Source organism: Salmo trutta, chromosome 31, assembly GCF_901001165.1.
Source record: "Salmo trutta chromosome 31, fSalTru1.1, whole genome shotgun sequence".
NCBI classification, from domain to species: domain Eukaryota; kingdom Metazoa; phylum Chordata; class Actinopteri; order Salmoniformes; family Salmonidae; genus Salmo; species Salmo trutta.
Window position 1 is genome coordinate 17,855,057 of NC_042987.1, and position 71,683 is coordinate 17,926,739.

Here is a 71,683-nt window from a genome sequence, read left to right on the forward strand (position 1 = left end):
CGCTAAATACAGGGAAATTCTTGAGGGAAACCTGTTTCAGTCTTCCAGAGATTTAAGACTGGGACGGAGGTTCACCTTCCAGCAGGACAATGACCCTAAGCATACTGCTAAAGCAACACTCAAGTGGTTTAAGGGGAAACATTTAAATGTCTTGGAATGGCCTAGTCAAAGCCCAGACCTCAATCCAATTGAGAATCTGTAGTATGACTTAAAGATTGCTGTACACCAGCAGAACCCATCCAACTTGAAGGAGCTGGAGCAGTTTTGCCTTGAAGAATGGGCAAAATTCCCAGTGACTAGATGTGCCAAGCTTATAGAGACATATCCCAAGAGAATTGCAGCTCTAATTGCTCTAAAAAGTGGCTCTACAAAGTATTGACTTTGGGGGGGTGAATAGTTATGCATGCTCAAGTTCAGTTTTTTTGTGTTATTTCTTGTTTCACAATAAAAAAATATTTTGCATCTTCAAAGTGGTAGGCATGTTATGTACATCAAATGATACAACCCCCCCGCCCCAAAAAATCAATTTTAACTCCAGGTTGTGAGGCAACAAAATAGGAAAAATGCCAAAGGGGGTGAATACTTTCACAAGGCACTGTACATCTGTATGTATTGTCGTCCCTTGGTTTGAGTTTGTTTTTCAGATTGGGTTAATACTGCAGCTCAGTCGTACTCAAAAAATAATAATATATCATTTCCAGCCATTCAAAATGTTGACCTTTTTTGCTCAGATAGATGGACACCCTTCCACATATTAATATGGAATTGCCATGTTCACGGAATATAAAAGTCAGTTCAGAGCAGACCGAATGGAGATGCACATTATTACATTTCCCTGCAGGTATGTTAGAGCTTATTTAGATGCCAAAGGGCATGCCAAGTCGTGATTACACTTTGAACAGTTATTATTTATTTTACAAGAGTTAAATACCAGCGTAGCCTGTTGGCTAATCCGATAGCAGTGTACCACCACCACACCCTCAGATTGTTTTGTCTCAAACAGTGTTGTCAATCAAGTAACTGATCACGAGGAACTGTGTTAGTTGAGGGTATTATCTTTTTGTATTTATATTTAAATTATTTTGATAGTGTAGGATTTTACTATTTGATAATAATCTGATTGTTAATTGGTGTACAATTTTGTTTGACTGCAATAATCTAATACTACTAGCCAAAAGAAATATGAATCTGTTCAAAATGCTTTCATCTTGATTATCACGACTCAGGATATGACCCAGATGCAGACACAGAAGGCGTATGGTTCGGTTCTCTGAATAGTTATAACAAAGGGGCAGGCAAAAGGGCAGGTCGCGGGCAGGCAGAGGTTCGTAATCGGAGTCAAAAAGGGACATAACGGCAGGCAGACTCAGGCCAGTCAGAAAGGTCGGAAACCGGGAAGACTAGAAAACAAGAACTGGAGCAACGGAAAACACGCTGGTAAGACCTGACAAAACAAGGCGAACTGGCAGACAGACAGACAACGCAGGTATAAATATACAGGGGATAATAGGAGACACCTGGTGGGGTGTGGAGACAAAGCACAAGACCGGTGAAACAGATCAGGGTGTGAAACAGGATGTGACAGTACCCCCCCCCCCCCCCAGGGGTACCACCTGGTATCCTACCCGGGCCAATACCTGGTTGATCGGGGTGCCGGAACTCAGCGATGAGGGCTGGGTCCAGCATGTTCTTAGCAGGGACCCAGTACTTCTCCTCCGGGCCATAACCATCCCAGTCAACCAGGTACTGGAATCCCCTGCCCAGATTTCGAACACTCAGGAGGCGACTCGCAGTACGCCAGATGGCTGTCTTATTAGATTCCTGCCAACAAATAATTTTTTCCCAGACAACCATGTGACCTTCAGAAACTCTGGTACCAAACAGTAAAAACCTAACTGTGTATTTCCAATTCAGACTGATGCTTTATACAGTATGCTTTGCACATCCAGCAGTAAGTACCAGTGATGTGTTCACACCGTGGCAGGGAAAAGGATCCATGCAGGAGGGTTATTGATCTATGACTAAATCTCTTTATTTATTTCTTTATTTCTCTCTCTGTGAGATTGTATTGTGTGTGTTTGTGTGTATCTGTCTGTTTGTTTGTCTGCTAAATTAGGTTTTAATAGGTTTCCTCTCCTGTCTCACATCAGGAAGTAAACAACAGAATGTAAACAAGAGGAAGGGTGCATTTGCTGTTTATAATTAAATTACATTATTAAGCAACTGTGTAGAAACTTTTAGAGCATATACATGCATCTACGCGTTCACAGTATAGCAGTAGTAACATTGTCACAGTATAGCAAAATGGTATACCTGTAAGCACATCTTGCTCATGGCTGTATCCTTTCTTAGATGTTCTGAAGTTAAGCTACATACTAGCAGTAAGCAGCAAGCGGCAGCAGGATGTTTGAGCAGAACCAGTCAGCTTAAATAGACCGCCAAATAAGGTAGGCGTGATTGTTACGAGCATCTAATTGTGCAATTTAAACTGATGCTCAGCTGAGGCGGGCACTCGGGTTCCCTTTCTGAACTGGCTTAGCTTTATATATGTGTTGGAATATTGAAATTAACAAAACTATGATGAGGTGCAGTAACTACTGTGAAAACACAATTGGGAGATTTCAGCATAAAAGCTGAAATTTCCCTCTATCCCTCTCTCTCTTCCTCTATCTCTCCCTCTCTCTCTCTCCCCCTCCATCCCACCCTCTCTCGCTCTCCCTAAAAGGTCCCTGTAGGGATTATATCTGCAGGTTCCTTTAGAAGCGGTGGCCTCTCTCTGCCTCCATTATCTTGTCATTTGAGGAGGATTATGTTCTGGAGCACACGCAGTCCAGACTGGGGCTAAAGAACTGTGACAGCTTACAATAATTGCTAAGCTAATTAGTGGGAACGAGCTCAGCATCACCCATCTCCCTGTTCTCCCTGATCAGGCCCGAACTGATGAATATGGTTTGATTAATGCATGCAGTGGAGGGGTGGTTATTTTTGGCACCTTCTTTTTCACTGAAACAAGTTCAAAGCCATCGTAATGGCTGATATGACACTTCTGTCTGATTAGAATACACTGAGTTCGTTTGAATGGAGTAATTCTGATGGGAAAAACACCTGGGGCATAGAATTCTAATGGGGGAAATAACTAATGGAAAGGATTGTGTAGGGAAATGAGTCAAATCAAATGAAATCAAATTGTATTTGTCATAGCAGATGTTAACGCGAGTGTAGCGAAATGCTTATGCTTCTGGTTCCGACAGTGCAGTAATATCTAAAAAGTAATCTAACAGTTCCCCAACAACTACGTAATACACACAAATCTAAAAGGGGTGAATGAGAATATGTACATATAAATATATGGATGAGCGATGGCCAAGCGGCATAGGAAAGGTGCAATAGATGGTATAAAATACAGTATATACAGATGAAGTCGGACGTTTACATACACTTAGGTTGGAGTCATTAAAACTCGTTTTTCAACCACTCCACAAATTTCTTGTAACAAACTATAGTTTTGGCAAGTCGGTTAGGACATTTACTTTGTGCATGACACAAGTACTTTTTCCAACAATTGTTTACAGACAGATTATTTCACTGTATCACAATTCCAGTGGATCAGAAGTTTACATACACTAAGTTGACTGTGCCTTTAAACAACTTGAAAATTCCAGAAAATGATGTCATGGCTTTAGAAGCTTCTGATAGGCTAATTGACATAATTTGAGTCAATTGGAGGTGTACCTGTATTTCAAGGCCTACCTTCAAACTCAGTGCCTCTTTGATTGACATAATGAGAAAATCAAAAGAAATCAGCCAAGACCCCAGAAAAAAAGTGTAGACCTCCACAAGTCTGGTTCATCCTTGGGAGCAATTTCCAAACGCCTGAAGGTACCACGTTCATCTGTACAAACAATAGTACGCAATTATAAACACCATGGGACCACGCAACCATCAGACCGCTTAGGAAGGAGACGAGTTCTGTCTCCTAGAGATGAATGTACTTTAGTTCGAAAAGTGTGAATCAATCCCAGAACAACAGCAAAGGACCTTGTGAAGATGCTGGAGGAAACAGGTACAAACGAGTCTTATATCGACATTACCTGAAAGGCCGCTCAGCAAGGAAGAAGCCACTGCTCCATAACCGCCCTAAAAAAGCCAGGATACGGTTTGCAACTGCACATGGGGACAAAGATCGTACTTTTTGGAGAAATGTCCTCTGGTCTGATGATGCCACAATGACCATTGTTATGTTAGGAGGAAAAAGGGGGAGGCTTGCAAGCCGAAGAACACCATCTCAACCGTGAAGCACGGGGGTGGCAGCATCATGTTGTGGGGGTGCTTTGCTGCAGGAGGGACTGGTGCACTTCACAAAATAGATGGCATCATGAGGACGGAAAATTATGTGGATATATTGAAGCAGCATCTCAAGACATCAGTCAGGAAGTTAAAGCTTGGTCACAAATGGGTATTCTAAATGGACAACGACTTCCAAAGTTGTGGCAAAATGGCTTAAGGACAACAAAGTCAAGGTATTGGAGTGGCCATCACAAAGACCTGACCTTAATCCTATAGAAAATTTGTGGGCAGAACTGAATAAGCATGTGTGAGCAAGGAGGCCTGCAAACCTGACTCAGTTACACCAGCTCTGTCAGGATGAATGGGCCAAAGTTCACCAAACTTATTGTGGGAAGCTTGTGGAAGGCTACCTGAAACATTTGACCAAAGTTAAACAATTTAAAGACAATGCTACCAAATACTAATTGAGTGTATGTCAACTTCTGACCCACTAGGAATGTGATGAAAGAAATACAAGCTGAAATAAATCATTCTCTCTACTATTATTCTGACATTTAACATTCTCAAAATAAAGTGGTGATCCTAACTGACCTAAGACAGGGAATTTTTTACTAGGATTAAATGTTGGGAATTGTGAAAAACCGAGTTTAAATGTATTTGGCTAAGGTGTATGCAAACTTCCGACTTCAACTGTACATATGATGTGAGTAATGTAAGTTATGTAAACATTATTTAAAGTGTCATTATTTAAAGTGGCATTGTTTAAAGTGACTAGTGATCCATTTGTTAAAGTGGCCAGTCATTGGGTCTACATGTAGGCAGCAGCCTCTCTGAGTTAGTGATGGCTGTTTAGCAGTCTGATGGCCTTGAGATAGACGCTGTTCTTCAGTCTCTTGGTCCCAGCTTTGATGCACCTGTACTGACCTCGCCTTCTGGATGGTAGCGGTGTGAACAGGCAGTGGCTCGGATGGTTGATGTCTTTGATGATCTTTTTGGCCTTCCTATGACATCGGGCTTCTTCACCACGCTGTCTGTGTGGGTGGACCAAATCAGTTTGTCGTTGATGTGTACGCCGAGGAACTTAAAACGTTCCACTTTCTCCACTGCTGTCCCTTCGATGTGGATAGGGGGTGCTCCCTCTGCTGTTTCCTGAAGTCCACGATCATCTCCATTGTTTTGTTGACGTTGAGTGAGAGGTTGTTTTCCTGACACCACACTCCGAGTGCCCTCGCCTCCTCCTGTAGCCCGTCTCGTTGTTGTTGGTAATCAAGCCCACTACTGTTGTGTCAGCTGCAAACTTGATGATTGAGTTGGAGGAGTGCATGGCCACGCAGTCGTGGGTGAACAGGGAGTACAGGAGGGGGCTGAGCACGCACCCTTGTGGGGCCCCAGTGTCGAGAGTCAGCGAGGTGGAGATGTTGTTTCCTACCTTCACCACCTGGGGGCAGCCCGTCAGAAAGTCCAGGACCCAATTGCACAGGGCGGGGTTGAGGCCCAGGGCCTCCAGCTTGATGATGAGCTTGGGGGGTACTATGGTGTTGAATGCTGAGCTGTAGTCAATGAACAGCATTCTTACATAGGTATTCCTCTTGTCCAGATGGGATAGGGCAGTGTGCTGTGTGATGGCGATTGCATCGTCTGTGGACCTGTTATGGCGAAATGCAAACTGAAGTGGGTCTAGGGTGGCCGGTAAGGTGGAGGTGATATGATCCTTGACTAGTCTCTCAAAACATTTCATGATGACAGAAGTGAGTGTTACAGGGCGGTAGTCATTTAGTTCAGTTATCTTTGCCTTCTTGGGTACAGGAACAATGGTGGCCATCTTGAAGCATGTGGGGACAGCAGAGTGGGATAGGGAGCAATTGAATATGTCCGTAAACACACCAGCCAGCTGGTCTGCACATGCTCTGAGGACGCGGCTAGGGATGCCGTCTGGGCCAGCAGCCTTGCGAGGGTTAACACATTTAAATGTTTTACTCACGTCGGCCACGAAGAAGGAGAGGGGTGGCGCAGTTCTTGTTAGCGGGCCACGACTGTGACACTGTATTATCCTCAAAGTGGGCAAAGAAGGTGTTTAGTTTGTCTGGAAGTGTGACGTCGGTGTCCGTGACGTGGCTGGTTTTCTTTTTGTAGTCCGTGATTTCCTGTAGACCCTGCCTCGTATGTTTCGTGTCTGAGCCGTTGAATTGTGACTCCACTTTGTCCCTGTACCGGCATTTCGCTTGTTTGATTGAATAACTACACTGTTTATATTCAGCCATATTCCCAGACCTCTTGCCATGGTTAAATGGCTTGGTTCACGCTTTCAGTTTTGCGCGAATCCTGCCATCCATCCACGGTTTCTGGTTAGGGTAGGTTTTAATAGTCATAGTGGGTACAACATCTCCAATGCACTTCCTTATAAATTCCCTCACCGAGTCAGCGTATAGGTCGATGTTTTTCTCTACGGCTGACCGGAACATATCCCAGTCTGCGTGATCAAAACAATCTTGAAGCGTAGATTCCGATTGGTCAGACCAGCATTGAATAGTTCTAGTCACTGGTACATCCTGTTTGAGTTTCTGCCTATAAGACGGTAGGGGCAAGATGGCGTCGTGGTCGGATTTGGCGAAGGGAGGGCTTTATATGCATCGCGGAAGTTAGAGTAGCAGTGGTCGAGTGTATTACGACTGCACGTAGTGAAATCAATATGCTGATAGAATTTAGGTAGCCTTGCTTTTAAATTGGCTTTGTTAAAATCCCCAGCTACAATAAATGCAGCCTCAGGATATAAATGGAACATTTAACATCATCATTCTAGTGTGGTGGGCCATGTAAGCAAATCAAATGTCCACATAGGTCACTATTCAGCCACTAGTACTGTACACTCTTATAAAAAAAAATTATATCTAGAACCTATACTGAACAAAAATATAAAGGCAACATGTAAAATATTGGTCCCATGTTTCATAAGCTGAAATAAAAGATACCAGAAATGTTCCATACACACTAAAAGCGTATTTCTCTAAAATGTTGTGCACAAATGTGTTTACATCCTTGTTAGTGAGCATTTCTTCTTTACCAAGATAATCCATCCACCTGACAGTTGTGGCATATCAACAAGCTGATTAAACAGCATGATAATTACACAAATGCACTTTGTGCTGACAACAATAAAAGGCTACTCCAAAATGTGTGGTTTTTCTAATCTGAGTATTTCTGTCTGTAATCAAGCCCTTTGGTGGGGAAAAATCAAATTCTGATTGGCTGGGCCTGTCTCCCCAGTGGGTGCAACCCTGCCCAGTTATGTGAAATCCATAAATCAGGGCCTAATGAATTTACCTAAATTGACTGATTGCCTTCTATGAACTGTAACTCAGTAAAATCTTTGAAAGTGTTGCATGTTCCATTTATATTTTTGTTCAGTATAAAAGGGTTCTTTGGCTGTCCTCATAGAATACATTTTTTTTGGTTCCAATTAGAACCCTTTCCACAGAGGACTCTACAACGAACCCAAAAGGGTTCCACCTGGAACCAAAGAGGGTTGTACCTAGAACCAAAAAGGGTTCTCATACAGTATGGAGACAGCCGAAGAGTGTAGATTTCTCTCTCTCTCTCGATACAGTGCATTCGGAAAATATTCAGACCCCTACACTTTTTCCATATTTTTTTACGCTACAGTCTTGTTCTAAAATGGATTAAATTGTTTTTTTCCCCACATCAATCTATACACAATACCACTTAATGACAAAACAACAACAGCTTTTTAGAATATTTTGCAAATGTATAAAAAATTGAAAATGGAGTACTTTGTTGAAGCACCTTTGGCAGCAATTACAGCCTCAAGTCTTCTTGGGTATGAGGCTACAAGCTTGGCAGGCCTGTATTTGGGGAATTAATCCCATTCTTCTCTGCAGATCCTCTCAAGCTCTGTCAGGTTGTATGGGGAGCGTTGCTGCACAGCTATTTCCAGGTCTCTCCAGAGATGTTCGATCGGGTTCAAGTCCGTGCTCTGGCTGGACCGCTCAAGAACATTCAGAGACTTGTTCCAAAGCCACTCCTGCATTGTCTTGGCTGTGTTCCAAACTGCCTCTGGAAGCAACGTCAGTACAAGAACTGTTTGTCGGGGGCTTCATGAAATGCGTTTCCATTGCTGAGCAGCCGCACAAAAGCCTAAGATCACCATGCTCAACGCCAAACGTTGGCTGGAGTTGTGTAAAGCTTGCCGCTGTTGAACTCTGGAGCAGTGGAAACATGTTCTTTGGAGTGATAAATCACGTTTCACCATCTGGCAGTCCGAAAGACGAATCTGATTTGTCACGAGAATGCTACCTTTCCCAATGGATAGTGCCAACTGTAAAGTTTGGTGGAGGAGGAATAATGGTCTAGGGCTGTTTTTCATGGTTCAGTCTAGGCCCCTTAGTTCCAGTGAAGGGAAATGTTAATGCTACAGCATACAATGACATTCTAAACAATTCAGTGCTTCCAATTTTGTGTCAACAGTTCGTGGAAGGCCCTTTCTTGTTTCAGCGTGACAATGCCCCTGTGCATAAAGCAAGGTCTATACATAAATGGTTTGTCGAGATCGGTGTGGAAGAACTTGACTGGCCTGCACAGAGCCCTGACCTCAACCCCATCGAGCACATTTAGGAATAATTGGATCTCCGACTGCGAGCCAGGCCTAATTTCCCAACATCATACATACATACATACATACATACATACATACATACATACATACATACATACATACATACATACATACATACATACATACATACATACATATACTACATAACCAAAAGAATGTGGACACCTGCTCGTCGAACATCTCATTCCACTCTGAGTGTACAAAACATGACGTATACCTTCCTAATATTGAGTGCACCCCTTTTTGCCCTCAGAACAGCCTCAATTCGTCTGGGCATGGACTCTACAGGGTGTCAAAAGATTTCCACAGGGATGGTGGCAACTCGGTCCTGGACTTTCTGACGGGACGCCCCCAGGTAGTGAGGGTAAGAAACAACATCTCCACCCCGCTGATCCTCAACACTGGGGCCCCACAAGGGTGCCTTCTCAGCCCTCTCCTGTACTCCCTGTTCACCCATGACTGCCTGGCCATGCACACCTCCAAGTCAATCATCAAGTTTGCAGACGACACTACAGTGGTAGGCTTGATTACCAACAACGACTAGACGGCCTACAGGGAGGAGGTGAGGGCTCTCAGAGTGTGGTGTCAGGAAAATAACCTCACACTCAACGTCAACAAAACAAAGGGGATGATCGTGGACTTTAGGAAACAGCAGAGGGAGCACTCCCCTATCCACTTCGACGGGACAGTAGTGGAGAAGGTGGAAAGTTTTAAGTTCCTCTGCGTACACATCACGGACAAATTGAAATGGTCCACCCACACAGACAGCGTGGTGAAGAAGGCGCAACAGCGCCACTTCAACCTCAGGAGGCTGAAGAAATTCGGCTTGTCACCAAAAACACTCGCAAACTTTTACAGATGCACAACCGAGAGCATCCTGTCGGGCTGTATCACCGCCTGGTACGGCAACTGCTCCGCCCACAACCGTAAGGCTCTCCAGAGGGTAGTGCCCCCGGTGATGCGTAGTCTAAACTTAGTATTCAGGGATGGAGAGAGAAGTAGAGAGATATTTATATACACTGCGTGTTCAAAACATTAGGAACACCTGCTCTTTCCGTGACATAGACTGACCAGGTGAAAGCTACTGTATGATCCCTTATTGATGTCACTTGTTAAATCCAGTTCAATCAGTGTAGATGAAGAGGAGACAGGTTAAATAAAGAATTTTAAGCCTTGAGAATTTTAAGCCCTGAGACAAATGAAACATGGACTGTTTCATCACCGGGGGCAAACTACTTGCCCTCCAGGACACCTACACCACCCGATGTCACAGGAAGGCCAAAAAGATCATCAAGGACAACAACCACCCGAGCCACTGCCTGTTCACCCCGCTATCATCCAGAAGGCGAGGTCAGTACATGTGCATCAAAGCTGGAGCCGAGAGACTGAAAAACATCTTCTATCTCAAGGCCATCAGACTGTTAAACAGCCATCACTAACATTTGATTTGATTTGTTGACTCCAAGACAGGGTGGCAGGTATCCTAGCGGTTAAGAGTGTTGGTCCAGTAACCAAAAGGTTGCCGGTTTGAATCCCTGAGCCAACTAGGTGAAAAACCTGCAGATGTGCCCTTGAGCAAGGCACTTAACTCTAATTGCTCCTGTAAGTTGCTCTGTATAAGAGCGTCTGCTAAAATGTAAATAGTTCTCACAGTTTTGCCAAGTTGGCTGGATGTCCTTTGGGTGGTGGACCATTCTTGATACACATGGGAAACTGTTGAGTGTGAAAAACCCAGCAACGTTGCAGTTCTTGACACACTCAAATTGTTGCGCCTGCCACCTACTACTTTACCCCATTCAAAGGCACTTAAATATTTTGTCTTGGCCATTCACCCTCTGAATGGCACTCATACACAGTCCATGTTTCATTTGTCTCAAGGCTTAAAATTCTTTATTTAACCTGTCTCCTCTTCCTCTACACTGATTGAACTGGATTTAACAAGTGACATCAATAAGGGATCATACAGTAGCTTTCACCTGGTCAGTCTATGTCACGGAAAAAGCAGGTGTTCCTAATGTTTTGAACACGCAGTGTATATAAATATCTCTCTACTTCTCTCTCCATCCCTGAATACTAAGTTTAGACTACATACATCTCTGCCTGCCACCTCATTTCCTGAGTGGCCTCTGGTTACCTCCTTAGTGCGGGCCTTAATGGCCTGCCATGCGCTGCAATGTGCCTGGCTTTCAAGCCCCAGGAGGAGAATGTTTGGCCCCCTGCGGCAGACACAGAGATGACCCTCATTAGTCCCAATGGCTGCATTCTGGGGCTTCCGGAACTCACATCATCACTACTAACAAGACCACTCTCTGTCTGAGTGGCCTGCCTGGTCTCTATTGGCTCCAGCTTCCATTAGAGGAGGGTGATGGCCTGAATTTCTAGTGATAAAGGTAGAATATGCAGGTCAATGTCCCTGGAGAGTTGGCATTTCTTTAATATTTTTTCCCAGGTAGGCTTGTGTTTGTGTTTTAGTGTGGGGGTGAAAATGTATATGTCACTGTACATCACAAAGGAATGATGTATTGTTTCTAGTCTAATAGCCGAATTACTAAATAATAAATAGTACTACATAGCCTACAAATCTGGGGGTATGGGTCATTGCAGTACTTCCATCTTGTCTATAATATAAGAACTACACATGTTCAAATGAGCAACAGCCTGCTCCATTCAATTACTTTTCTTAACTCCCTGTGATTTTGAAATCTGATTTAAACATATTTTAAAACAAATATTGTTTCTTAGATCGATGTTAAAATGTTGAGCTGTTTAAATTGGTCACGTGAGTCCACAGATCACGTTCCAGTCCTTGTCAGCTGACATCCATATCCAATTTCACCATTACGCACTGTCAATACAACCGTTAATGCAGTCAACGTTGTTTACCGCGGAACGTATGTGAGTTATAATATCTGGACTGCTAAATCATTTAATTACCAAGGTTTAGAAGCAATACAGTCTTGTGTAGCCTACCAGAAACGACACGAACACTTGCCGAAACTTTTCTGTACTCTTGCAACCACCAAATGTTAATTTCAAGCGCGAGAACATAGCTAAATGTCCCGAATATCAACGCTGAATATAATGTTTTTATTGCTCGAGGTTCACTTGAAGTGAATGTCGGTGCTTCTAAACATTTTCGCACGTTACACGTTGAGTTGAATATCAATACTTGTTTGTTCAGGGTTCTATTCATTACGCCGATTCTGTTGCAAAACGTTTTGTTTGTTGCAGTACGTTTTGCAAGTTGCAGTACGTTTTGCAACAGAAACCGTTTTGCAACGAAAACGAGAGTTTCTATTGGACAAATTCATGTAGGTTTTGTTCCGTTTGCTTCCGTTTGGTTCATAAACGGTTTCAATCATGAATACACTCCTGGTGAGGAGAGCGAATCTGGCAACTACCCAGAAATGTGGCAAATGACATGAATGATTACAAGTAATTTAAAGTTATATCAGAAATTCTAACAGTGATGCAGATTTAGTAAGTGTCAATCTGTAATTATTGAGCTATGTATTGTTTTATTATAGTTGTACATTTTTACATTTTAGTCAGTTAGCAGACGCTCCAGAGCGACATACATTTTTTAAAAGGGAATTTATTAAGATAGCTAAGTGAGACATCCACATGTAAGTATATTTTACCTCAATAACGAAGTTCTGAGTTTAAGTGATGGACCTGTCAGACCCCGAGGAGCAGTTACTCCACTATGCCAAGACTGGAAGCCTCTCTCTCATCCAGTGTCTTCTGCAGCTACGGATTGAGCAAGATCTCAGACTCAACATCAATTGCAGAGGTACCCTTTAACTAAATGTAGTCTAATGTATCATCATCTTATGTTGAGAAGTCTGTTGCTGTTCTGGTAATCAGACTACTGTTAAATGACTGGTGTGATGGCCCAGGAAAGACCAAGACCAGTGCAGGTTGGACACCTTTACATCTGGCCTGCTACTTTGGACACAAAGATGTTGTGGAGGAGTTGCTCAAGGTGAGAATAATACAGACTATATTATGTATGTTTGACCTAGTGTATTTTCCTAAAATATATGTGTGAGCATCAGTATGTGTCTGTTTGTTAGGCTGGTGCTGATGTGAATTTGCAGAATAGCATGGGCGACACGCCTCTACACAAAGCTGCCTTAGCAGGAAGAAAGGTAAACTTTTCATGGGCTTTTTACAGAAATACACGTGTACAAGATCATGTCTGTTCAGGTGTGCAGTGTGCACAGCTACTTAGTGGTGCATTTCTAAGGAGAATGTAATCCTATTTTCTCTTACAGGAGGTAGTTCTGTTGCTGCTGCGATATGATGCCAGTTCCACTATCATCAACGGGAAAGCACAGATCCCTAAAGCTGTCACTGAGGATGATGAAATCAACACCATGCTGGAGGGTAGGTTGGGATTCTGGGTTATAATAGAGGAATGATTGATGGACTCTTCATCGCTGTACTAGATTGTGTTCAGTAAGTCAAACATTTAGAATTTTCCTTTGCATAATGTTTTGCTACAGTGTGCCCTATTGAACACTATCCTGGTTCACAAACCCTGTTTAATGTTGTGCAGCTGCAGAGAGAAGAGCTGAGAGGAGACAGGAGGAGAAACTTCTGGAGGCGGCCAGAGAGGGAGACGTCTTCAGCCTGTCTGAGCTGGTCAGCATCTGATCATCTCTGACCCCCCACTGAACCTCTGGTTACCTCCCAAATGGTACCCTATTCCCTAAACAGTGAACTACGTTTGACCAGAGATCTATCGGGCCCATAGGACTCGGGTCAAAGGTAGTGCACTATATCTGAATAGGGTGCCATTTGGGGCAAAGCCTCTTAACCTCAGAATGGGGTAGTAGAAGCGTGGCTTTGGTCTTCTTGATGATTAAGCACCGTACACATGACTTGAGCTTTCATGTTATTGTCTTCAGCTTGCTTACTGACCTCGTAATTGAAGAGGTCAACCTAGTTCTTCCATTGAGGATCCAAGATTCTGCCACAAACCTGTTTGGTTCTATACACATCAAATTGTATTAGTCACATGCGCTGAATACAACAGTTGTAGACCTTACAGTGAAATGCTTACTTACAAGCCCCTCACCAACAATGCAGTTTTTAAAAAATGAATAAAAATAAGAAATGAAAGTAACAAGTTGTTAAAGAGCAGCAGGAAAATAACAATAGTGAGACTATATACAGGGGGTACGGGTACAGAGCCAAAGTGCGGCACCGGCCAGTCGAGGTAATTGAGGTAATATGTACACGTAGGTAGAGTTATTAAAGTGGCTATGCATAGATAAGAGTAGCAGTGGTGTTAGAGGGGGGGCAATGCATTTGATTAGATGTTCAGGAGTCTTATGGCTTGGGGGTAAAAGCTGTTTAGAAGCCTCTTGGACCTAGACTTGGCACCCCGGTACCTCTTGCCGTGCGGTAGCAGAGAGAACAGTCTATGACTAGGGTGGCTGGGGTCTTTGACAATTTTTAGGGTCTTCCTCTGACATCGCCTGGTATAGAGGTCCTGGATGGCAGGAAGCTTGGCCCCGGTGATGTACTGGGCCGTATGCGCTACCCTCTGGAGGCCGAGCAGTTGCCATACCAGGCAGTGATGCAACCAGTCAGGATGCTCTCGATGGTGCAGCTGTAGAACCTTTTGAGGATCTGAGGACCCATGTAGTTTGCACATTGATTGCTTACAGGCAGATTTGACTTGCATGCATGTTAAGACACCATGTGCTTAATTCATTCACTTTAGATGTTTATTTTTCAGCTCAGCAGGAAGCGGCCTCCTGACATCGATTGTAGAGACCTGCAGGGGAACACGCCTTTACACTGTGCTGCCTACAGGGGGCAGAAGCAGTGTGTTGGAAAGCTACTCAAGTGTGGAGCTAGCTACAGCATGAAGAACAAGAGTGGTATGTTTCCCTACTGATATGTCCACTGAGAAAATAAAAACACACAGAATTTTGGGTAAACCATAATTGACCTATCCTCACCATGCACATCCTTTAAATGGAAAAATATTATATTTTTTGTAAGTAGGACTTTGTTTGCATGGATATTACATTTGATAGAGCCTGGATGTAGTTTGAAATCATCATCACTTAAGTTTCATAATGTGTAAAAAAAAAAAAAAGGGAATAGATTTAGATTACCACTTTTGAAAAACAAACGATACGCCTACTTAGCTGGTGTCTGACTTCGTCCCTAATGGCACCTTCCCTCTCTCTATGGGCCCTGATCAAAAGTAGTCCACTATATAGGGTATAGGTTGCCATTTGGGAGCATCCTATGTGGTGTATTCACTGCCTCCCTCCCTGTCAGCTGGTAGGAGGTTTAGCTTAGTTTATTTGGAACCCCATTAGCATCTGCCCATGCAGCAGCAACTCTTCCTGGGGTCCACATAAAACCTACAAATACATGACAAGGTACAGAACAGTTATAGACATAAACAACATAAGATATTACATTAAATTAAAAAAAAAAAAAGAGTTTTATATATTGGAAAGACACCAAGAGACAACAAAAATACTATTTACACAGTTCATATATCATATTCTTATATACTGTACAGTTAAATAAGATTTTTAGATGGAGGTAATTGATAATGGTCTGATAAATGCCTTGGTTCTGTTGCAGACCAAACAGTGTTTGACCTGGCCTGCAGTGAGGAGATTAAGCAGATTCTGGAGGACAGTCGTGACAAGGTGAGGTGCGAGAAGAACACTGCAGTGAAAAGCTGCTGATACTGTTAAAAGCATCGGTCCAATGCTCTAGCTTTCAATGAAATCATGACTTACAAAATACTCATGAAACAGAAATGTTTTTTCTTCCCTTAAGGATACAGTTAGTGGTGTGCAGAAGTTCGAAGGCCTCCTGTGGAAGGTATTATGTTTTATTCACAACAAATATTCCTATATTCTGAAATATTCTATACATTCTTCAATGTAATTTAATGATTTCATACAGTACCTACTGTATAATGTGTACAGTATAGACCCGTGGTGTTTAGTGTTACTCTGAAACCTCTGAAAACTGACATCCTTTAGTATAATATAGCGATGCTTTCTTTGGCCCTGTCCAATACAGAGTTCCAGGTTCCTGTCATGGCGTTCCCATTGGGTGGTCATTCAAGATGGGGTCCTGTCCTGGTACCCTAGACAGTGAGTCCTCCAACCTTCTTCCCCCTCCTCTCTCTCTCTCTCTCCCCCCTATTGCGCATACAGCACCTTGCTCCTCCTGTTTTTCCCCTGAAGAGCTTGAGGTAGTACAGTGAAAAGCGCTTTATCGTAATCTTTCTGTTTGTTTCTAGAGCTGATGCCGTGGCGGATGTCCGGAAGCAAGGCGCTAAGGCTCTGATGAAAGCTCACTGCAGGGTAGGTAGGCACCAGGTCAGGGTGCTGTGTTCAATGCTTTACCAAACATTGCGATGTGGACAGCACAAAAGACAATCAACCCTTTACTGTCACTTATAGGCTTACCCTCCAAAACCCAACATCTCCATTCTTGGAATGCATTTTAATCACGTTATGTTGATATTAGAAATACCTATTTTCATATCTCTATTGACTATTGTTTATGTTTCACTGAATTTGATTCATATTCCTCCAGGTAAAAGCATGGGACAAGTGCTTCTTCAGCCTCCGGTGCTTTGATCACAGTCTCCATCACTTTAAGGTGTCATCTAAGACAGATCCAGAGGCTATCAGAAAAGTGAAGTTCTCCTAGGATAGATAATATGTGGTTTGGGACACCACACTTCATAGTTTACAACACATAGGCCTATTTTTTGGGGGGTGTGATTATTTGTTTGTGTGTGCGTGCAGAGATGGCTGGATGCCCTGGAGGAGCATACGGCCTACAGCAGCTGTAACACTACCCAGGAGCAGACCACTGAGGATGAGGAGGGGGATGAAGATACACTGGGGGACCTAACAGACTCCCTCCAGGTCTGCGCAATTCTTTTCCACCAGCAGTATATTTTCCACCGAATGCCACACGCACACACACACAATCAGACCGGGATTCAAACCAACACAGATTAACATCCGCACTACAATAGACTTTTTAAAGGCAATTTCCTTCATGTTTATTTAGATCGCGTTGGCTGTAAATGCATTTGGATGACGGCTCAAGCATCAGTCATCTGTGAAAGTCAATCACAGTGCCCAGGTCTTACATTTTCATTGTTGAATTCCGGCCACTGTCAACTATAGTGTTGAATACAAGGTTCAGTGTGCCATGAAAAGTGAATAGCGTCCTATCAAAGCTGTGTGCGGCCAGTGTGTACCTACACAAGGTGAAGTGTGTCTCTCTCGCTCCTTTGCAGGCTGCTGAAGCCTGCCAGCAGAAATTGGAGACTCAAGTGTCTATTTTTCTGTCCATGTTGAAGAATGAGGAGAACAACAGTAAGAGATCTCCTATTCATGTTCTCACTGCTCCTTCACAGCTTCTGCCAGTCTCTCTCATTTACTGTCTGTCGGTCTATGGCCGTGTCTAGACTTGACAGTTCATGCAGCTTTAGTATTCTGATCATAGAGTTATGATCATGGAATTCCAAAGGCGCCATGCATCTACATTTAAATGTGGTTACCGTGTCCAGATTCCCTTTTCCCACGCTATATTCAAATGCCAGTATGCATTCTACAAACGGTGAAATAGGCAAAATATGAAAATAACAACAACAACAACTGATGGCATTAGCTAACTAGCATGCAATGCTAAAGGGATTGCAAATGGGTCAGCATAACTCTTTAAAACATTTTTTTTTAATATATATTAGCTAGCTGGTTAGCATTTATGAGGTCAGCAAACACGTTCCTAACACGCTATGAACTTATTTCCTTCTACGTTATCATGGAAAAATGCCTCTCGGTCCCAAAACACAAGTTCTCTGGACACTTGTGGGAGGAGTGCTGATGTCGACCACTGTATGTGCTTTTGGTAGCCTGATTGCATCCAGACTGAGGAGAAATCTGCGCAGAATGCATAGGTTAGATCTGAACACAATCAGACCACATGTTAAAGTCAATTAAATGATCTTGTCATTCAATCACAGTGCCCCTTTTACTGATATTGGCATGTATTAACCCTGTAAATTCTATGGAACACGCCTCAGCAAGGACCACTATTCAATGAAGAGTTTGCGATATGATTAACCTTTGGTTAAAATAAACGTTTATGTAATGTGTGTAATTGTCGGATGGTGTGAAAGGCCTAGCCACAGAATTAGATATACAGTCAACACTATACTGGTCTATCTCTATGGCCCTAACTCTTTCCTCTGTTCCAGCATTGGCTACTCCTCTCTTGCTGAAGGCCAGAGAGACCAGTGACCTCTCCAGGGAGACCAGCTCTGCCCTACGCTTCTGTCTGGGCCTGTTTTCCAAACAACAGGAGGTAAGGAAACTACTATATCTCCGTCACCTCTAGCACACCCCTCCAACCTCACTTCCACCACACCCCTCCAACCTCACTTCCACCACACCCCTCCAACCTCACTTCCACCACTCCCCTCCAACCTCACTTCCACCACACCCCTCCAACCTCACTTCTACCACACCCCTCCAACCTCACTTCCACCACACCCCTCCAACCTCACTTCCACCACACCCCTCCAACCTCACTTCCACCACACCCCTCCAACCTCACTTCCACCACACCCCTCCAACCTCACTTCCACCACACCCCTCCAACCTCACTTCCACCACACCCCTCCAACCTCACTTCCACCACACCCCTCCAACCTCACTTCTACCTCACCCCTCCAACCTCACTTCCACCACACCCCTCCAATCTCACTTCCACCACACCCCTCCAACCTCACTTCCACCACACCCCTCCAACCTCACTTCCACCACACCCCTCCAACCTCACTTCCACCACACCCCTCCAACCTCACTTCCACCACACCCCTCCAACCTCACTTCCACCACACCCCTCCAACCTCACTTCTACCACACCCCTCCAACCTCACTTCCACCACACCCCTCCAACCTCACTTCTACCTCACCCCTCCAACCTCACTTCTACCTCACCCCTCCAACCTCACTTCCACCACACCCCTCCAACCTCACTTCCACCACACCCCTCCAACCTCACTTCCACCACACCCCTCCAACCTCACTTCCACCACACCCCTCCAACCTCACTTCCACCACACCCCTCCAACCTCACTTCTACCTCACCCCTCCAACCTCACTTCCACCACACCCCTCCAACCTCACTTCTACCTCACCCCTCCAACCTCACTTCTACCTCACCCCTCCAACCTCACTTCTACCTCACCCCACCTCTACCACACCCCTCCAACCTCACTTCTACCACACCCCTCCAACCTCACTTCCACCACACCCCTCCAACCTCACTTCCACCACACCCCTCCAACCTCACTTCTACCTCACCCCTCCAACCTCACTTCTACCTCACCCTTCCAACCCCACCTCTACCACACCCCTCCAACCTCACTTCCACCTCACCCCTCCAACCTCACTTCCACCACACCCCTCCAACCTCACTTCTACCTCAATCATAAAGCATCTCAGTGCTGATCTAGAATCAGGTCCACCCTGTACCTATAATCATATTCATTATAATCTAAAAGGATCCTAGATCAGCAACACATCCCCTAAGACGTTGTTGGAATTGTATGCGACCCAGGCTATTTCTAAACTATTTGTTGGTCACATTGCTTTTTTTTACTCAGAGGGCTGTTTTATGTGGAGCATCTATCATCTTTCCAACCAGAGGACATGCTATGCCTCTGTTAAAAAAGGGGGAATTGGTCCTAAAAAGACCAAACAGGCTGTGATACTATGTGATTCAAAATTCATTGATGAAGAGCATCTAGCCCGTTCACTCGTATTGATGCTTACACAATTGTTTACGTGCTGTGTTCTTATTGGCTGATTCATTCATGATGAATGGGTTATAGAAAGCCTCTAGCCCATCCCCCTGTTGTGACTGGCCAGTATCTGAGTGTGACTGGGGGTAGTGGACTGGGAAGGGCTGATGGCTGTGTATGTGTGTAGTATGGAGGGGTGTGTGTGTTTACACCTGTTCTAGTGGCCGGGCCATGCCCTTGGGACATAAGTACAACAGTTTATTAATCACTGGCGCGAGCCTGCAGCAAGGACAGAGCTGAGCAAGATCCGCTTTTATGCTGAGCTCTGCACTCGGCCCGCAGATCAGCACAGGCACGCGCACACACACACTACAACGCTCCTCCAAGTACACACACACACACACTCAGTCAAGGGAAACGCTGCACGTTTAGAAACAGAACTGAAGTGTGTGCATAATAATGCTCAGGCAGAGACACACAGACTCACACATACACACACACGCAAGCAGGCACACTTCCACCACCCAGCAGAGCGTCCCGGACAGGAGAAAGGAGGATCGGTGACAGCAGTACCCTCCATCCACACAGGTACAGACAAACATCCTCTCTTTGTTTTCATTTTCTACTGGGTCTATTTGCAATAGACTGGTCTCTGTAGACCCTGCTTGTTCCATTGTGGGGCTTTGTAATTGAAGATTGTTCAGGTGTGTAGTTTTTCAATGTTGTCGGTAGGAGATTATTCTAAACAGGCATTTTACATTCAGAACAAGTTGCCTTGACTGCTCTGATGGTGAAGTGGGGCATTGAGTACACACGAAGAGGTGCTCGCATAATGTTCAGTGCATTTATGACTTTAATCTGGAATTCTGAGTTATTTTATGACATTGGGGTTTATTGTAATGTACTCTGTCATTTCGTTAGAGCATTAGGAAAAGTACCTGGAGAAGAGATTAAACATTTTAGAGAATTTAACAATACAGTAAGGACAAGCAGTGCTTACCTTAATACTGTGTTCAATGAACTTGGACTTTAACATCTGGTGCTATATGGCATAACTAGCGGGAAGGTTGTATGACAGTAGAGTTCCTCTGCAATACGGTTTGAATGCAGTAAGTCATTGACGGTATGACTGTATTCATCAACCACTATCTTTCATCAGCTTCATTGTAAGAAACAAATATGTCTGGAAAAAGTAGATCACTGTTTAAAAATAACAGTTTGAGGTGGTATTTGAATGACCACATGGTGGTTGGATACATTGCCTTCTGTTTGCTGGTCCTGGGCTAGTTCTGTCTGATAGATCTCAGAATATCTAGGTTAAGACTGTAGTGTTCTGGAAGATTCTGTCCACAGTGAGAGATGCAAAGTGAGTGTCAAACGGGCTCACTGGCTCGGCAGCCGACACGGGATTAGATGCTTTGACAAGAAATCACATGATAAGTCTGAACAAGTACTACGATGTGTTAGATCAGACTAATTGGATTAAGACACCTAGCAGAGTGTCAAGGAGGGAGAGATGGACAGTATCAAACCTAATCCTTCCATCTGTCTCAATTCCACTGTTCCTGCCACAGACACAGTTGTCACTACTGCTGCAGCTGCTGCCTACCTAGCCATTCTTCACATGTCATGATTAATAGGGCCCTGAGTTTTTCTTGACTAGGAAACCTGACCTGACCAGAGAGAACTCAGGGCCACAGTCATGTAATCTAGGTAGAGACAGTAGTTTTTTTCCAGACTGCGGGACTCAGATTAGGAAAAACTCCTGACCATGGTCATTGTTTACCGGTTGGGCCAGGGCACAAGCTGTCCCAATACAAGGGAAAACTCTGGACCTTGGCTTCGGTGGCTGAAGTCTTTGAACATATTGAGGGCCTTCGTCTGACACCACCTAGTATGCAGGTCCTGGATGGCAGGGTGCTCAACCCCAGTGATGTACTGAGCCGTATCACCACCCTCTGTAGCACCTTGCAGTGGCGTGCCTTGCTGTTGCCATACCAAGTGGTGATGCAGCCAGCTCTCAATGGTGCATCTGTAGAACTTTTTGAGGATCTGAGGACCCATGCTAAATCTTTTCAGCCTCCTGAGGGGGAAGAGGCACTGTTGTGCCCTCTCCACAACTGTGTGGGTGTCTGTGGACAATGTTAATTTCTTAGTGATGTGGACACCGAAGAATTTGAAGCTCGCCTCTCCATTTCCTGTAGTCCATTATCAGCTCCTTTGTCTTGCTGACATTGAGGGAAAGGTTGTTGTCCTGGCACCACACTGCCAGGTCTCTGACGACCTCCCTATAAGCAGCCACATCGTCGTCGGTGATTATTCCTACCACCGTCGTGTCGTCAGTAAACTTGATGATGGTGTTGGAGTCATGCACGGCCACACTGTCATGGATGAACAGGGAGTACAGGAGGGTACTAGGCACACACCCCTGAGGGGCCCCCGTGTTGATGGTCAGCATGGCAGATGTGTTGTTGACTACACTCACCACCTGGGGGCGGCCCATCAGGAAGTCCAGGATCCAGTTGTAGAGGGATGTGTTCAGTCCCATGGTCCTGAGCTTGGTGATGAGCTGTAGTCAATGAACAGCATTTTTACATAAGTATTCCTTTTGTCCAGATGGGTGAGGGCAGTGTGGAGTGCAAACCAATGTCATTTTGTAATTTGGCTGAACTATCCCTCTAACGTTGAGGAGGGGTCTTCAATCTTTTTTGACATTCTAGTAGAAACGGCACCATCCAGTGGTCAGAACCTGGTAATATCAGGATGTAGAATGGGACATAAACATGACTTCAATGACAAATTTGTCGGGGGGGGGAAACTACCAATTTCACTGGGAGTACATTACATAGGATAAAGAAACAATCCTCAGAGCCGCAGCTACATAATATTTGTCAGACACAGAGAACTGATACTATATACTCGTTGTTGGGGTGGGATTGGCGTTGGGTGTGGAGGGTCCATGGGTGGCTTTTGAAAAAAGTTTGGTCCAAATCAGATGTTGGGTACTATATTTATTGAAAATTATATTAATCCTAGAAATAAAAATGCCCACTTTAGATGCAAACAATTAGCTTAATTTTTCAGAGACCAAATTATATTTAAACAAAATAATATTACAGAAATGTTAATCTTATCTGTTTATAACAACAGAAACAATTTCAGGCCTCCCAAGTGGCGCAGCGGTCTAAGGCGTCACTACAGACCCAGGTTTGATTCCAGGCTGTGTCACAACCGGCCGTGACCGGGAATCCCATAGGGCGACGCACAATTGGCCCAGCGTCGTCCGGGTTAGGGGAGGGTTTGGCTGGGCGGGCTTTACTTCACAGGATGCACGACTCGCCCGAGCCCATTGGGGAGTTGCAGCGATGAGACAAGATCACAATTGGATATCACAAAAAAGGGGGTGAAATACAAATAAGAAAGAAAAGATTTCAGAACAACCTAAGATGGTGAGTGTCAAAATCCTCTTCCTTGTGCTTTTTGAGGTGGGACAACCCATTACAGACCGTGTCAGGGATAGGTTAAAAATGTCTATGAAGACACTTGCCAATAGGTCAGCGCATGCTCTGAGAATGCGTCCTTGTGAATGTTAACCTGTTAGAGGTCTTACTCAAATCGGCTACAGTCATCCGGAACAGCTGGTGTTCTCATGCATGGTCCAGTGTTGCTTGCCTCGAAGCGAGCATAGAAGGCATTTAGCTCATCTTGTAGGCTTGTGTTGCTGGGCAACTCACGGCTGGGTTTCCCTTTTGTAATCCGTGACAGTTTGCAAGCCCTGCCACATCTGTCATGCGTCAGGGCCGGCCTAGTGGGATTCAGTCTTAGTTGTGTACTGACACTTTGCCTGTTTGATGGGTCGTCGGAAGTCTTAGTGGAATTTCTTATAAGCGTCCGGATTGGTGTATCGCTCCTTGAAAGCGGCAGCTCTAGCCTTTAGCTCAATGCGGATGTTGCCTGTAATCCATGGCTTCTGGTTGGGGTGTGTATGTACAATCACTGTGGGGACGAGTTCGTTGATGCACTTATTAATGAAGCCAGTGACTGATATGGTAAATTTCATATTCCAGTCTGCTAGCAAAACAGTCCTGTATCTTAGCATCCGCTTCATCGGACCACTTCTGTATTGAGCTCGTCACTGGTACTTCCTGTTTGAGATTTTGCCTCTAAGCACAAGGATAGAATTATGGTCTGATTTGTGTCCTCGTTCAGCCATGATTCTAAGAAACACAGGAGATAACAGTTTTTCAGGTCCCATGATCTAGTCTCGACTAGAGCTCATCCAGTTTGTTCTCCAGTGACTGCACGTTCGCCAACAGAACAGAGGGCAATGGCAGTCTATTTGTTCGCCGACGTAGTCTTGTCTGGACTCCGCCTCGCCTGCATCTTTTTCGCAGCTGCTTCCTCTTTCAAGTCCCTGGAATTTGGGCCTGGTCCAGAGCAGCCGACTTGTCGAAGTAGACATTAATCGAAGTTAGCGATCGCTGTTCTCGGTCATAGGAAATGATGGCGGAGACGTCATGTAAAAAAGAAATAATAAATAAGATCAGCATAAAAAACACAAAATAGTAGAATTAGTCAGGAGCCTGTAATACCGCTGTTGTCCGCTGCAGCGCCATCTGATGTGAATGTTCTGTAACATTGCATTCTCTTGAACAGGCCTCAGGACCATTTTTTTGCCACGTTTAGTTGATGTTACTCCCATTATGTTCGCATCCCCCGCCCACCTAAGGATCTGTCTTTTTCAGCCATCTATTTCCTGTGTTTGAAGGGTGCAAAATCCACTTGTCACTTAAATATCACTAGCTTGATTGCTTTCATACTCTTACTTGTGCTTGTCTTCTTTTCCCCGCTAATGTTACGGCCACGGAAATGTTTGCAATGACCTGTTAAAAACACACCCCGTTAATGGCTGAAATGGGCTTAATGGAGAATACATTTTCTAGATTTTAACGCATCGTCTCGACACTTACATCACATTGAAATGGAAGAAAAAAAATGGGAAGAAAAGCTATCATTTAATACAGTTGAAATGTTTAAATATTAGATGCGCTAAAATGAAAGCAACTTCCGAAAATGAGCACTCGGATTATAGTGATATTATGTCTAATCTCCCAAACAATGTAAAGTGTGTATATATAGATAGGCATAATCTAGAGCCAAATTTGTAGATGTTTAATCCTTGGGTATCCTGCTATTGACACACTTGTTGAATGATGCAACACAACGTAACATCAACAGTAATTAATGAGGCAGTCTAGACAGTGCAGGTAGGCCTAGACAGAGCAAGTTGTTGGTGGTTGCTGCACTCTTCCACCCCATTATGTTAATGTATTAATGTATCATGTGTAAATGAGGTACATAACATTTTCTTTATTTTAACACAAAATATATAACAACCTGTTACCATTAGAAAGCCAATGTCAAAGTATTCAGACCCCTTGACTTTTTCCAGAGTTTGTTACGTTGGTCTTCTAAAATTTATTAAATTGCTTTTTTTCCCCTCATCAATCTACCCCATAATGACGAAGTAAAAACGGGTTTTTATACATTTTTGCAAATGTATAAAAATAAGAAACTGAAATATCACATTTACATAAGTATTCAGGCCCTTTACTCAGTACTTTGTTGAAGCACTTTTGGCAGCGATTAAAGCCTCGAGTCTTCTTGGGTAGGACGCTACAAGCTTGGCACTGTATTTGGGGAGTTGCTTCCATTCTTCTCTGCAGATCCTCTCAAGCTCTGTCAGGTTGGATGGGGAGCTTCGCTGCACAGCTATTTTCAGGTCTCTCCAGAGATGTTAGATCAGGTTCAAGTCCGGGCTCTGGCTGGGCCACTCAAGGACATTCAGAGACTTGTCCCCAAGCCACTCCTGCGTTGTCTTTGCTGTGTGCTTAGGGTTGTTGTCCTGTTGGAAGGTGAACCTTCATCCCAGTCTGAGGTTCTGAGTGCTCTGGAGCAGGTTTTCATCAAGTATCTCTCTGTACTTTGCTCATCTTTCCCTCCATCCTGACTAGCATCCCCAGAGCATGATGCTGCCATCACCATGCATGACTGTAGGTATGGTGCCAGGTTTCCTCCAAACGTGATGCTTGGCATTCACTCTGTCAGAGTGACCTTCGGGTCTTCGTCACCTCCCTGACCAAGGCCCTTCTCCCCCAAATGCTCAGTTTGGCCGGGCATCAAGTTCTAGGAAGAGTCTTGGTGGTTCCAAACTTCTTCCAGTTAAGAATGATGGATGCCTCTGTGTTCTTAGGGACCTTCAATGCTGCAGACATTTTTTGGTAACCTGCCCAGATCTGTGCCTCGACACAATCCTGTCTCAAATTTTGTTGGTCACACACACATGTTTAGCAGATGTTATTGCGGGTGTAGCGAAATGCTCTACGGACAATTCCTTGGACGTCATGGCTTGGTTTTTGCTCTGTGGGACCTTTTATATAGACAGGTGTGTGCCTTTCCAAATCGTGTCCAATCAATTGAATTTACCACAGGTGGACTCCAATCAAGTTGTAGAAACATCTCAAGGATGATCAATGGAAACAGGATGCACCTGAGCTCAATTTGAGTCTCATACTGTCGCAAAGGGTCTGAACACTTATTTACATAAGTAATATTTGTTATACATTTCTTATAAATTTGCAAAAAAAACAAAACGTTTTTGCTTCGTCATTATGGGGTATATTGTGTAGATTGGTGAGGGGGGGAAAAATATTTAATTAATTTTAGAACAAGGCTGTAACATAAAATGTGGAAAAAGTCAAGGGGTCTGAATACTTTCTGAATACTTTCCGAATGCACTGTATGAGTGCATTCTAATAACACAAAAACGAAATTTGACAAATTGAATACCTGAATTCCCACCCAAATTATTTCTGTTCCAATAAAATGTTTTATGTGCTATATTTCAGTAAATATCTGATGATTTTAAAAATTCTGTTTGCGTCTATTGTTTGCATCCATTGTCTAACTGTGCATGTTATTAGAATTGTTTTTAAAACCTTTTAGTAATTTTGATGGCAGATTCTACATTATGTACATGTTTAATTAAATGCACAACTGGGAGGGAGTGGAGAGACTAAACCGCTTAGTGGTAAAGAAGCCATGACCCCATTTTGATGAATAATTTATGTACAGCCTCGATGGGGGCCATTTGCCCCATAATCTCTTTCCCATCTTGCGTGAAAACAAAGTTAAAGCTTGCAGCTTCAGGGTCCCGGGTAGGAAGGCAGAGGGCTGTGATTGTCCCAGGCGTTTCCAACGCAGAGTACAGCCACAGAGCCTCAGTCTCAGTAGAGCTTAAAATAGCGCTTTGTGTGCTGAGGCGAGAGGATGGGGGGGTGAGGAGAGAGAAATGGCACTGGGGCACGTTACACAACAAAGTATTCCCAGATGGTTCTCCAGAGCAAAGCTAGTGCTTCAGATGGGCTCGAGCTCGAGTGTGAAGTGGAAACGCCTAGGAGCAACAACGGCTCTGCCGCGAAGTGATAGGCCAAACTCACAGATTGGGACTGAATGCCGAATGCTGAAAAATCATCTGTCCTCGGTTGCAACACTCAATGCCAAGTTCCAAACTGCCTCTGTTAGTGACGTCAGCACAGAAAACTGTTCATCGGGAGCTTCATGAAATGGGTTTCCATGGCCGAGCAGCCGCACACAAGCCTAAGATCACCATGCGTAATGCCAAGCGTTAGCTGGAGTGGTGTAAAGCTCACCACCATTGGACTCTGGAGCAGTGGAAACGCCATCTCTGGAGTGATGAATCACACACTACCATCTGGAAATCTGCAGGAAGAATCTGGGTTTGGCGGATGTCAGGAAAACGCTACCTGCTCCAATGCATAGTGCCAACTGTAAAATTTGGTGGAGGAGGAATAATGGTTTGGGTCTGTTTTTCATGGTTAGGCCCCTTAGTTCCAGTGAAGGGAAATCTTAACGATACAGCATACAATGATATTCTAGACGATTCTGTGCTTCCAACTTTGTGGCAACAGTTTGGGGAAGGCCCTTTCCTGTTTCAGCATGACAATGCCCCCGTGCACAATGCAAGGTCCATAGAGAAATATTTGTTGAGATGGGTGTTGTAGAACTTGATTGACCTGCACAGAAGCCCAGACCTTCCCAGAATAGTGGAGGCTGTTATAGCAGCAAAGGGGGGGGGGGCAAACTCCATATTAATTCCCATGATTTTGGAATAAGATGTTCGACGAGCAGGTGTCCACATACTTTTGGTCATGTAGTGTATGTACTGTATGTGTGTACAGTGCATTCGGAAAGTATTCAGACCCCTTCACTTTTTCCACATTTTGTTATGTTACATCCTTATTCTGAAATGGATTAAATACATTTTAAAAATCCTCATCAATCTACACACAGTACCCTATAATGACAAAGCCAAAACAGGTTTTTAGAAATGTTAGCAAATGTATTACAAATAAAAAAAACTGCCTTAATTACATAAATATTCAGACCCTTTTCTATTAGACTCAATTGAGGCCTTCAAAGTAGCCACCCATTGCCTTGATGACAGCTTTACACACCAGGAATGCATTTAATTTAACAGGTGTGCCTTGTTAAAGTTAATTTGTGGTATTTCTTTCCTTCTTCAGACGTTTGAGCCAATCAGTAGTGTTGTGACAAGGTAGGGGTGGTATACAGAAGATTGCCCTACTTGGTAAAATACCAAGTCCATATTATGGCAAGAACAGCTCAAATAAGCAAAGAGAAAAGACAGTCCATCATTTCTTTAAGATGTGAAGGTCAGTCAATCCGGAAAATGTCAAGAACTTTGAAAGTTTCTTCAAGTGCAGTCACAAAAATCATCAAGCACTAGGATGAAACTGGTTCTCATGAGGACCACCACAGGAAAGGAAGACCCAGAGTTACCTCTGCTGCAGAGGATAAGTTCATTAGTTACCAGCCTCAGAAATTGCAGTCCAAATTAATACTTCATGGAGTTCAAGTAGCAGACACATCTCAACATCAACTGTTCAGAGGAGACTGTGTGATTCAGGCCTTCATGGTTGAATTACTGCAAAGAAACCACTACTAAAGGACACCAATAAGAAGAAGAGACTTGCTTGGGCCAGGAAACATGAGCAATGGACATTAGACCGGTGGAAATCTGTCCTTTGGTCTGACGAGTCCAAATTCGAGATTTTTGGTTCCATCCGCCTTGTCTTTGTGAGACGCAGTGTAGGTGAACAAATGATCTCTGCATGTGTGGTTCCCACTGTGAAGCATGGAGGAGGTGGTGTGGGGATGCTTTGCTAGTGACACTGTTACTGATTTTTTTATTATTCAAGGCAAACTTAACCAGCATGGCTACCACAGCAATATGCCATTCCATCTGGTTTGCGCTTAGTGGGGCTATCATTTGGTTTTCAACAGGACAATCACCCAAAACACACCTCCAGGCTGTGTAAGTGCTATTTGACCAAGGAGAGTGATGGAGTGCTGCATCAGATGACCTGGCCTCCACAATCCCCTGACCTCAACCCAATTGAGATGGTTTGGAATGAGTTGGACCGCAGAGTGAAAGAAAAGCAGCCAACAAGTGCTCAGCACATGTGGGAACTCCTTCAAGACTGTTGGAAAAGCATTCCAGGTGAAGCTGGTTGAGAGAATGCCAAGAGTGTGCAAAGCTGTCATCAAGGCAAAGGGTGGCTATTCGAAGAATCTCAAATATACAATATATTTTGATTTGTATAACTCTTTTTTTTTGTTACATGATTCCATATCTGTGTGTGTATAGATGGTATGGACAGTATATGAATAGAAAAGTTGTGTATAGGTGTTGAAATTCTGGTGAGTATCCAAAATATATTTTCGGCTGTCGGTAATAATGCAAGAAACGTTCTGAGCAAATAATGTACGAAATAACACGCCAAAACATATTCACTGTAAAGATGGCTAGGAGCTGGAAACAGGTTGACCCAAGTTTGTCGCCGCCATCTTGCCAAGTAGGACGACTACCTTATTCTGAGTGAAGTAGTGAACATTGTGGTGACAGGTGCTTGTTTTATTTCAAGGGCAGAGTGAGAACGAATGTACTATTTATAAGGACGGGTCTGTCTGGAAGATCTAAAAGCCAGCATATGTTATGCTCATAAAATGGAAGGTTCTCATAATTGTGTCCTAGATTGGATTTTCTACTGGCCAGTAGATATTCCTTGCATATTGTGATCTAAGTGGGAAATGGAGATGGGTAGATGTGAACAAAGCATCTTTCAGTATCAGACAACACTTTGTCACTTAGAATTGTCCTTATTTTTAAAAGAAAAGCAAAACATTTTTGGTCCATTAAATAACATCAAATTGATCAGAAATACAGTGTAGACATTGTTAATGTTGTAAATGACTTGTAGCTGGAAACGGCTGATTTTGTTATGGAATATATACATAAGTCTACAGAGGCCCATTATCAGCAACCATCACTACTGTGTTCAAATGGCACGTTGTGTTAGCTAATCCAAGTTTATCATTTTTAAAAGGCTAATTGATCGTTAGAAAACCCTTTTGCAATTATGTTTGCAGAGCTGAAAACTGTTGTGCTGATTTAAAGAAGCAATAAAACTGGCCTTTAGACTAGTTGAGTATCTGGAGCATCAACATTTGTGGGTTCGATTACAGGCTCAAAATGTCTAGAAACAAAGAACTTTCTTCTGAAACTCATCAGTCTATTCTTGTTCTGAGAAAGGAAGGCTATGATATTTTAATGGACAAAAATATGCTTTTCTTTCAAAAACAAGGACATTTCTAAGTGACTCCAAACTTTTGAACAGTAGTGTAGGTTGGTTTCTAAATTTGAATGTCTTTATATCTGATCTATTCATTTATTTATGATATTATACTGAACTAAAATATAAACACAACATGCCACAATTTCACAGATTTAACTGAGTTCCAGTTTATATAAGGAAATCAGTCAATTGAAATAAATTCATTAGACCCTAATCTATGGATTTCACGACTGGGCAGGGGCGCAGCCATGGGTGGAGTTTTTCCCTACAAAAGGGCTTTATTACAAATTCTCTAAAACAACGGCTTATGGTAGAGAAATTGATATTCAATTCTCTGGCAAAAGATCTGGTGGACTGCAGTCCATTCCAATTGCACACTCCTTCAAAACTTGAGACATCTGTGGCATTGTATTGTGTGACAAAACTGCATATTTTAGAGTTGTCTTTTATTGTCTCCAGCACAAGGTGCACATGTGTAATGGGACCAACACTTTACATGTTGCATTTATATTTTTGTTCAGTATATATCTAAGGAAATCCCCCTCCAGAGCATACAGACTGTGCCTAACCCTGACCTATGACCAGAGCATATCATCTTATGTTCTCCCTCTCGCTACAATAACCTCCATTGAGATCTCTAGATGATGTCTTCTTAGCTGGTGTTAATATGCCTAGCAGTTAAGAGCATTGGGCCAGTAATCGATAGCTCGCTGGTACAAATCCCAGAGTCAACTAGGTAAAACATCTGTCGATTTGCCATTGAGCAAGGCACTTAACTCTGCTTGCTCCTGTAAGTCGCTCTGGATAAGAGTGTCTGCAAAATGACTAAAATGTAAAATGTTATCAGGCCTACTGTAATTGTATGGGGGAAAAGAAGGAAGACTAGATAGACTGTTTCTGACACTAGGTGCCAGACAGCTGAACCAAATGCCAAGGAATTTATTTATAGTATGGCAATTAATCACCAGCATTTCACAAAGGAAATTGATATTCCCGCCCGTCAGAAAGTGAAGACGATACAGTACATATACATACAGTACGTTTATACTAGTCTTTTTGTTAGTGGAGCGATATGGAGAACCCGGACGCAATCCAGACAAAACGGAATTCAACAGTATTCAAAAATGTATTGAACTTAATAGGGAAGCAACTAAATGTATTGAATGTTTATTAATTTTCCCAAGTTCATTGTAAGACATGAACAGAATGCATATTCCTGAAGAGGCAAGGAGAATTCCCCGTCTGTGTAATTCTCTGGCAACAGCTCTGTTGGACATTCCTGCAGTCAGCATGGCAATTACAAGCTCCCTCAACTTGAGACATCTGTGGCATTGTGTTATGTGACAAAACTGCACATTTTAGAGTGGCCTTTTTTTGTCCCCAGCACAAGTGTAATGATCATGCTGTTTAATCAGCTTCTTGATATGCCACACCTGTCAGGTCGTTGGATTATCTTGGCAAATAAGAAATGCTCACTAACAGGGATGTAACAAATTTGTGTACAAAATTTGAGAGAAATAAGCTTTTCATGTGTATGGAACATTTCTGGGATATTTTATTTCAGCTCATATAACATGGGACCAATACTTTACATGTTGTTAAAAATTTTGTTCAGTATAGTTGTTTTTCTATTAGAAAGGTGTGATTTCGAGAGCGAAAACCAGAAAAAAACGGGAAAATGGAAACCTGGAAAAACAAAATGAAGAAAACGGAATTTGGGAAAAAATACAGATTTTATAGGGGCCTATTGTAGGTTAGGGTTTGACAAAAAATAAATCCTGTTGTATTGGATTCAGGATTCCATTTTGATGTCGTTTCAGTTACATACAGCAGCGTGTTTGCCTTGCCTTGCTTCCTGTTTGATGTGTTGTTGTTCAATCAAAGCCAAGGTAAAGTAATGATCCTGTCCATTGTGATAGGTTCACCTTTCAACGCCCCACCTGCCAACCTGATTGAGCAGAGAGAAGAGCTGTTTTTAAAGAAGCTCAGCACAACCTGCATCAGTATATTGATTCAGAGGAGTCATCCTCGCCTCTCTGACCTCAGACGCAGCACTGGAGCAGGCTTGGGTAATTAACATTGGGCTAGAAGCCAGAGAGGAAAGATTGAGTGTATATTATTATAATGTTGCAGTAGTTTCTCTTCCATCGTCTGGGTTTGAGGGGATGAAGAGTATTTTGTATGAATGTTTTAGCCCACCAAAGCTCAGCACCTGCTATGGCTGACACTGTAAACTTACAAGGCAACTCATTTGAGTTTTGTTCTATCTCTATCTGTAAGTGTTCTGACTTCAAAGAAAGAGCATAGTTCACCATATCATAGTGACTACACTCTCCATTTTACCCCCTTTTTTTTCTCCCCAATTTCGATATTGTCTCGGGAGGCGAAGGTCGAGTCATGCATCCTCCGAAACATGACCCGCCAAACCTCACTTCTTAATACACGCCAACTTAACCCGGAAGCCAGCCGCACCAATGTGTCGAAGGAAACACCGTTCACCTGACAACCGAGTCAGCCTGCAGGCGCCCATCCTGCCACAAGGAGTCGCTAGAGCGCGATGAGCCAAGTAAAGCCCCCCAGCCAAACCCTCCCCTAACCCGGACGTCACTGGGCCAATTGTGTGCCGCCCTATGGGACTCCCGATCACGGCCGGTTGTGATACAGCCCAGGATCAAACCGGGTCTGTAGTGACGCCTCTAGCACTGCGATGCAGTGCCTTAGACCGCTGTGCCACTCGGGAGGCCCTTTCTTCCTTGTTTTATATAGTTATGTAAACAAGTCATTTTATTCACCAATTCATTCCTAGGTATTACTGTCTTTAAATAATCATATAGAATAGATAGCAAGTACACTCTCACAGTTTGTCCCCTACCCCTCTCACTGACTACAGTATGATTTTTACATTAGAGGTGTTTTGTTGAGGTTGTGTTATTGATTGCTTTTGACTTTGAGTACAGGCTCGACAATGTGTGCACAGTACTACTACAGGGACGGTGGCCTCTCTTCGCTGTCTCAGATTTACAGTTGATTTACAGGCTCCAGTTTCTGACGGAGACTGTCGGCTCAGGCTGCCTTCCTTCCTTCCCCAAGGTGACTTTGGCATCTTTTCACTCTGTAGAGTGTTGGCTCACTCTGTTTTTGTCGTCAGTCACTGAGCTTTCTTTACTCACAGAATTCAATTGACTTCTCTCAGTAGGGAAAATCTACACTTAGTTTTTACAGATTTATTTACAGTATTTACCACAGTACTTATTTTCTCTGGAAACACTTAAAAAGAGAAACTGTATTAATATAACTTGAAGTAGGTTGACTTTCTTTCCAGCTGTCTCTTGAGTGTTCAAAGCCCCAGGTTATGACGTACTGTAGGCTGTTGCTTGGTAAGAGTGTTGTTTTGTCAGATTGCTGTTTATTAGTCTCTTCCTCCTGGGGTTAGTGGAGGATCCACAGCAGCAGCATCAGAGAAAGGGGGGAATGGCTATCCAGTCTGTCTCCCAGCAGCCGAGCTCAGGTTGCCCAGGAGAGACACTCAATCCTGGCCCACGGTGCTGTCTGAGACTGGGGTGTTTGGTTCAGAATGAAGGAAACTGGATCTGAAGGGCCGGGGTTAGAACAATGACCTGCCGGCCCGTCAGGAGCATTATCAACCACAGAACTCTACAGAGGAAGAGATCAATACCATGAACACACCTATCACAGTCTGCTTTTCAGATGAGCTGTTATAAATGCATTAAAACAAATGTTTATCCGTGTGAGAGTTTGTAATGGCATGTCGTGCCATGTCTTGTCTAATGTGCCAACAAGTGTGTTGTGCACATGTTCCGTACACTATGGCATGTCTAATAATACCCTGTGTGTGTGTCCCAGGTGTGGAGCCTGAAGTTGGAGCAGGAAGTAGAGAAGAACAAGCTGCTATCAGAGGCTCTCCAGACCTTAGCTACAGAGCACCAGGAACTAGACCAGCAGTCCCTCTGTAAAGGCAGGAGGTCCTCCACGCTAAGCACACTCACAGAGGATGACTTCTATGATGCCCTGTCCGGTCAGTCAAACCCAACTGTCTTCATTAAACCCTTGGAGTGCATCGTAAATGGCACCCTATTCCCTACATAGTGTGCCATACTGACCAGAGCTCTAGAAGTATTCTATATAAGGCAGGGATACTCAAACTAGTATTTGAGAAGGTCCGGTCACACAAGTTTCCTAGGTGGCATACGTCCGGATGGATATGTTCATTTATCGGTAGTAACAAACCCCCACCTCGCGACCCCAAACTGTTCACATTCCTCTTTTTGGCAGAAAGAACAGATAGCAGTTAAGATCATTTTTCAGCAATTCTACACATTTAGCCATGGGGTGGTGAGAACATTTAGCCGTTTTAAAGCTCATTTCCTGCCATTCTACACATTTTGCCATATCGTACTGTATGGGTGTTTTATGTGATATCTGAGTGACTTCAAGGCACCCATGGGCACATAATCTGGCCATGATAACTACAGGATTTAGATAGCTAGGTAAGTAAGTTAGGCTAACTAGCTAACATGGGCTACTTGGTCAACTGGATATTTCTGGTTATAAATAGCTCTCTAAGATCTGTCAGTGAATATCATAACTAGGAACACTGCCCATGCGCTACCAAATTTCTAAATTGCACCTTGTGCATTCCAATATTACAACTCTCAACAGCATTCAATTGAAAGCCCGACTGAGTTCCTAAAATCTGGTCCGTATTCTTCCCATTCTGGGTCTGAATCTGGACCGTGGTCCGTATTCACCCCATTCTGGGTCTGAGTCTGGACCGTGGTCCGTATTCTTCCCATTCTGGGTCTGAATCTGGACTGTGGTCCGTCTGTTGAGTGTGTGTGTGTGTATAGGCATATAGAGAATAGGGTGCTGTTTAAGATTGCAAAAATTGACATTAATTATAACATTAACATATTTTTGTTTCAGGCTATTCTGTTTTTCATTGAATTGTCACTCAGAACATGTCTGAAAGACCTCTATAAGCACCTCTATACAAAGCGATGTATTAACACTTCCAGAGTACACAGCAACAAGCTACACCTTGATAAGAACCAATTAAATGAGCCTTGTAAATCTGTAATAAAAAATGAGCCGGCTGACTATCGTGTCTCTGCAGCTCTGAATGATAAAGGCGAGTTGATTCCTTCAGTCTAAATTGTTCATTGACCCTACCTGGCTCCCTAACCTTAGCTCCTCCACACTGTTGTCAGTAATGAAAACCACTTCCCCTGTGGAGTTGTTTCTGTGTTGAAGAATAGGCTGTGGTTTACAGACACCTTGTTTATTTTTATCAGCAGCACAGACACCTCTAGGATCCAGCAACACATCTCTCTCCAGCAGATGGTAGACTCTGAGGCTGAGGAAGATTTCACTCTTTATTTGGTTCTTTCTTCATACAGTTTGCAGAGACTGACTTGATAATTGTGTAATGTGCTGAATGATGTATGACCTAGGGAAATTCTACGGTAATGGAATTACGCGGTCTCCGATTTGTCAGTTTAAAATGTAAGCCAAACAAAAACCGTTGATTTCAAAGTTTAACAAACCATGCAACTCTATGCACAATGACTGCTTCAAACAATTTACAGAGTACCGTAATTTCCGGACTATAAGCCGCTACTTTTTCCCCACGCTTTGAACCTCGCGGCTTAAACAATGACGCAGCTAATATATGGATTTTTCCCGCTTTCAAATGTAAAAAAATAAATAAAACGCATTCTGTGACGTGCTCAGTTTTTTGGCGGCATGAAGCTTTCATTAGACCAATGAAATTGCCGAACGGGTTAAGGTCAAACAACTTTTTTGTTTACTGTTTAGATTAAATCGAGCGTGCTCAAACTTCCCATCATTCTGATTACTGTAGTCATTTTGTCACCCTCATCATGGCAAAGACACGGAGAAATGCATATGATGCAGCTTTCAAGTTGAAGGCGATTGATCTGGCTGTTGGAAAAGGAAATAGAGCTGCTGCACGCGAACTTGGTCTGGAGCAATGACTTTCTTGGTAGGCTACTGTTTACTGCTAATTTTTTATTTTTTGTTACAAACCGTGTTTCATTAAAGCCTGTGTAAAGTTCATTTGTTTCAATGTACCGGCAGGCACCTGCGGCTTATAGACATGTGCGGCTTATTTATGTTCAAAATAATAATTGTAAAAAAATTCAGTGGGTGCGGCTTATATTCAGGTGCGCTCAATAATCCGGAAATTACGGTATATGCAAAATAAAAAAAATGACTGTAAAAATGTAGATGCAACCTTTTGGTAACAGATTTACGAAAACATCTCCCTCAGTTTAAGTTTTTATTGTCACGTGCACAAGTACAGTGAAATGCCTTTCATTCTTGATCTTTCCCAACAACGCAGTAATCAATATCAGTATGTGTCTCTGTGTGTGTGTGTGTGTGTGTGTGTGTGTGTGTGCACGGAACATGATTCCCTACACATGCTAACGGGGTGGCTGAGGTGCCCAGAAGGTCCCCAGGGCACCTCAGCCACCCCAGCCTCCCTCCATGTCTTCCTGTCTAATGACCAATCCCAGCGCTGCGTTACACGGCTGGTTACCCAACGATTAGCTACCTGCTACACTGGCTAATTGTCTCCATGTAGTGATAATGGCCCTTACAACTAGTGTTGCAGAGAAGTAACAATCTCAAAATGGCCACTGCTGATGAATCCCAAGGCTAATGAGACAGCTAGCTAGCGCTTCTTCTTAAGGCTGAAATATTCTCTCTCGTTTTAGGCGGAAATATCTCTCGCTGTAGCTAGGCTCTAAAATTCCAACTCAATTCAAAGGGAGCTGGTTTAGTGAAACCTCTAAGAATATGATATGACCAGATTAAATGGAATTGTTAGCTACAGTAATTACTCTATGCTTGGCTAACAATGATTTAGTACTGAAATGCTCCAGCACAGTGTAGTCTATACCCTAGAGCCTTGCAGTGGAGTAGTGGTTGATACTGATGCTGGCTAAAATAGGAGCGTGCTGCTTTGCTATACAGTATGTTTGTGTATTTTAGAGTGATCCCTGGTTCCCTGGGATTGTTCCATCATTCATCTATCCACAGTGATCTACTGGTCAGAGCTCTCTCTCTCTCTCTCTCTCTCTCTCTCTCTCTACTCTTATAAATATACCCTGCTTACTGCATCTATAATACCATGTTTACGTTAAATGTAAGAGAGAGAAAATCGACCAGCATGTTAGACATCTTCAGTCTTGTTTGTTTACATAATAAAGATGCATCATGTCCGTTTGTTGTTACTGGATGAAGCCACATGACCTACGTCTATCAATGCCATTGCTCTACTTATGAGAGATTTTGAAGCTTGTTCCCATAACCAATCATGCCAGCTAAATTGTTTAATTAAAAGCATTATTGGCATGCCCAAAAAAATGTATTGGTAATATCAGCTCTGTAACCCCTGCCTCACACGAAGTACTACAAAAACTATTATACAATATTCCATGATAGTCTCTCAGCTCCTCCTCTTTGTTCTGTTTCCCCTCCCCTTTTTCCTGGGTGTTACTACCTGTGTTGTCCCTAGTAGCGGTAGCATGCAGTCTAGGTTAGAGGTGGAGCCAGAGTACTGTACTAACCACAGCAGACACAGCACCCAGAGGAAGGGGAACGTCTTTGTGGCCTCTCATAGGAACCCTATCTCCCAGGTGGGGTTTCGCTGGAGGGAGGGAGGGAGGAGGAGGTTCTGTCAGTCACTACTGGGTGGAGGAGTGTGAAGGCAGGCTGCAAGTTTATTTATTTATTTATTTTATTTTTTTGCTTTGCTAGGCTCAAAGGTGACATGACTTCCTCTCTGTCTCTGGCCCCTGGCACCCCCTCCCCCTGCAGAGTCCGACGACGAGCATTCTCTCTCTCTGAGCGGCTTCCTGTCTGTGGCCGGACACTCGTGTGAAGAGGAGGAAGAAGGGGAGGTGAAGGAAGAGGAGAGAGAGCCCTCTCTGTTCAGCAGCAGCACCCTCAGGGGACCCGCCGCCACCTGCGACATGTCTGGGGAGGTTAACCATGGCGACAAGAAGGCCCAATGCAACGGCGTCAAGAAGCACAGGTGGGGTCAGGATCCAGTTAATATGTGATGTAAACGGCTTGTTTTCAACTTGGTTTCCTGCTTGATTTTCTTGTCCCCTTCTCCAGTGCGTGTTAAAGCAAGGCTATTAACTGTGCGGTTCATTTATTCTAGAATATTCTAGAATATTCTATCATTATTTATATTGTTTTGTTGTTTCAAAATGTGTGTTTTTATCACGTGACATTTTGTAGGAAATTACTTTGTATGCAATAGAGCCAACGGCATGTAATGTGATATACCCCTGTCCGTCTAGGTTTTTATTCCTGTGTTTGTTTGGGCACCCAAGCCCCATAGACAGGTCTCTCTTGTTTTTCCATCCACAGTTATGTCATTCAGATTCAGCAGGCTAGTGGCTTATTGGTGCTTGGTACACTGGGTCAGAGCAGAAGGCTTTTTGAAGATTGGTCAGTCTACTTTATTTCTGTGGACGAGGATGGTTGCATGCCCTCTCTTTCTTAATCCAACAATTGACCCGTGAATAATTTAGTGCTTGCCAGTTTAGAGTACGAAATACTAAGTGGGAGGAAAGGGGTGAGCGTGCGTGTGTGTGCGTGCGCCTGTGTGTGTGTTGTAAAAGATTTTGATGAGGAGCTTGTTTATACGCTGTAACTGTCATTCAGAGTTATAGCGTCTCTGGCTATGTGTAGGTACATCTCTGCTGTGTGATGGAATGAGGGAGCCGTATGGGCTCTGGTCAAAAGTAGGGGAGATTGGGGTAAGTTGAACCAAAGGAGTAAGTTGAGCCACCCTTGTTTCTAGTAAACCACACACACAACGAATCATCTGACCAAATATTTAGGAAGAGGCTGTCATTTCATGGAGTCTGTGAAGAAAGAAACCACATGGAAAAAGTGGTAAGCAAGAAACAGTTTTTCACCAATAATTGAAAAATTGGTTCTATACATCAGTTTGGGGTCTCCATAAGCTTCAATGAGGTCCTTAACCTAGCATGAAAGTGCATCCTTGTAACTGTGTGGGCTAATATAGACAAAATGTTTGCCTTGGGGTAAGTTGAGCCAATGGCATGTTGAGCAAATTTAAGTGTTTTCTTCCCAGGTGTAATGCAAGGCCTTATCGCTGGGATACGAGGTATCAACACAGCCTGGCCTATGTTAAAAGTGTTTAAAAAGTATAAAGTGTTTGTTTGTTGATAAGCCTCTGATAAAATATGATTAAAAGACCAAAATGCAATTTGTGTTTGTGTTTGGGAAATTAAGATTGACATGGTTTTAAAAAGAAAGTAATAATATTTCAATCAGTACAGAAATTTGAAGGCTGCTTAATTTACCCAGTCCTGTGGCTCAACTTACCCCATACCCGGTGTAAGTTATGCCTAGAGACCACTTTTTTGGGACAGGCTATGTTTTCAAAACTGTAATGTTTACATGAATTCTGATTATTTCCAGGGATACACAACATCCTGAAATATATGTAGATATCTTTGTTAGAAAGAATACTACATTCTCTGCACCTCACACACACACACACACACACACACACACACACACACACACACACTACACACGCATCACAACTGATACTACCAATACTTATTATGATAGCAAAATACTGAACAATTTAAACACTTGCCCCCTAATCCCCCTTCCCCAAAACACATGTAAAAATTGGACTATAAATTGTGCATTCATGTATTATACTTATGCAACAAAAAAACATCTACTTTGTTCGTATTCTTAACTTTTATCATTTCCTATTGTTGTTGCATTGTCGAAAAGGAACCTGCAAGTAAGCATTTCGTTGGATGGTGTATACCATGTGCATCTAGTACATACGATTAATGAAACCTGAAACTATACTATGTTTCCCTTGACGGAGTGATGTTGAATGTACAAAATGGTCAACTTACCCCACTCTTCCCTAGTGCACTAAATTGAGGATAGGGTGCCATTTGGAATGCTTCCATTCTCCTTCCAGGATTCTGGACTCACTCCAACCAAATAAGCTAATTGATATCAACAGTGCTTCACACTCATGGGCCCAGTATTAATCATGGTGCAGTCAGACATGCTCTCATAAAGGAGATGGGATTCAGTCATTGTCGACCTCAGTATGTTAAAGAGAACTCATTTTTTAATTGATACCTCAGTTTGTAATCCCACAAGCGTACGATAAATCCTTGATAATGTGTTTTAAGGCTTGATTTGACTCAAGAGAAAATGTAGATGTCTATGGGAACTGAATGAAGCTGTAGAGTGAGGAAGTGTAGCTAGTTAAAGTACGAATCAGTTTCCTTAGCAGAACATATTATGGCGTGTTGTGGAGCCGGCAGAAGTACTGCTCCACCATGCTCCATTGGCCTGCTCATTCCACTGTTAACATTTTACATTTTAGTCATTTAGCAGACGCTCTTATCCAGAGCGACTTACAGTAGTGAATTTCATTTCATACATTTATTTTAATTTTTTTCTGTGCTGGCCCCCCGTGGGAATCGAACCCACAACCCTGGCGTTGCAAGCACCATGCTCTACCAACTGAGCTAAAGGGAAGGTTAAGAGAGAAGGGTTAGGATTTAGCCCCACAGGCCTCCTCTTTCCTCTCCCTTCATCTCCTGCTGCGTTCACTGTGTGTAGCTGCTTCACTGCTTATCGCTAAGTAAACACACCGCCTCCCAGAGGCATGCACACCTGGTCCACGGGCGGGCCGCAATGCACACACAAACACCGACAGGAACATGCAAACACTCTCCCATTCATTCATGGGTATTGCCTGAGACTTGACCGCAGCAGCTAGTTAGCTAATTAGCTGTCAGGTTACTCTGTTTCTAAATAGTAGATCAAGCCATTGCTGATGTTCCAGATAAGGTTAATGTACAGCTGTACTCTCTGCATAACTAAACAATGACTTACTTTTGTGTATTCCAAACATAGTTCCTCCCCATGAACAAAAATGGCCAAGAGCATTACATCAAACCAAGGGTACTTGCTTAATTGCAAATACACATACTTAGAAAGTAAACACGCCTCACCCACAACAAGATACCACTATCTGATTTAATGATAGCCTAGCCTTAGAGCGTTGTTGAGACGTAAGAGGAAGAGAGCCCTGCCTTATCTATAAAGTAGCTATATATAGGAAATATGCTACTGTAAGAGAATCTGGCTTAAACCCCTCATTAATTACTCTGTCACCAAAGTCCTTGAGTGTTTTTTTTTTTTACGTTTTTTTTTTTTAGCTCGTTCAATTCTCTGTGACCAGGCTAACTGTCTGCATCCATATATATTCAGTGGGATTACCCCATTTAGATTTGACCTTATTGTTTGTCTGTTTCATTTCTATCCAACAGAACGTCTTTACCGGCACCCATGTTCTCCAGGAACGACGTCAGCATCTGGAGCATCCTGAAGAAATGCATCGGCATGGTGAGAATTCACACTCATTATTCATTTAAGGAAGGGTAATGCATTGGCACAACCCAAAAGCACAGGAGCTGGATAAAAATGAATCTGGCTGGGCAAAGAAAGACAGGGATGTTAGTTCACTGTTTCCTGCACCCCCCCCCCCCCCCCCCAAAACGTTGAAAGCAAACAGTGAGCAAACATGCCTTTCTCTCTGTCTGCCAAGAATTCAGCCACAAACATTACATTTGTCATTTAGCAGATGCGTACTGGTCCCCCATGGGAATCAAACCCACAACCCTGGCATTGCAAGCACCATGCTCTACCAACTAAACCACACAGGATACATGTATTTTCTGCTGGGTTTTTTTCCTCAGTATTTTCTCTTTATACTTTGTTCAATCTGCCGCTTCTTTAATGTGGATTTGTGCTGTGTTAGTGGGAAATACTGCTGACCTGAGAATGTGTCCTTGGGCCGACTTACCAGCTAATGAGTTAATGTAGTTACTGTAGCTATGGAGAGATTTAGCTGCCTTGTTATAGCTTGTATTTATTTGTGACTATCTAAGCACAGGTCTATGATGTGAAAGACCCTGTCATCAGTAGTGGTCTGTAGGGATCCTAATACCCTTTTTCCACTTCCTGGATGATTTTTAATTGGATGATATAATCTATACACTTCCTGTAATTCCCCTAATTAAAAGGGTGTAATGATTCCCATCTGTGGCTCAAATGGCAACCTATTCCCTATGTAGGGTGGTTGTTCCACGAAAAGAATGCCTTTTGCATCCCTTTGATATTTTGAAAAGAAATTGTGCACCAATATTGAATTTTAAAAGTGGTTATATTAAATGAAGTGCCGTAGACCATATGGAGAATTCAATAAATCTGATTTTAAAATATGAATAAAGACATGCTAAAATCCAGTTTTCACCATCATTGTAAAGCCCTAGTTATTTTGTTGCTTTGCCATCTGAAGATGATTATTTATTTAATGTGATTAGTGAATCATTTATGTCTGTCCCTCATTTTAAGGTCAAACGTGTTACGTGAACTGGACCTTTTTTCTTTTTAAATATGTTTTTCTTATGAAACATTGAACATCTAATAGTCAAATCATAGTGTAAAAGCAGGTGAACTGGTTCTTTTCTTTTTGGCCATTTTGTGGTGGAAAACTGAACGGGTCGAGGATAACACGTCAACCCTGAAATGTTTTAACAATTATTTTTTGGAAGCTTGAATTCAGTCCCTGTTGCATACAACAAGCTTCCATTCCCCATCTCAAAAGGGGATTTATGGCTGACTTAAGATGACATCGTCAACCCTGTTACTTTATTTGGCTCTACTATAGTCATTTTTTTATTTAACCTCTTGGGAAGGGAAAACATGTTTTTATGAAGTCAAATGGGCTCTTTATGAAATAATGTTCGTTTTTTTGTTGTTGACCAAGTTAGACTTCAAGGCACCGAATTGGTGGAACGGCATCAGTGCAATACTTTGACTAGGGCCCCTTGACCAGAGCCCTAATGGGCCCTGGTAAAAAGTAGTGCCCTACATAGGAAATGGGGTGCCATTTGGGACACAGGCCTGGTGTAGGGGCAGACACTGATGGCAATGGAGAAACTACCATAACTATGTGTGTGTACTCTGTGGGTTTAAATCAGTTAGATCCATGGCAAATCATTGTTTTAACCCAGGGTTGCTACTGAAATGTGGGCCTTTTTACTGACACTGCAGAGACCAGTCAGTACGGGTGTCAAACAGTGTTCCGGACTGGGTTCTAGACTAGAGCTTATTGCTGATGTTATTTCACACCTCTGTCATCGAAACACCATTATGTCAGCTTTATAGGGACTTCCACTCTATTACCAATGTACTGTAATTGTCTCAAGTACTTTCAGTCTATTGCACTCTCTAATTACTATATATCCAATGTCCTATCATTGTCTGATATTACTGTATAATATAATACAGTATGTCTGTGTGGGCTGTGGATGAACTTCGTTGCTTGTGTGTTTCCTTACCTCTCGCTCTCTGACTCTTCTCCTCTTTTTCTTTCCTCTCCCAGGAGCTGTCTAAGATAGCCATGCCAGTAATCTTCAACGAGCCCCTGAGTTTTCTTCAGCGTTTGACAGAGTACATGGAGCACACGTATCTCATCCACCAGGCTAACGCTACCACAGACTCCATGGAGAGGATGAAGGTATTTTGCGCACATCATCATCCTCTCTCGTATAGACACGCGCATGAGTTTTCACTCACAATTACCGCTGTAGTACATACTCTTTTCGCTGTGCTCATCTACAGCTACTGACGTTACACATTTCTGTTCATGTATGATGGTTTACAGTGTGTGGCAGCATTTGCTGTGTCTGCTGTAGCATCACAGTGGGAGAGGACTGGAAAACCCTTCAATCCACTTCTAGGAGAAACCTATGAGCTGATCAGGTTAGACATATTACTGTGGCTGACGTTTAGGTTGACTGTTCTGTATGTGTTGTGAGATGGTGGTTACTACTAGTGGTACCAGTTTGTGACTCAAGACGTCACCAAAATACATTTGAATCCTTAAGAAGTCAGATGTCTCAAGACATCTGAAGATGGAAGGTGATGGCTAAGTATGTACCATTAACCCCCTCCCTCCTGTCCCCTCAGAGAGGACCTAGGGTTCAGGTGGATGTCGGAGCAGGTGAGCCACCACCCCCCTGTAAGCGCCTTCCACGCTGAGGGCCTGCAGGAGGACTTCCTGTTCCACGGCTCCATCTACCCCAAACTCAAGTTCTGGGGAAAGAGCGTTGAGGCAGAGCCTAAAGGCATCATCACCCTGGAGCTGCCCAAGTAAGTCTGGAGCTGAGATTCCCTCCACAGTGTACATGTACACTGAACAAAAATATAAACCCGCTGAAATAAAATGTCCCAGAAATGTTCCATACAAACAAAAAGCTTATTTCTCTAAATTGTTTTACACAAATGTGTTAACATCCCTTTTAATGAGCATTTCTCCTTTGCCAAGATAATGCATCCACCAGACAGGTGGTGATTAAACAGCATGATCATTACACTGGTGCACCTTATGCTGGGGACAATAAAAGGCCACTCTAAAATGTGCAGTTTTGTCACACAGCACAATGCCACAGATGTCTCAGGTTTTGAACGAGCATGCAATTGGCATGCTGACTGCAGGAATGTCCACCAGAGCTGTTGGTAGATCATTTAATGTTAATTTTTCTACCAGAAGCCGCCTCCAATGTCGTTTTTGAGAATTTGGCAGGCATAAGTTACAAACAACGAACACAATTGCATTGTGACGAGATCCTGAGGCCCATTGTAGTACCATTCATCTGCCGCCATCACCTCTAATGCACAGCTCCATGTCGAAAGGATCTGGACACAATTCCTCGAAGATGAAAATGTCACAGTTCTTCCATGGCCTGCATACTCACCAGACATGTCACTCATTGAGTATGTTTGGGACGCTCTGGATCGACGTGTATGACAGCATGTTCTAGTTCCCGCCAATATCTAGAAACTTCGCACAGCCATTGAAGAGGAGTGGGACAACATTCCACAGGCCACAGTCAACAGCCTGATCAACTCTATGCGAAAGAGATGTCACGCTGCATGAGGCAAATGTTGGTCACACCAGATACTGGTTTTCTGATCCACGCCCTGACTTTTTTTAAGGTATCTGTGACCAACAGATGCATATCTGTATTCCATTCATGTGAAATCCATAGATTAGGGCCTAATGAATTTATTAAAATTGACTGATTTCCTTATATGAACTGTAACTCAGTGAAATTGTTGCATGTTGCGTTTTACATTTTTGTTCAGTGTAGCTTTCCCTCCCCGAGAGTTTTCCTTGGAGTTTCCTTGATTTGGCCTTTATCTCCCAGTCAATATAGCAATACATACACTACCGTTCAAAAGTTCGGGGTCACTTAGAAGTGTCCTTTTTTTTTAAAGAAAAGCACATTTTTTGTCCATTTAAAATAACATCAAATTGATCAGAAATACAGTGTAGACATTAATGTTGTAAATGATTTTTGTAGCTGGAAACGGCTGTTTTCTTTAATGGAATATGTACAGAGGCCCATTATCAGCACTCGTTGTGCACCTGGGCCTCCCACTCCTCTTTCTATTCTGGTTAGAGACAGTTTGTGCTGTTCTGTGAAGGGAGTAGTACACAGCGTTGTACGAGATCTTCAGTTCTCGCATGGATTAGCCTTCATTTCTCAAAACAAGAATAGACTGACGAGTTTCAGAAGAAAGGTCTTTGTTTCTGGCCATTTTGTGCCTATAATCAAACCCACAAATGCTGATGCGCCAAATACTCAACTAGTCTAAAGAACGACAGTTTTGTTGCATCTTTAATCAGGACAAGAGTTTTCAGCTGTGCTAACAATTGCAAAAGGGTTTTCTAATGCTTAATTATCCTTTTAAAATGATAAACTTGGATTAGCTAACACAACGTGCCATTGGAACACAGGAGTGATGGTTGCTGATAATGTGCCTCTGTACGCCTATGTAGATATTCCAGCTACAATAGTAATTTACAACATTAACAATGTCTACACTGTATTTCTGATCAATTTGATGTTATTTTAATGGACAAAAGCTAATTTTTTTCTTTCAAAAACAAGGACATTTCTAAGTGACCCCAAACTTTTGAACGGTAGTGTATATTCTAGCAATAGAAATATTCTGGCAATAAAGCTATTCTGGCAATAAAGCTATTCTGGGAGCTTTTTTCTTAAGCCTGAATGAAACTAATTAATTCATGTTGAAGTTTGAAGGACATTTGAATCTCCGTGAAGTAGTTTGGTATGAGTTGGCATCTCTAAGTTGACGTAATTGGTGATCGGTTATCTGCTGTGACATGTTCTCTCTCGCTCTCTTTCTCTGCAGATATAATGAAGCGTACACCTGGACAAACCCCACCTGCTGTGTCCACAACATCATCGTGGGCCAGCTGTGGATCGAGCAGTACGGCAATGTGGAAGTGATCAACCACAAGTAAGGGAGACTCCCTCGCCGTGTGTTCTTGCACGTGTATCTGTGTGTGTGCAGTGGTCTGGATCCACGTTTGTTTCCAGTTGATTGAGCAATGTAACAGAACTGGGACAGATACTTGCCTTTACAAAGCTGACAGACTGAGCAGCAAAATGGTGGTTGTTTGAAAGCATTGTCTGGCTGTGGGGAATAGTGAAAGAGAATATGTAACTAGAAGGCTTGTCTTTCGGTGACAGGACCGGCGAGAGATGCAGCCTGACGTTCAAACCATGTGGTATGTTTGGCAAGGAGCTGCACAAAGTGGAGGGCTATATTCTGGATAAAAGGTACTTGTTTGTTACAGCTTTTTCCGCCAACTGTTTTACTGTATCAACATTTATATGTTAGCAATCAGAAAAGCCTAACCGCTCATTTTGACTGTGTCTGTGTGCGTGCAGCAAAAAGAAGCTCTGTGCCATATACGGTAAATGGACTGAGTGCTTATACACTGTGGACGCCGCCACCTTTGATGCTCACAAGAAATCTGACAGGAAGAACTCAGAGGAGAAGAAAAGCAACAAGCAGGTACTGTATGTGCACTAATCAAAGACATACCATATCAAAAACCAGGTAGTGCCTTCAGCCCCACAAGGGTGGTTATGTAACTATCATATCCTTTGCTGAGTAAAATAAGCTGTACTATCTATACCTCATGCCAGGCCAGTGCTGTTCATAAGATCAGATGATAATGTAGTGATAAATGGAATTAACTTTTACTCAATAAGCCACTAAGGGCAAAAATGTTTGTGGTGCAAAAGCGAGGGAGAGACTAAGGGAACCTTTCTGACCAGCATCCCATTGACTAGACAATCTATTTTTTATTTATTTAATTTTACCTTTATTTAACTAGGCAAGTCAGTTAAGAACAAATTCTTATTTTCAATGACTGCCTGGGAACAGTGGGTGAACTGACTTGTTCAGGGGAAGAACGACAGATTTTTACCTTGTCAGCTCGGGGATTCGATCTTGCAACTTTTCGGTTACTAGTCCAACGCTCTAACCACTAGGCTTCCTGCCGCCCATAGACCACTAGGCTACCTGCCGCTCATAGACAAAATCTATAACTGATCCTTACCTTAACCAAACCCCTAACCTTAACCCTAACCCTCAACCTTATCTAACCAATTTGAAATTTCAATATCGGTTTGCACGTCAGCCACATCCCCTTAGTGTTTTCCCTAAAGCAATGTTTTAGGTGCAAAAATTAAATGAACCTCATTTTAATCTGGCAGCATGATTTAATTTGAAACTTTTCTTCAACAAAGTGTATGATAATGAGGTGGTTATTTGACTAGAGTTTAGTAAACTGAGCAATACACATAGTTGCCTGGAAAATGTTGCATTTGTTACTTTTCCTTTTTTGGGGGGGTGGTATTTTCCTTAACTGCATTGTTGGTTAAGGGCTTGTAAGTAAGCAATTCACTGTAAGGTCTACACCTGTTGTATTTGGTGCATGTGACAAATAACATTTGATTTGATTTATTTAAGAAATCTTTACACTCGTTTTGGAGTGAGGACCCTTGATATGACCCAATAAGTAGCTATTGTAGTTGCATACCTGTTTGAAGGTTGCGTGTCCCCCTGTCTGTCCCTCCAGACCAGTGTAGACGAGGAGCCAGAGGAGATGCCCCTGCCTGATGGAGACACGGTCCAGGTCATCCCAGGAAGTGAGCTCATCTGGAGGATAGCCCCACGACCAGACAACTCTGCAGAGGTGAGAGGGGAGGAGAGGCAGGGGGTCGGGCAGAGGAGAGGCAGGGGGTCGGGCAGAGGAGAGGCAGGGGGTCGGGGAGAGGCAGGGGGTCGGGGAGAGGCAGGGGGTCGGGGAGAGGCAGGGGGTCGGGCAGAGGAGAGGCAGGGGGTCGAGGAGAGGCAGGGGGTTTGGGGAGAGGTGAGGCGAGGGCGGAAGGGGAGGAAAGCAGGTCTGGAGGATAGCTCCCCGACCAGACAACTGCAGAATACCTCCCCGACCAGACAACTGCAGGATACCTCCCCGACCAGACAACTGCTGAATACCTCCCCGACCAGACAACTGCAGGGATCACAGGGATGAGAGAGTACTGTATTGGAGGAATTACTAAGAGGCAGAAATCTGAGATTTACTGTTGATATTTTTAGCCTTCTTGAGTGATTGAACTGGTTGTCAGTCATTGATTTGTAGACCCTTCCCCCCCTCTCTCTTTGGTAGTTCTACGCCTTCTCCATGTTTGCCATGCAGCTGAATGAGTTGGAGGAGGGCATGAAGGGGGTCCTGCCCCCCACAGACTGTCGACTCAGACCTGACATCAGAGCCATGGAGAAAGGAGACATAGGTATGGTGATATAAAGCATTGTGTTGTTGTCAATGCTACATCTGTTGTTCAGCAATTCAACAAGCATTTTGTCAATTAATCAAAATATTTTGATACATTGAACTATTTCTGTGTTTCTCAGATTTGGCAAGTGCAGAGAAGAAGAGGGTAGAGGAGAAACAAAGACTGGCCCGGAAAAATCGCTCCAAATCAACAGAGGAATGGAAAACAAGGTGAGTGATTGGGTCTTCTCCCTTCCCCCATGGAACTCCCCTCCGATTCTGCTGTGCATCACTCTCATTTAGTGCTGAACAATTAGTGCTTTTTGAGGTCGGTTCGGTTTCCATCCGATTATTAAAAAAATTATCACGGTTTACAATTTCGGGTTTCGATTATAATTTTTTTTACAATAAATGCATTATGTGGGTTGAATGCTGTAACACAGAATAAAACAATACAAGTCCCATGATGGCAGTGACTGCTCATTACTGCTTATCACTTATTAACCATCATTGACTTTACTTTAATAAAACATTTCAGTTGTTGTGTATATTACGTTACATAGTTTTATTTAATTACTTTACTATTTCATTCCAAGTCTTCATCTCATCTCTATAGAGCTGCTGCCTATGCTATCTGACAAAATCACTATTTTGTTAATGCTTCAAAGTACATTAAATAAGACATACTGTTATGACTGCTGAAAACCAACTATCAATCATTTAGATCATGTACAATATTTTCAGGTATAGATACCCCACTAAGCAACTGCTCGCAATCCCTCTCGATCTTGCATTTTTCTGTCTCTTCTCTCTCCGTGTCTGCCCCATAAAACCTAACATAGCAGGCGTCCAAAAAAAAAACTGACCAGACAAGTAGGCACGCAATGGATTATGGTCATTGTTGTTAATTAGCACATTTTCTGTGCTAAACTATATAGAATATTGGCCTGTTGGAAACTAAACCTCTCTACTACATCGCACAGTTCAGGCTTGATCTTATTTATCACCAGAGAAACTGCGCAAACATTTTACCAAATGGAATTCAAATAATTGTACGGATGTTGGTTATATCATTAAAAAAGAACACAAAAAAACATTTCGGTTAATCGCTCAACACTACTCTCATTGGATGTATGCTAGCGCTTATGCTAGACCTGCTTTGCTAATTGTCACCCATTTGTGTCATCCTGTGCTATGTTATGCTCTTCCCCTGTGTTGTCATTGAGAAGGAACCCAGCTCTTGGCCCCAGGTTTGGCTCTGCTTGTCTGCTGTGGCTTTTGGTTGTTGTTGTGGTTCACTGTTTGAGTGCTGCACTATACCGGCTTCCTCAGGACAGCTTTAGAACTGCAGCAAATGCATTGATTCAAACACTGATCATACACCTGTACAATCTGAGTACAGTTGACTCCTGATTAAGAACATATTGAATAAGATAAAATAATTGCAGTAAAATGCACCTTTCCTGGATATTTGCATGCTATAGTTTGCATGAATTCATGAAAGACCTAAGCTATATAGAGAAAAATAACATTTAATGGAATCTTGGTTTGTTAAACCCCACAATCAGGAGTCAACTGTACTGTATTCTGTTTGTGTGGCTTTGTATTTATCACAATCATGTCAAACACTCATGCCTGTGCCTGAACACTCATTTCTATGTTTGTTTATCTGACTTAGTTCCTCTCGTTACTCCCATATAGGTGGTTCCACCCAGGCTCCAACCCCCACAACAAAGCTCAGGACTGGCTCTACTCCAATGGCTACTGGGAACGGAACTACTCCCTGCTGCCTGATATTTACTGACCTACAGGACACACACCTCTATCTGTACACATCTGTCTCTGCTGCTTTTCATATTCAGCCTGGAACTTCAAGTCCATAACCTGCTCTGGTCCTATATATGGTAAGGCTATTATTGGGAATTGACTGACCGCAAAGGCGACAACCATTCAGTAGTCCCCAAATATTATCTCTTATCGCAGCCTATGTCTCACTCAAAGCACAAGGGTGAAGTCCTCATGAGCCTGTAAGCTATGGTCATTGACCAGTGTATAGAATTATAATAAAACTATAGGGTGTAACCTGCCGTTCATTTTAACAAATGGGAGTGTTTTGAATGGCGTGAGTTGAATGCAGTGTCTCCAAAACACGTTGCAAGAATTTGTATTTCTCCAAAACACGTTGCGCTCAGTGCTGTTACTTACGAATGTGTGCAGCTACATTATCGTTCTGATACAGTATCAATTTATGTCAAAATAGAGCTTTCAAATAGTGTGTGTGATAGGTGTGTTCCAACTTCATGCAGTCTCTGCTATAGGCTGCCAAACTAAGCTGTCATTATGACACATTTTATCCTGCTTCGACCTCTAACTATGACTGGGGAAATTCTACGTGTTTGTACATATTATTGGATAGAGCTCTTCTATTCTTCTGAGCTGTAATACAATGTAGTTCTTTATGAATTTAAGATGCTATGTATAGAGGAGAGTAACTACTGTACTTAGAAGTATGGCTTTCTTCAATGACACTTGAGAGAACTTATTTAATCCAAGTTTGACCACTTGGCTCTATATGAAGATATATTTATCTGTATGCAAAAGTTTCCTATATAGTAAAACTGTAATTCAGGATATTCTGAGAGGTAGCCCTCACACACTGAATACACATACAGCACATGCACCACTTTTGACTATGCAAGCATTAGCTGGCACTACAACCCACAGACACACAGTAAGGCTGTGTCCAAAGGACACCCTATTTCCTACATAGCACACTACTTTTGACTTGAGCCCCATGGGGGAATAGGGTGCCATTTGGGAGACAACCACTGTTCAACACACTCATGCACTGCATAATGTTAATCTCCTTGGTTGTGAATAGCTGCTGCTGTAACCTCTGTAAATTGGTAGGTAGGTAGGATTATCATGTAATAGGCCCAGTCTACTGTACTGTCATGTATCGCCCCCTCTGAATGCACGTTTTTTTTCCTAGAGGCTACTCTCACTTTGTGTATAGCACATTACAGAATAAAGATCATTTCTATTGTTGCTAAATAAAAACGTAATGTTACCTTAGGGTGTTTGTGCCCTGTTTCTTATTCCCACCACCCTCACTCACTGTGTATCCTTGTAGCATTATGTAAGTTGTGGACTGAATTCCCCCGCATAATACTAACACGGGTGAAGGTAGGCCTAGTGATTCTCATGTGGGTAAGGCTAGGGCGGAGGTGTGTCTCTTTGTTAACAGCAGCTGGTACGCAATCTCTAATGTTAAGGAAGTCTTGAGTTTTTGCTCACCCTAATTAGAATACCTACTGATAAGCTGCAGACCACATTTACCACTGACGGCACTCAATGAGCTGTATAGGGCCATAAGCAAACAAGAACAGGAACATCCAGGTGGCGCTTCTCGTGGCTAGTGATTTTAATGTAGGGAAACTGAAATCCCTTTAACCACATTTTTACCAGCCTGTCACCTGTGCAGCTAGAGGTGACACATTTCTACCAGCCTGTCACCTGTGCAACTAGAGGTGACACATTTCTTTATCACCTTTACTCCACACACACAAATACAAGACTCGCCCTCCCTTTGGCAAATCTGACAGTAACTCTATCCTCCTGCTTACAAGCAAAAACTCAAACAGGAAGTACCAGTGGTCCGATGAAGTGGATGCTAAGCTACAGGACGTTTTTCTAGCACAGACTGGAATATGTCCTGCGATTCTTCTGATAACATTGAGGAGTACACCACCTCAGTCACTGGCTTCATTAATAAGTGCATCGACGACGTCGTCCCCACAGTGACCGTACGTACATACCCCAACCAGAAGCCATGGATTACAGGCAACATCCGCACTGAGCTAAAGCCCAGAGCTGCTGCTTTCAAGGAGCGGGACACTTATCCGGACGCTTATAAGAAATCGTGCTATGACCTCCGACAGACCATCAAACAGGCAAAGCGTTAATACAGGACTAAAATGTAATCCTACTAAGCCATCTCTGACACTCGTCGGATATGGCAGGGCTTGCAAACTATCATGGATTACAAAGGGAAACCCAGCCACGAGCTGCCTAGTGATGCGAGCCTACCAGACAAGCTAAATGCGTTCTATGCTCCCTTCGAGGCAAGCAACACGGAACCATGAATGAGAGCATCAGCCAATGTACGACCTTTAAACTGGTTAACATTCACAAGGCCGCGGGGCAAGATCGATTACCAGGATGCGTACTCAGAGCATGCGCTAATCAGATGGCACACGTCTTAATTTACATTTTCATCTCTCCCTGACCATGTCTGTAATACCATTTTTTTTTCAAGCAGACCACCATAGTCCCTGTGCCCAAGAATGCCAAGATAACCTGTCTAAATGACCATCGCCCTGTAGCACTCACACCTGTAGCCAGGAAACGCTTTTAAAGGTTGGTCATGGCTCACATCAACACCATTATCCCAGACACAATGGACCCACTCCAATTCGCATACAGCTCAGGACCCTGGGACTGAACATCTCCCTCTGCAACTTGATCCTGGACTTCCTGACAGGCCGTCCCCAGGTGGTGAGGGTAGGCAACAACACATCCACCAAGCTGACCCTCAACACAGGGGGCCCTCATGGGTGCTTGCTTAGTCCCCTCCTGTACTCCCTGTTCACTCACTTGATCACCAACGACGATGAGACAGCCTATAGGGAGGTCAGTCACCTGGTAGCGTGGTGCCAGGACAACAACCTTCCCTCAACGTCAGCAAGACAAAGGAGCTGATCATGGACTACAGGAAACGGAAGAGCAGATCACGCCCCCATCCATATCGACGGGGCTGTAGTGGAGCGGATCGAGACTTTAGAGTTCGTTGGTGTCCACATCACTAAGGAATTAACATGGTCCACACACACCAACACAGTTGTGAAGAAGGCACGACAACACCTATTCACCTTCAGGAGCCTGAAAAAATTTGCCATGGTCCCTCAGAAAATCAAAAAGTTCTACAGCTGCACCATTGAGAGCATCTTGACTGGCTACATCACGGCTTGGTATGGCAACTGCTTGGCATCTGACCGCAAGGCATAAAAAAGGGTAGTGCGTACGGCGCACCATTTTATTCTAAAATGGATTAAATATATATATATATATATATCTCAGCAATCTACACACAATACCCCATAATGACAAAGCAAAAAAGTTTTTTTTGCAAACGTATTAATGCATACTTATTTACATAAGTATTCAGACCCTTTGCTATGAGACTTGAAATTGAGCTCAGGTGCATCCTGTTTCCATTGATCATCCTTGAGATGTTTCTACAACTTGATTGGAGTCCACCTGTGGTAAATTCAATTGATTGGACATGATTTGGAAAGGCCAGATGGAAGCCACTCAGTAAAAGCCACATGACAGCCTGCTTGGAGTTTGCCAAAAGGCACATAAAGACTCTTAGACCATGAGAAACACGATTCTCTGATCTGATGAAACCAAGATTGAACTCTTTGGCCTGAATGCCAAGCGTCACATCTGGAGGAAACCTGGCACCATCCCTACGGTGAAGCATGGTGGTGGCAGCATCATGCTGTGGGGATGTTTTTCAGTGGCAGGGACTGGGAGACTAGTCAGGATTGAGTCAAAGAAGAACAGTGCAAAGTACAGAGATCCTTGATGAAAACCTGCTCCAGAGCGCGCAGGACCTCAGACTGGGATGAAGGTTCACCTTCTAACAGGACAACGACCCTAAGCAGACAGCCAAGACAACGCAGGAGTGGCTTCAGGACAAGTCTCAATGTCCTTGAGTGGTCCAACCATAGCCCGGACTTGAAGCCGATCTAACATTTCTGGAGAGACCTGAAAATAGCTGTGCAGCGACGCTCCCCATCCAACCTAACAGAGCATGAGAGGATCTGCAGAGAAGAATGGAATCAACTCCCCAAATATAGGTGTGCCAAGCTTGTATCGACATACCCAAGAAGACTCGAGGCTGTAATCGCTGTCAAAGGTGCTTCAACAAAGAACTGAGTAAAGGGTCTGAAAACCTATGTAAATGTGATATGTTTTTAGTTTTTTTAATAAATTAGCTAAAATGTCAAATGTGTTTTTGCTTTGTCATTTATGGGATATTGTGTATAGACTGAGGGGAAAAAACTATAATCAATTTTAGAATAAGGCTGTAACGTAACAAAATGTGGAAAAGGTCAAGGGATCTGAATACTTCTGAATACTTTCTGAATCCACTGTATATACTTATCTTCCTCAATTACCTCGTACCCCTGCACATCGACTCGGTACTACTGGTACCTTGACTATATAGCCAAGTTATTGTTACTCATTGTTTATTTTTTTCCTTGTTATCTTGCTATAATTAATTTATTCTAAATAAATTATAGAAAGATAAGGAAAAAATGCATTGTTGGAAAGGGCTCGTAAGTAAGCATTTCACTGTTATTCTATACCTGTTGTTCTATACCTGTTATTTACGAAGCATGTGACACATCATATTTGATTTGAATTTCCTTATTTTCTCAGCTTCAGACCAGCCTAACTGCTCACTTAAAACATGTTTTGTTTGTTTAATACATGAGAGGGAGAACATTTGTTATAATATGCAAATGTATTTATTGATACTCACTAGACCAGGCTTTCCCAAACTCAGTTTTGCCCGGGGGGGGGGGCAGGACAGAGTTTGGGAAACCCTAAACTAGACAACAGTCCCCTACCAATTAAATGGGGCACTAGTTGGCCGCCTCCTGGCTCCTTCCTGGTCCTCTTCCTCTGTGGTGAAAATGTTTATGAGAGCGGGAGAGTAAACAGTGTTCCCCTCGGCACTGATGACCTGAAGGAACTGGGCCTGACCGTCCTGACCAGAACCTCCGCTCACCGTCTCCATGGGAACGGAGAATGACAGGTACCCCGGGGGGTCACCTGGCCGGACCACAGCAGACCTCGACCTGGTCTGCATCGCGGTCGGAATGCTACGAACGATCTTGCCTGGGGACACAGGAAGAAGTTGGGGATGCATGAAGAAGTTGGGGATGCTGATCTCCTGGTTGTGGACGGTTGGAGGCTGGGGTAGAGGAGGAGGGTGGAGGGTGGAGGACTGTGCCCTGTGTGTGAAGGCCCTTCTTGGGCTCATTAGGAAGGGTGGTGGCTGGGGCTGTTTGGGTTGGCCACTCCAGGACTGGGCGTCAGATTTCTGAGGGGAAGGGGACCTCTCAGCCAGTAACACATGTCCAGCCCCAAAGTTGCGAATATAAGCACTACCATTGTACGGAGGCTGGGAGATAACTTTAGCGGACAGTGTGCCCTCCTCTGTCTCATTGGCCAAGTGGTAGAGTGTCCAGACCTGATTGGTGTAATTCTCGAGGGCAGGCTGAGCATGAGGAGTGACGCGTCCTGCTCCAATAGGAAAGCTCTGTGAGGGCTCGCCATGATGATCTAATATGAGAATCGAATGCAACATCAAAAGTGAACATTCTCATTTCCACAAATATATTGGAGGGGTAAAAAATCCCCTAATATCTTCAATGCACACAAAATATGATTGAACAATTATTAAAGATGAATTATTGTATTCTGAGGATAAATTTACCTGGACTAGTCTGCACACCCTGTGAACGTGTGTTTTGAGTTCTATTGTTTTGAGGCCCAACAACATTGGCTGGAGAAGCTCCTAGATAAACTTCAAGTCCCAGGGTCCCCTGCTGCACTTCTATAGGGTAGGCACTCACCTTTTCACAAAGGCGGATTGCAGTTTGTGAAACCTGTGTGCTGTTGTCCAATACTCCTATGCGATTAGGAAGAAAAATGTTTAGAAAATAGTCTGGTTTCTGTTAATAATATTTCAGAAAGTTGATATTTACCTGATGCATGAGATGTTTGCGTTTCTGCTGTTCTCCTCACAATCTCCTCTCTACTGGGTATCCTCCCTGAGGACTCTCTGTGTATTGTCTTCATTGCAGCAGTGTCAGAGGGAACTTTTGCTGTGATGTCACTCACTGACGTATACACCTGGTCACACTCCATGTCTAAAACCTCAAGACGAAACCCTGCGGTCATGGATGGGCTGTACAAAACTGCCACATCAGAAAGGACGCTTGTCTTAGATGTCTGTGGATATATTCTGAAAGAAACTCTGTGAGTTGTGTGACTCTCTGGTGCCTCTGCTGTTCTCGCTACACTCTCTTCTCTGTGTGCTGCTTCCACTGTTGCTGCAGGAGGAATCCTGCAAACAGAAGCAGTTGAAGACACCAGTGGCTCCTCCATTGATGGTGCCGATGGAATCCTGGCCAGACTGGATTGAGGAGAAGTTCTGGGAGACATTCTAGGAGAAACTCTGGGAGATAAGTGTCTCTCTGGTATCTCTGCTGTTCTCCTCACACTCTCCTCTCTACTGGGTATCCTGACTGAGGACACTCTGTGTGCTGCATCCACTAGTTTTGTTTCAGAGAAAGCTCTTCCTGATAAACAGCTTTCAGAATATCTTATGATTGTTTCAGAAGGAGCTCTTTCTGATAAACTACTTTTTGAAGATCTTCTTGAAACTGCTGGTGACATTCTTCCAACAGAAGTAGATGGAGAAACCAGTAGCTCCTCCATTGATGGTGCAGATGGAATTCTGGACAGACTGGATTGTAGAGAAACTCTTTGAGAAATGATGGGAGATGTGGGTCTGTCCATTGATGGCGCAAAGGGAATCCTAGGCAGACTGAATTGTGGGGAAATATCTGTACCGGACAGAGATTCACCAACATGAGCTGTGGATAGAGACACAAAACTAAGCACATATTGTTTACATTTCACCTTACAAGTTTTGCCCATGTTTACCCCCAACAATGTTATTAGTAGACCTTTCTACAGAGTATGGATGACAATTGTACCTGATATGAGAGAGGTTTGTGGAGAAACTCTTTGCGAAGATCTAGGAAACACTCTGGGAGATGTGTGTCTCTCTGGTGTCTCTGCTGTTCTCCTCACACTCTCCTCTCTACTGGGTATCCTGACTGAGGACACTCTGTGTGCTGCATCCACTAGTTCTGTTTCAGAGAAAGGTCTTCCTGATAAACCCCTTCCGGAATATCTTACAGAAGACACTGCTGGTGAAAGTCTACCAACAGAAGCAGTTGGAGACATCCGTGGCTCCTCCATTGTTGGTGCAGAGGAAATCCTGGTCAGACTGGACTGTGGAGAAACTCTAGGAGAAAGTCTGGGAGACATGTGTCTATCTGGTGTCTCTGGTCTCGTTACTTCTTTTTCAGAGAAAGCTCTTCTTGTTAAACCACTTCCAGTATATCTTGCAGACACTACTGGTGAAAGTCTACCAACTGAAGTAGATGGAGTCTCCTTCTTCTCCAGTGATGGTAATTCGTAAGCCTCCACCACAAGTTCCTCACCAACAGATGGAGAAAGATGCAATTCTCCCACAGATGAATCTCTGTAGAAAACTGTCACATCAGAAACAACACCTGTAAACGAAGTCTGTGGAGAAACACTGGGAGATGTGTCTCTCTCTGGTGTCTCTGCTGTTCTCATCACACTCTCCTCTCTACTGGGTATCGTTACCAAGAACCCTCTGTGTGCTCCATCCACTGCTGTTTCAGAGGGAGCTCCTTTTAAGCCTAATAAGTCACTTTCAGAACCGGCTGGTGACCAATGAGAATACAATGGAGACGTCATAAGCTCCTCCATTGACAGTGTTTCGTTGTCTATCTGAGCTGGTTCGGTTGCACCATCCCTGAGAGACACAGAGGGAACCCTGGCAAGACTGAACTTAGATGACAAGCCTGTAGCTGTTGGAGTAACATCAACATGAGTTGTGAAAAGACAGACCAGATTGAAGTATTCTGTGGTATTTCACAATTCATTTTGCCCATAATACTGACATAACAACCTTATATTTCATTCAAGATAGTTTAACACTTTACCTGAGCTCACAGATGTTTGTGGAGAAACCCTAGGAGAAACTCTGGAAGATGTGTCTCTCCCTACTACTGTTTCAGAGGGGGCTCTTTCTGCCATGTCACCTTGTGAACATCTAGCAGACACTGTTTGTGAAATACCTCCAACAGCAGCTGGAGGCCCTGGTAGTTCTGCCATTGATGCTTTATACATCTCCTCCATATACATCACTTCTCTAGAAGCTGATTCTGCTGCTCTTTCACCAATAGAGGAAATCCTGTCCAGACTAGATTTAGGTGAAATGTCTGTACCTCTCATAGATTCACCAACATGAGCTAGAGATGGGGCGACAAAGTAAAAATTAGAACAATATTTTAAACTTCCCACTTTTACCGAAAAGGTGATATGGACCTTATTAACGCAGCAATCTTAATGTATTTAATAAATCATGAATTACTTTACCTGACATTAAAGATGTCTGTGGAGAAACTTTTGGAGAGGTGTGTTTCTCTGGTATCTCTGCTCCCACTACTGCTGCTTCGAAACAAGTTCTTCCAGACATGTCATTTGAGGAACATCTAGCAGACGCTGCTGGTGAAATGCCGACCACAGCAGCAGTTGAAGACACAATCTGCTCCACTGATGGTGCTGTATAAATATCCTCCACATTAGAGATGACTTCCATAGAGACTGACTCTGCTGCACCATCACTGAGAGACACAGAGGGGACCCTAGACAGGCTGGGCTTAGATGACATGCGTGTAGCTGTTGGAGAAACACATATCACCATGAGTTGAGGAAAGACAGATTTTTTTTTTTTTTAACCAGAAATAGTAACATGGACCTCATTAGAAGTATATCGTAGAGATTGGATGACTACTGTACCTGACACTGAAGATGTCTGTGGAGATACTCTGGGAGATGAGTGTCTCTCTGGTGTCTCTGCTGTTCTCCTCACACTCTCCTCTCTACTGGGTATCCTGACTGAGGACACTCTGTGTGCTGCATCCACTAGTTCCGTTTCAGAGAAAGGTCTTCCTGATAAACCACTTTCAGAATATTTTACCCCCTCCACTGTTGTTTCTGAGGGAGCTCTTTCTGCAAAACTCCCTCTTGAAGATCTTGCAGACACTGCTGTTGAAATCCCAACAACAGAAGCAGTTGGTAATACCAATAGCTCATCCATTGATGGTGCAGAGGGGATCACTCTGGGCTTTGTTGTTTCAGAGGAAGCTCTTTCTAGTAAGTCACTAGCAGAACATCTTGCAGACACTGCTGGTGACACACCATCACTGAGATGTGCAGAGGGAATCCTGGCCAGACTGGATGGAGGTGACAAGTCTTTAGCCTTCAGTGATTCTTCAGAATGCGCTATGGACAGAGACAAAATAAATGATGTTAAATAAAGTCGTTGACTTTGTTCCTCTAACAACATTTTAAAAAATGAAGTATTATGGAATATTGGGCCTGGAAGTTACCTTGAGAGGAAGTGAGACATACCTGACACAAATGAAGTCTGTGGAGATACACTGAGAGATGTGTGTCTCTCTGAAGCCTCAGCTCCCTCTACTGATGTTTCAGAGGGAGCTCTTTCTGATACATCATTGGCCAACACCGCTGGTGAAATCCCACCCTCAAAGACTAATGCAGTTGGTGACTCTGATAACTCCTCCATTGATGGCGCTGCTGCTCCCAAAACTGCTGTTTCAGAGGGAACTCGTTCTGATTCGTCACTGGCAGAACACCTCGCAGTCACTGCTGGTGAAATCTCCCTCACAGAGATTGCTTCACTCTCTACTGCTGTTTCAGAGTGAGATCCTTCAGTGACATCACCTTCTGAGCATCTTGCCGAGGCAGTAGAGAATCCTTCAGTGACATCACCTTCTGAGCATCTTGCCGAGGCAGTAGAGAATCCTTCAGTGACATCACCTTCTGAGCATCTTGCCGAGGCAGTAGAGAATTCCTCCACAGCTGAAGGCGAGTAAGAGAGATCATCATAAGAAAGTACGTTTAGAGACTGAGACACAACCACAGGGTCAGATGGGGCCATTTCAGAGATCTCCCTCCTTGAGCATTGTAATTGTTTGTTTACAATCTCTAAAGTCTTGAAGGCTACTTTATCAACGATGGATTCTGATGTCTGTAGAAGCTCCTCCCAAGCTAACTCTATGCTGGGTGAAGTAATAGGTGAGATCTCTTCGAAGGGGTTGAATTTGACTGCTTTCTTCACTGGAGCAGAGGGAATGGTGATTACACACCAGTCCTCTTTTTCAAACATCACTGGGCACTCTATAAAACAGACATTTATTTTCAAATCAACAGAAGATACAGCGATATAGAAAAGCTGTAATGCATGTGTGACTATGTTCCTTTTAGAACTGTGATATAGAGACATTTTACTCTGGGTGGCAGGTAACCTAGTGATTAAACGCATTGGGCCAGTAATCAAAAGGTTGCTGGTTCAAATCCCGAGCCGGCTAGGTGAAAAATCTGTTGATCTGCCCTTGAGCAAGGCACTTAACCCTAATCGCTCCTGTAAGTTGCTCTGGATAAGAGCATCTGCTAAATGACTCAAATGTAAATGTATTCTGTTACCTGACACTGAAGATGCATGTGGAGATACTGAGGAAGTGTGTCTCTCTGGTGTCTCTGCTGTTCTCCTCACACTCTCCCCTCTACTGGGTATCCTGACTGAGGACACTCTGTGTGCTGCATCCACTAGTTCTGTTTCAGAGAAAGCTCTTCCTGATAAAGCCCTTCCAGAATGTCTTGCAGCAGTCACTAATGCCAAAGCCCTGCCAACAGAAGCAGTCGGAGGCACCAGTAGCTCCTCCACATTACTGTAGACTTCTCTTGAAGTTGATTCAGCTGCTCTCTCATCTACAGAGGCAGAGGAGAGCCTGGCCAGACTGGATTTAGGTGAAATTGTTAATTCTTTCCCTCTCTCACTGCGAGGTGCAGAAGGAACCCTGGTCAGGCTGGAGATGGATGATTTGTCTGTACCCTTCAGAGATTCATCAGAATGAGCTGTGAGGATAGAGGATGCAATGGCAAAGGTTTTAAACATTACTATGTATCTTGTCATATATTGTCCCTAAACAGTTTGTACCAAACTGGCAATACATTTTTGAGTATAGATTAATATCATACCTGACAGAAGAGAATATACTCTGGGTGAATCTCTGGGAGATGTGTGTCTCTCTGGGGTCTCTGCTGTTCTCCCTACACTCTCCTTTCTACAAGGTATCCCGACTGACGACACTATCCATGCTGCTCTGGCTCCCACTATCTCCGAGGAGGATACTTTCTCTGTAAGTTCAATGGTAGATCTTATCTGATCAGTTTCTACCTGCTGCAAAGCTGCAGCTGAAGCCACTTCCCCAAAGGATGGAGAGCCAGACAATACATTCTCCAGTAAGAATTCTTTGCTGCTTTTTGAAATCACTTGATCCACTTTTTCCTCAGCAGCTAAAGAGGCATTACTCCAGGCAGATGGCATGCGAGACATGCTGTCCATTGAGGGCACTTTGTGGAACACCACCACATCATCAGACATCACCTCTGTTGGGTCATTCACCCAAACCTTATTCCCCTCACCAACCGAAAGAGTCCAGGTCAAACTACCCCTGGAAGATACACCTGAGGATAGACGTCTGTTGCTGTGGAAGACAATGGTCTCCGGAGGATTCTCAGAGTGGACAATGACGGTGTTGTTGGTCGGTGCGCTGGCGGTGCTGATCAGGACCGCAGAGTGGTTGGCCTCCAGTAGACTGTCCCCTGACGGAGATCTCTGGAACACGGCTGACTGCACGGCAGAACCCGGCCCAGCCTGGGCCCCCTCCTCTTCCACAGCTGGGCTGGGTTGATCTCCAAGCTGGGCTGGGCTGGACTGAGCTCCATCTCCAGGGAGGGTTGGGCTGGATTGACCTCCAACGTCATCTCCATTGTGGGTTACTCCAGGGGGACTGCTCAGCGACTGAGCCTGCTCATCTGGCCCACCCATGGGCTCACTGGAGGGGACATTGGACTCCTGGGTGGACCTTGAGCTGATCCTCTGGCTGACTGACAGGGTCTCCTCAGCCAGGAGGAGCGACATCTGATCGCAGTGCACAGGTGCAGGCTCTCCGGGTGGATACTGTAGGCCTAGCTGCCTGTGCATTAAGTCTATAGCAGCTTTCCAGTCTTCGACATAATTTGCCTCTATTGAAAAAATAAAAATGTAGGAAATTGTGAGGCATGTGTGCAAGACATTGAACTGTATTATTTTTAAAGCATTTTAAAGTCCTTACCGCGTATCTCTTGGTACAGATATGTAACATCCTTGGTATCCATCAAAGGATTACCTGAGCAAAAGGAAATACAGTTCATTCCTTGTTCCACTCTAATTAGGTAACGTCAGAATGAACTAGGGGCCTAGCATATAAGAATTCCACATTTATCCCACTGTTTCAATCAATCAATCAGATGTATTTATAAAGCCCTTTTTACATCAGCAGATGTCACAAAGTGCTATACAGAAACCCAGCCTAAAACCCCAAACAACAAGCAATGCAGATGTAGAATCACAGTGGCTAGGAAAAACTCCCTAGAAAGGCAGGAACCTAGGAAGAAACCTAGAGAGGAACCAGGCTCAAAAGTTATTAGGGTCTACAAAAAAAAAGCTGGGCTACTTTTTTAAACATTGACTACTTTTACGTGTTTGTAAACATACTGTAGGTATCTACATTAGTCCACATGTTAAAGGGGCAATATTCAGTTGCTACATATAAGGCGACAGTACATAATGTCACCTTTTATTTGAGGGTATTTTCATTCATATGTTTTACCATTTAGAAATGTACAGTAAATGTACTTTATGTATGGGTAACTGCCAAAATAATGGAAACAGCCTGGAGGTGTGTTGGGTCATTGTCCTGTTGAAATAATGAATTATAGTCCCACTAAGTGCAAACCAGATGGGATGGCGTATCCCTGCAGAATGCTGTGGTAGCCATGTTGGTTAAGTGAGCCTTGAATTCTAAATAAATCACAGACAGTGTCACAAAGCACCCCCACACCTCCTCCTCCATGCTTCACGGTGGGAACCACACATGCAGAGATCATCCATTCACCAACTCTGCGTCTCACAAAGACACGGCGGTTGGAACCAAAAATCTCATATTTGGACAGATTTCCACCGGTCTAATGTCCATTGCTCGTGTTTCTTGGTCCAAGCAAGTCTCTTCTTATTGATGTCCTTTAGTAGTGGTTTCTTTGCAGCAATTCAACCATTAAGGCCTGATTCACAGTCTCCTCTGAACAGTTGATGTTGAATGTGTCTGTTACTTGAACTCTGTGAAGCATTTATTTGGGCTGCAAATTCTGAGGAGCAGTTAACTCTAATGAACTTATCTTCTGCAGCAGAGGTAACTCTGGGTCTTCCTTTTCTGTGGCGGTCCTCATGAGAGCCAGTTTCATCATAGCGCTTAATTCTTGAAATGTTCAAGATTGACTGACCTTCATGTCTTAAAGTAATGATGGACTGCTGTTTCTCCTTGTTTATTTGAGCTGTTGTTGCTATAAAATGGACTTGGTCTTTTACCAAATAGGGCTATGTTCTGTATACCACCCCTACCTTGTCACAACACAGCTGATTGGCTCAAACAAATTAAGAAGGAAAGAAATTCCACAAATTAACTTTTGACAAGGCACACCTGTTAATTGAAATGCATTCCAGGTGACTACCTCATGAAGCTGGTTGAGAGAATGCCAAGAGTGTGCAAAGCTGTCATCAAAGCAAATGTTGGCTACTTTGAAGAATCTCAAATATAATATATATTTTCACTTGTTTAACACGTTTTAATGGTTGCTACATGATTCGATATGTGTTATTTCATAGTTTATTCTACATTATAGAAAATGGTAAAAACAAAGACAAACCCTTGAATGAGTAGATGTGTCCAAACTTTTGACTGGTACTGTATGTTTCTGAAAACTTCTACATTAATGTGGACGCTACCATGATTACGGATAATCATGAATGAATAAAGAGTGAGATATATATAGAGGTATAAATATCATACCCCCCCCCCAAAAAATGCTAACCTCCCCTGTTATTGTAATGGTGAGAGGTTAGCATGTCTTGTGGGTATGATATGAAATGCTAACCTCCCCTGTTATTGTAATGGTGAGAGGTTAGCATGTCTTGTGGGTATGATATAAAATGCTAACCTCCCCTGTTATTGTAATGGTGAGAGGTTAGCATGTCTTGTGGGTATGATATAAAATGCTAACCTCCCCTGTTATTGTAATGGTGAGAGGTTAGCATGTCTTGGGGGTATGATATAAAATGCTAACCTCCCCTGTTATTGTAATGGTGAGAGGTTAGCATGTCTTGGGGGTATGATCTTTGTACCTCTAACTTTCTCACTCATCATTACTCACAATTCATTCATGATGATCCACCATACTCATGGTAGCATCCACATTAATGTAGAAGGTTTCTGAGACATATTCTATTCTTATTTACAATAAAAGTTACTCCAACAAAATACATTATTCACCATTCATTTCTATTGGGCACAGCATAATCCCAAGCACAACTAAAACAAACTGCAAATGCATCCAACACGTTTGTAGAGTCACAATCTTGATGTAGACATTGTGTGCTGGGAATATGGGACCAAATACAAAACTTTTTACTACTTTAATACACATATACTGTTCGTGAATTTGTCCAAATACTTATAACACCTTCAAATGGGGGGGACTAGATACATAAAGAGCTTTAATTTCGAAACGGTAAAACAGATATGTCGGAAAATACCTTCAAATAAAAGGTGACATTCTGTACTGTACTTATTTAAAATATTGAGACAAATAAAACGTTGTAGCTTCACTGTCCAAATAAATACTTAGGGTAGTGTATGTACCTATTGATTCTTGAAGAACAATAAATGCCTCATGAGCTTAGTTCAACTGTTGCACTCCATCAGAACGCCATTTCTTTTTACTCCAATGTTTGTAAACAAAGTCAATGTAAAACAAGCACTATATAGCCTCAAAACATGGTTTAAACTATACACATGGTTTAAACTATACTTTGAATATCATTTCTCTAGCCCTATCCCTAAGCTTTTGACCGAATAGAGGCTGATTTCCCCTTTAAGTATCAGCGGTACTCACGTTCTCTAAATTCCAGCAGCTCGTCGCAATAGGCAGCAATAAATTCCGGTATCTGCCTTGGTCCCTCAATGAGTATGGCTCTGCAAAGACATTCTAGCCAACTCTTCAGCCCGTATGTGATGATGATTGTCAATGGGGGCTTGAAGTGAAGCGTACTCCTAGAAGCCATCTGGAAAAGTACCGTTTATGATTTAGATGCGGGTGTTGTTTACCTGATAATGTGTCATGCATAGCCTACTGTACATTCATGTGTCTACAGCCAGTTGGTTAAGCCTATTATTTATCTTACACAAGTATAACTAGATATCTATTCAGATTATTCGAAACTGAATCAGATATTTTAGAATAGTAAAAACATAGCCTACAGTACCATTGCAGATGACCTCCTCTTGAGCCAACAACGAGGACTACAATCAATTTCAAAGCCATGCTGTAAAACGCCGCGGCTTCATGACGTCACAATTCCAGTAACCTAAAGCCTTAGCTAACTTGAAAATGAAAGCAACATTTGCGCATTTTGTGCAGTAGACTAGCTTTAACAAAATATTAGCCGAATCCATTTCAACCAAATAACATATTAAAATACATTTTAATTCAAATTGCCACGCCATATCAGCAGCAGCAAAAAAATAAGAAATCATGCCTATGTAATTATGCATAATCACAACCATTCTTTTCCTGGCACTCTTTCAGCATACAAAACTCCCATTTTTAACACATTCTCTTTCATTTTCAGTTAAAGAGGAGTGAACAATTATTTGCAAAATAAGGTTGTAGGGCTTTGTGTTCAGTCCATGTCTGGGTGTTCTGTAATGAGAAAAATAACTGAAATGTAGCCACCTGAGAAATCTTTATTTTATACTAACTGAGGAACAATATTATCTGTGTCTTCAATGAAAAAAAACTTCAGTAGCTTAATTATACTACCAATTAACAAAAGCTTCCAGGCCAAATGTAATCAAACTGAAGACTTATCCTCTTATGAATATGCGCCAAATATACTGTATTCATGTTTTCTTAATTAATTAGATTAAATTAAATCAAATAACTCACGGCCATCCATTCCTAGAATAACTGGTTCCATACTTCTGCCTTATTTGGACGAGAATGGACTATTCTCGTTCTGCGCCTTCAATGGAACAACCCTCCTTGTCTGGGCGCTACATAAGGGACGCTGTACTGGGGCATCTGTTGTCTGCTGTTCAATGGGGGCATACAACGGGACAGGGGCATACATGGACCTCAGTTCCCCGGCAGGGACCAGGCTGGGGTTTGTGACACTCCCACACTGTAGGAGACCTGGGTAGAAAGCTCTGGAGCCCAGCTGGAGCTGTCATTCACGTTGCAGGAAGAGGAAGTGCAGTTGACCCGTCTGGATGTGGGCAGGCACTTGCTCCTGCATCCGGGCACACCTGTGGCCATCCTGGGTCTCTGCCTGGACCTGTAGTGAAGGGAGCCAAACTGTCTGGAGAGGACAAGCACAGGGATGCACGGTGAGGAAGGGCTCTGCCCTCCGTATTGGCAAGAGCACCCCATGGTTGGTGCCACTTGCATGCAGCTGTTAGAAGGGCTGAGGTGTTGGTGAGTGCACTGGGGCAGTGGCAGCGGAGCTGATGATGTCACCAGGGCAGCATTGGCTGACCGGGGGGACAATATACCACTCTGCCATATAGTTGGCATATGCAGGACTGCCCTGGGAATTAGGGTGGTGATGGTGGAGGGTATGCCTGGTAATTCTGGGGTAGCAGGGCATCTCTGTGGGTATGGTAGCACAGACATATCCCCCCTCCTGGTTGGTGTGTGTGTAATGCTGGGGAGCACAGACCTGTCCAGAAATACTGGCCTCACTGCTGCTGCTGGCCAACATCTCTGCTGAGCCAGGTTTGACTTGTGGAACAACTGTGGGGAAAACAGTGCAGGGAGGGAACACAGATCACTAGTGCAAAGCAGATGGAAGTTTACCATAGACAGTTGGGTTTCTGAGTCTGAGATGACACATACCTTCAACAGTCTTGTTCTCAGTGGATGCCAGACCTGCTACTGCCTGAGGGGATGCCTGGGCCACGTGTTTGGTGTTGTTGGCATTGTTGTTGTTTAGTTGAGCAGGTGGGGACCATGTTGCCAACCAGTGCCTCTAGCTCCATAGCTGCAGCCCCTAGGGTTTGGGTCACCTGCTGCTCCATGGCTGACGGAGCTGTAACATTGTTCACTTGTTGTCCACATGGGCATTAAAAGTAACATCCTCCTTGGAGGTAACTTTGTATCCATACTTCAGCAGTTCCTCATCATAGACATTGCCACAGAGTCTTTCGGCTTTGGCGGAAAAAGAAAGACATTTTGGGGATGTGACTGTAAAAGATTGTGTTTTGTGTGCATCAATGACTATAGAAATACAAATAAAATCACATTTTATTGGTCACATACACATATTTAGCAGATGTTATGGCAGGTGTAGCGAAATGCTTGTGTTCCTAGCTCCAACAGTGCAGTAGTATGTAACAATTCACAACATTTACATTTTTTACATTTAAGTCATTTCGCAGACGCTCTTATCCAGAGCGACTTACAAATTGGTGCATTCACCTTATGATATCCAGTGGAACAACCACTTTACAATAGTACATCTAAATCTTTTAGGGGGGGGGATTAGAAGGATTACTTTATCCTATCCCAGGTATTCCTTAAAGAGGTGGGGTTTCAGGTGTCTACGGAAGGTGGTGATTGACTCCGCTGTCCTGGCGTCGTGAGGGAGCTTGTTCCACCATAGGGGTGCCAGAGCAGCGAACAGTTTTGACTGGGCTGAGCGGGAACTGTGCTTCCTCAGAATGGAGTTAAGAAATATATAAATATTAGATTGAGCAATGTCGGAGTGACATCGACCAAAATACAGTAGAATACATTACAGTATAAACATATGAGAGGAGTAAAGCAGTATGTAAACATTATTTAAACATTATTAAATCAAATCTAATTTTATTGGTCACATACACATGGTTAGCAGATGTTAATGCAAGTGTAGCGAAATGCATGTGCTTCTAATTCCAACCGTGCAGTAATATCTAACAAGTAATCTAACAATTTCACAACAACTACCTTATACACACAAGTGTAAAGGTATGAATAAGAATATGTACAAAGAAATATATGGATGAGCGATGGTCGAACGGCATAGGCAAGATGCAGTAGATGGTATAGAGTACAGTATATACACATATGAGGTGAGTAATGTAGGGTATGTAAACATTATATAAAGTGGCATTGTTTAAAGTGGCTAGTGATACATTTATTACATCCAATTTTTTATTATTAAAGTGGCTAGAGATTTGAGTCAGTATGTTGGCAGCATCCACTCAATGTTAGTGATGGCTGTTTAACAGTCTGATGGCCTTGAGATAGAAGCTGTTTTTCAGTCTCTCGGTCCCAGCTTTGATGCTATTGGTACTGGTACTGACCTCACCTTCTGGATGATAGTGGGGTGAACAGGCAGTGGCTCGGGTGGTTGTTGTCCTTGATGATCTTTTTGGCCTTCCTGTGACATCGGGTGGTGTAGGTGTCCTGGAGGGCAGGTAGTTTGCCCCCGGTGATGTGTTGTGCAGACCTCACTACCCTCTGGAGAGCCTTACGGTTATGGGCGGAGCAGTTGCCGTACCAGGCAGTGATACAGCCCGACAGGATGCTCTCGATTGTGCATCTGTAAAAGTTTGTGAGTGTCTTTGGTGACAAGCCAAATTTCTTCAGCCTCCTGAGGTTGAAGAGGCGCTCCTGCGCCTTCTTCACCACGCTGTCTGTGTGGGTGGACCATTTCAATTTGTCTGTGATGTGTACGCAGGGGAACTTAAAACCTTTCACCTTCTCCACTACTGTCCCGTCGATGTGGATAGGGGTGCTCCCTCTGCTGTTTCCTGAAGTCCATGATCATCTCCTTTGTTTTGTTGATGTTGAGTGTGAGGTTATTTTCCTGACACTACACTCCGAGGGCCCTCACCTCCTCCCTGTAGGCCGTCTCGTCATTGTTGGTAATCAAGCCTACCACTGTAGTGTCGTCTGCAAACTTGATGATTGAGTTGGAGGCGTGCATGGCCACGCAGTCATGGGTGAACAGGGAGTACCGGAGAGGGCTGAGAACGCACCCTTGTGGGGCCCCAGTGTTGAGGATCAGCGGGGTGTTGTTTCCTACCCTCACCACCTGGAGGGCGGCCCGTCAGAAAGTCCAGGACCCAGTTGCACAGGGCAGGGTTCTGACCCAGCTTAATGATGAGCTCGGAGGGTACTATAGTGTTGAATACTGAGCTATAGTCAACGAACAGCATTCTTACATAGGTATTCCTCTTGTCCAGATAGAATAGGGCAGCGTGCAGTGCGATGGCGATTGCATCGTCTGTGGATCTATTGGGGCGGTAAGCAAATTGAAGTGGGTCTAGAGTGCCAGGTAAGGTAGAGGTGATATGATCCTTAACTAGCCTCTCAAAGCACTTCATAATGACAGAAGTGAGTGCTATGGGGCGATAGTCATTTAGTTCAGTTACCTTTGCTTTCTTGGGTACAGGAACAATGGTGGACATCTTGAAGCAAGTGGGGACAGCAGACTGGGATAGGGAGAGATTGAATATGTCCGTAAACACTCCAGCCAGGTGGTCTGCACATGCTCTGAGGACGCGGCGGCTAGGGATTCCGTCTGGTCCAGCAGCCTTGCGAGGGTTAACACGCTTAAACGTCTTACTCACGTCGGCCACAGAGAAGGAGAGCCCACAGTCCTTGGTAGTGGGCCATGTCGGTGGCACTGTGTTATTCTCAAAGTAGGCGAAGAAGGTGTTTAGCTTGTCCGGAAGCAAGACGCCGGTGTCTGCAACGTGGCTGGTATTCCTTTTGTAGTCTGTGATTGTCTTGTGTCTGAGCCGTTGAATTGCGACTCCACTTTGTCTTTGAACTGACGTTTTGCCTGTTTGATTATCTTATTATCTTATGGTACAGGGTCCATCATCACTAGACTTTCCTCTGTGTTTATGAAATTCTCTCACCAGCTTGTTTGGTGAATAGGCAAGGTTTACTGCATGACAAAATAACATGAAATCGGAAATCACTCTCAACACATGATAAAATGTACGGTACACTAAATAATCAATGATATTTGTCTCTGTGGGACCATGGTGAGCTAATATACTATCTCTGTAGTTCTGCAGTTCCATAGTAGGCTATATGGCAAATAAGCCAAAATCAGATGTCTTATTCCTTAATTATGCTCGACTGAAGCCTGCCAGAATGGTTATCCGGCCGTTTGGGATAAGGGATTGGACGTGTTTAGACTTGACTGTGTTGCTGACTGTAACAAGGAGAAACTCAAATTAGGATGAAATTCAAGC

General features: G+C 43.4%; 3 protein-coding genes across 11 annotated transcripts; 1 reads left to right on the plus strand and 2 right to left on the minus strand.

Moving 5' to 3' along the window:
* Window positions 1-11,741: 11,741 nt before the first annotated feature.
* Window positions 11,742-52,355, plus strand: LOC115169658 (oxysterol-binding protein-related protein 1). 8 transcript variants are annotated; one of them, XM_029725506.1, is made up of 28 exons: window positions 11,742-11,812; window positions 12,585-12,710; window positions 12,817-12,902; window positions 12,994-13,068; window positions 13,195-13,306; window positions 13,479-13,564; window positions 14,667-14,811; window positions 15,536-15,603; window positions 15,737-15,781; window positions 15,986-16,059; window positions 16,209-16,272; window positions 16,508-16,609; window positions 16,723-16,845; window positions 17,226-17,304; window positions 18,189-18,295; window positions 34,343-34,514; window positions 38,342-38,558; window positions 41,884-41,959; window positions 44,004-44,138; window positions 44,286-44,383; window positions 44,591-44,773; window positions 46,844-46,951; window positions 47,185-47,274; window positions 47,386-47,512; window positions 48,585-48,701; window positions 49,176-49,299; window positions 49,421-49,511; window positions 50,982-52,355. In XM_029725506.1, exons 2-28 carry the CDS (start codon window positions 12,587-12,589, stop codon window positions 51,082-51,084), a joined length of 2,931 nt encoding a protein of 976 aa, XP_029581366.1. In that variant the 5' UTR covers window positions 11,742-11,812; window positions 12,585-12,586; the 3' UTR covers window positions 51,085-52,355. The 8 variants fall into 8 exon arrangements, with proteins under 8 accessions (XP_029581366.1, XP_029581367.1, XP_029581365.1 ...); XM_029725505.1 differs by having other exon boundaries at window positions 11,749-11,812; window positions 12,572-12,710; XM_029725507.1 differs by having other exon boundaries at window positions 11,743-12,710; window positions 16,508-16,573.
* A 3,501-nt stretch (window positions 52,356-55,856) lies between these two features.
* On the minus strand, window positions 55,857-60,953 carry LOC115169659 (mucin-12-like). 2 transcript variants are annotated; one of them, XM_029725515.1, is made up of 8 exons: window positions 60,660-60,953; window positions 60,045-60,530; window positions 59,622-59,924; window positions 59,186-59,494; window positions 58,142-59,050; window positions 57,125-58,018; window positions 56,993-57,048; window positions 55,857-56,699 (listed from the first exon to the last, which is right to left on the minus strand). In XM_029725515.1, the coding sequence occupies exons 1-8, from the start codon at window positions 60,832-60,834 to the stop codon at window positions 56,397-56,399; spliced, it is 3,435 nt and encodes a 1,144-aa protein (XP_029581375.1). In that variant the 5' UTR covers window positions 60,835-60,953; the 3' UTR covers window positions 55,857-56,396. The 2 variants fall into 2 exon arrangements, with proteins under 2 accessions (XP_029581375.1, XP_029581374.1); XM_029725514.1 differs by having other exon boundaries at window positions 56,854-57,048.
* Window positions 60,954-66,763, minus strand: LOC115169185 (uncharacterized). The gene is made up of 7 exons (XM_029724673.1): window positions 66,694-66,763; window positions 66,324-66,492; window positions 63,449-63,502; window positions 62,310-63,359; window positions 61,755-62,186; window positions 61,252-61,448; window positions 60,954-61,130 (listed from the first exon to the last, which is right to left on the minus strand). The coding sequence occupies exons 1-7, from the start codon at window positions 66,694-66,696 to the stop codon at window positions 60,954-60,956; spliced, it is 2,082 nt and encodes a 693-aa protein (XP_029580533.1). The 5' UTR covers window positions 66,697-66,763.
* Between the last annotated feature and the right edge of the window lie 4,920 nt (window positions 66,764-71,683).

What these genes read in the sequence shown, in the direction of transcription:
- LOC115169658 (XM_029725506.1), top strand. Translation starts at nt 12,587, where the DNA reads ATGGACCTGTCAGACCCCGAGGAGCAGTTACTCCACTATGCCAAGACT. An exon ending in CTTCTATGATGCCCTGTCCG is followed by an intron (nt 34,515 to 38,341) that starts GTCAGTCAAACC and finishes CTCCCCCTGCAG; the next exon opens with AGTCCGACGACGAGCATTCT. An exon ending in GTGGAAGTGATCAACCACAA is followed by an intron (nt 46,952 to 47,184) that starts GTAAGGGAGACT and finishes TTTCGGTGACAG; the next exon opens with GACCGGCGAGAGATGCAGCC.
- LOC115169659 (XM_029725514.1), bottom strand. Translation starts at nt 60,834, where the DNA reads ATGGAGGAGTTATCAGAGTCACCAACTGCATTAGTCTTTGAGGGTGGG. An exon ending in ACAGACATCTTCAGTGTCAG is followed by an intron (nt 59,925 to 60,044) that starts GTACAGTAGTCA and finishes TTTCTCCAACAG; the next exon opens with CTACACGCATGTCATCTAAG. An exon ending in ACAGACATCTTTAATGTCAG is followed by an intron (nt 59,495 to 59,621) that starts GTAAAGTAATTC and finishes CCCCATCTCTAG; the next exon opens with CTCATGTTGGTGAATCTATG.
- LOC115169185 (XM_029724673.1), bottom strand. An exon ending in GCTGCTGGAATTTAGAGAAC is followed by an intron (nt 63,503 to 66,323) that starts GTGAGTACCGCT and finishes CCTTTTGCTCAG; the next exon opens with GTAATCCTTTGATGGATACC. An exon ending in ACATGCATCTTCAGTGTCAG is followed by an intron (nt 61,449 to 61,754) that starts GTAACAGAATAC and finishes TCTGTTTTATAG; the next exon opens with AGTGCCCAGTGATGTTTGAA.